The sequence below is a fragment of the Pavona decussata genome, unplaced genomic scaffold (assembly GCF_977016875.1).
Source record: "Pavona decussata unplaced genomic scaffold, jaPavDecu1.1 SCAFFOLD_214, whole genome shotgun sequence".
NCBI classification, from domain to species: domain Eukaryota; kingdom Metazoa; phylum Cnidaria; class Anthozoa; order Scleractinia; family Agariciidae; genus Pavona; species Pavona decussata.
In genome coordinates, this window is record NW_028145619.1 from 1,568,775 (window position 1) to 1,640,692 (window position 71,918).

The 71,918-nt window shown below is 38.8% G+C and overlaps 2 protein-coding genes and 1 pseudogene across 17 annotated transcripts in view; 2 read left to right on the plus strand and 1 right to left on the minus strand.

The window, feature by feature from the left end:
* Positions 1-4,965: 4,965 nt before the first annotated feature.
* On the plus strand, positions 4,966-5,647 carry LOC146460169 (uncharacterized; annotated as a pseudogene).
* An 8,211-nt stretch (positions 5,648-13,858) lies between these two features.
* Positions 13,859-51,232, plus strand: LOC146460170 (uncharacterized). Of its 15 annotated transcripts, XM_085088266.1 has the most exons (53): positions 13,859-13,927; positions 14,268-14,287; positions 15,126-15,506; positions 16,260-16,640; positions 17,371-17,481; positions 17,881-17,994; positions 18,756-19,136; positions 19,741-19,851; positions 20,470-20,583; positions 21,009-21,389; positions 22,167-22,283; positions 22,411-22,524; positions 22,853-23,233; positions 23,696-23,806; positions 23,947-24,060; positions 24,485-24,865; positions 25,268-25,378; positions 25,856-25,969; positions 26,243-26,623; positions 27,313-27,423; positions 27,801-27,914; positions 28,202-28,582; positions 30,078-30,188; positions 31,213-31,326; positions 31,434-31,814; positions 32,047-32,157; positions 32,569-32,682; positions 32,961-33,341; positions 34,622-34,732; positions 35,211-35,324; positions 36,197-36,574; positions 37,290-37,406; positions 37,889-38,005; positions 38,425-38,538; positions 39,342-39,455; positions 40,502-40,618; positions 41,411-41,527; positions 42,310-42,423; positions 42,588-42,701; positions 43,036-43,152; positions 43,749-43,865; positions 44,060-44,173; positions 44,817-44,933; positions 45,563-45,679; positions 45,937-46,050; positions 46,197-46,310; positions 46,669-46,785; positions 47,235-47,351; positions 47,895-48,008; positions 49,037-49,150; positions 49,696-49,843; positions 50,558-50,716; positions 51,102-51,232. In XM_085088266.1, the coding sequence occupies exons 1-52, from the start codon at positions 13,878-13,880 to the stop codon at positions 50,703-50,705; spliced, it is 8,781 nt and encodes a 2,926-aa protein (XP_084944392.1). In that variant the 5' UTR covers positions 13,859-13,877; the 3' UTR covers positions 50,706-50,716; positions 51,102-51,232. The 15 variants fall into 15 exon arrangements, with proteins under 15 accessions (XP_084944392.1, XP_084944393.1, XP_084944394.1 ...); XM_085088267.1 differs by lacking the exon at positions 44,060-44,173; XM_085088268.1 differs by lacking the exon at positions 42,588-42,701.
* Positions 51,233-54,043: 2,811 nt separating this feature from the next.
* LOC146460171 (uncharacterized) overlaps positions 54,044-71,918 on the minus strand; it is a 20,644-nt gene continuing 2,769 nt past the window's right edge. For both annotated transcript variants that reach the window (XM_085088489.1, XM_085088488.1), the window contains 27 exons: positions 70,777-70,958; positions 70,287-70,371; positions 69,971-70,039; positions 69,454-69,641; positions 68,509-68,587; positions 67,460-67,576; positions 66,738-66,851; positions 66,049-66,162; positions 65,477-65,593; positions 64,778-64,891; positions 63,744-63,857; positions 63,319-63,432; positions 62,909-63,022; positions 62,035-62,145; positions 61,761-61,874; positions 61,548-61,661; positions 61,199-61,312; positions 60,473-60,586; positions 60,105-60,218; positions 59,485-59,598; positions 59,061-59,174; positions 58,491-58,604; positions 57,394-57,507; positions 56,779-56,808; positions 55,525-55,675; positions 54,868-55,047; positions 54,044-54,152 (listed from right to left, as the gene is read on the minus strand). In XM_085088489.1, coding sequence (XP_084944615.1) covers positions 54,897-55,047; positions 55,525-55,675; positions 56,779-56,808; positions 57,394-57,507; positions 58,491-58,604; positions 59,061-59,174; positions 59,485-59,598; positions 60,105-60,218; positions 60,473-60,586; positions 61,199-61,312; positions 61,548-61,661; positions 61,761-61,874; positions 62,035-62,145; positions 62,909-63,022; positions 63,319-63,432; positions 63,744-63,857; positions 64,778-64,891; positions 65,477-65,593; positions 66,049-66,162; positions 66,738-66,851; positions 67,460-67,576; positions 68,509-68,587; positions 69,454-69,641; positions 69,971-70,039; positions 70,287-70,371; positions 70,777-70,958 — 2,990 coding nt within the window. In that variant the 3' untranslated portion in view covers positions 54,044-54,152; positions 54,868-54,896. The remainder of the gene's footprint in view (positions 54,153-54,867; positions 55,048-55,524; positions 55,676-56,778; positions 56,809-57,393; positions 57,508-58,490; positions 58,605-59,060; positions 59,175-59,484; positions 59,599-60,104; positions 60,219-60,472; positions 60,587-61,198; positions 61,313-61,547; positions 61,662-61,760; positions 61,875-62,034; positions 62,146-62,908; positions 63,023-63,318; positions 63,433-63,743; positions 63,858-64,777; positions 64,892-65,476; positions 65,594-66,048; positions 66,163-66,737; positions 66,852-67,459; positions 67,577-68,508; positions 68,588-69,453; positions 69,642-69,970; positions 70,040-70,286; positions 70,372-70,776; positions 70,959-71,918) is intronic.

The following is a 71,918-nucleotide window of genomic DNA, read 5'->3' on the forward strand; positions in this document are numbered from 1 at the left end:
TACCTAGCGATTATTTCAACTCGCTCAACTTCTACACAAGCGGTGAACTACCCAGGAACTGAAAAGTGCCTATCATCCCTACCCAGTTCCTTTCATTCTCAAAAGTAGAGGTAGAAAGTAAGCCAAAACAAGCAAAATAATGAGATTTGAAGTCATTCTCGATTTTTAAAACGCGATCGAGATCACAATTTCCGAAGTTAAAACCGCGCCATTAGAGGACTGGCACTAGTGAGTTGTGACGTGACCCGGTATCTCGATAACAAGCGCAAAACAAAACAGCAGTGACTCGGAGTGAATTCTACGCGAGCTATTTGAGTTTCTGGCCGATTTTTTTAGCTCAAAAGCCGAACACTGACACCAAATCGGAGCTAAGCTACAACTCAGATGATTCAGAATTTAACTACAACCCCGGCTACGTGATTGATGCGACGATCAAGTGCGTAAAATAGGAACGAAAGGCCTACACAACTCCTACTCGCATGTTTAGCGCTTCTATCTCAGTCTTTTGATCAATTTAGCTTCTTATGTGTTTACAGCGGGTTGGCATGGCGATTTGAAGGATTTGTATGATAATGTTAGAACAAAACCATGTGCTTAACTGTAGCATGCTTTGTATTTTCTCCTCAAAGGACATTTCTGGGTTTTATAGAGTTCTGCGTTTAGCGGCCTGTTTATTTCACCTCTTGTTGTGTCTGTTTAGTGGCTGTCGTTGTTATGCCATCTCATTTTACTAGTATTTAGGTCTAGTTTGGCTCGTTTCAGTTCGCGGTCCGGAGACAGTACAGCTTCTAATTAGGATTGAACCGTGTGATAATCTTTAACCTCTGAAAGCGACCGCTATTGTTGTTATTCTTTATTAGGATTTAACTGTGTAATTACATCAGTTTATCTTACAGTTTTTGTATTGCGGGGCCCGGCCATTTGTTTTTGTGGTAAGATGTTGCGTCTTTGATCATTGCTATTTGTTTTTTGATCCTTTCTCTAGCACTGTAGATTTCTTCAAGAACTATGCAATGCGTGAAATTTAGGGCTGAAGTCTGTTTAGTTACGGCTTCGTTCTTTCACCGCCTCGCTTCGCTCCGCTCTGAGATTTGTGTTGGGGGAGCTTGCTATTTTCTAAACATTCGAAATCTTTCGGTTCTAAAGGATATTTTGCTGAGGCCGAGGGAAGTGCAAATAAGCAAGACTTTTCCTATGAACTAGAGGCTTGCATTTTGTCAACGAAACCACCACATCAAAAATTTTACTTCGCGGTAACATGCGGACCGCCGAGGAAATATCAACATGTTTCGTGGCGTAAATAGCAGCTTGTTCAGTTGATATTTTATCATTTTTAAATTGTTTATTAGCTGAAATTGGTCCGGTAGTAAGAGAAGTAAAACTGCACAACGTTTGGAAAGCCATCGCGTGTGTTATTTTTCAAAATATCTCGATTTCCAGGTAAGAAAAGCCGACGTTTTGAGCAGTATTTCGAACATGTCAATCGACCGACATATTCGATTGACTCTTAACCTCGTTCTTCACAGACAAATTCAAGACTGAAGCTTTTTTTTTGAAAGAATTTATCCGTTCTTTTTGGAAAGCCTACTCCAAAATTTATACACGGGGAACTGAAAAAGAAAGAGAACTAGCTTTATCATGTCACAGTGGCCCTTCGTCCGATCGCCAACAGACAGCAGTCTCAGAAGTGAAAGACTCCATTCGCTTTTTCGCATTCTTGTGAGTCTAGACCAATTATAAATTAAAATAAGTTTACTATTTCAGTAGGTTTGTTTTGGCTGCATCTATAAGCTTAAAAAAAATGGAAACATTTCTAACCGCTCGTTCGCGGCGATGTTTGGCACTACAGTCGACTCCCGATAACTCGAATCCTCGCTAACTCGAACCTCCCGAAAACTCGAACCAATTTTCTTTTCCTTTCAGGTCATTTTATATATAATTTTACCCTCGATAACTCGAACTCCCGATAACTCGAACCTTTTTCAATTTCCCTTGAAGGTTCGAGTTATCGGGAGTCGACTGTTTAAATCAGTACACCTGGACTTGTTGGTCACCGCTTTAGCATGGGCAGTTGGCGTCACATTTATATATGTTATTTACCGGACGGGAGGTCCGTATGGTAAAAAACTGTGCCCGAGGTCTTGGCCTCGGGCCGTACTCAAGACCAAGGGCACAGTTTTTTACCATACGGACCGACCTAGACCGGTAAATAACTTATTCTTTTTTTCTCTTTGTTTGCTTTTTTTTTCGCTTGGACGTGTGAAGTGGTAACAAAATCCTATGAAACAAATCAAAATAGGGCATCAATTTAAGTGGCATGTTTGTAGGAAGTTTAATTTTATTTTCACTCGCAAGTCATCATGTAAAAAAAGGAAAAAACCATTTAAGAGTCATTCAAATGACAATCATCTGTCAAACGTCAAAAGTGCGTGAATGTTGACACGCTGCAAACGATGACACGCATGTCCAAAAGGTCTAAAAAAATCGATGCAATGATAAAAATTGTGAATGAAGACTCAAACACGGCGAAGTTTACTTTTCTTAACGACTCGATACATGTTTAAAACGTCCCTGGATTTGAGAAAACTAACTTTCCAAAAACAAGGTCAAGTTAATCTGAGTCTGAGTCATTCGAGATGATAATGTGGCGTTTTCGCGGCTTTGACCGAGCCGAGCTTTCACCACTGCTGCAAGGCGCTGTATTGAAAGAGAAATTGAACGTGCAGCCTGCAATTTTACTGATGTTCGAAACAGCAAAAAAACCAGTGAAGGGATCCTCGCCTGAAGAAGGTTGCTTGTCTTTTCTCGGCTTGAATGGGTGCTGCGGGGTTTTGACTGCTTGATTAAGCGGTGCATCGTTTGAAGGGATGGGAGATTTTGTTTCGCTGCTCAGTAGCAAGGACATCTTGCGCTGGTGGTCGTCGGAAGCAGTTTTGTAGGAATCTAAGGTTTTTGAATTCTTATGTCCACACAGCTGAGCTACATAATTAACAGGAATTTCTGCATCCATCAGCCTTGAAATGTAGGTTTTTCGCACAGAATGGTTGGTTACATTTCCAGGCAGTCCTGCATTCTTCGCAGCCTTCGTCAAAAATTCTCCGATCTTGTTTTTTCCGAGAGGAGCTCGACTGTACCACACCGGATCTGCAGGCTTTCTTTTGTGGTTTATTGCCAGGAAGAAAGGCGCCTCGGGTCTCTTCATTTCTTCAGGACGATGGCTGGCGAACTTTAGATACAAATGAACTGGACAGTGCTCGTTTTCGGTGGCGTAGCCTTTTGGATACAAAGCTCTGCAATGGCCGTCTCCTTGCCTTGTTTTCGATCCTCGTTCTGCTTTCCACACCAGGACCTGCTTTCCAGTGACAGGATCATTTTCTATTGCAATATCTCCCCACTGAAGTCTCCTACTCTCATCTCCTGCTCTAAATCCGAAATGTAAAGACAGTACCCACCTGTGCGCTGGAGAACTTCTTGGTCATCTTCTCCAAACTGACCTGTTTGAAACAAGAGGTCTTCTTCACCTTTAGTTAGGTCTCGGGCAGCCTGTGGACGATTTCCCTTCGCGTTGTTGACTACTAAGTCTCGCTTGCGAGCTGTTAGGATTGCAAACTCTTGATCTTTGAGAATATTTGTGTTAGAGTTGTTATCTTTCAAGCAGCGCTGAAAACTTCTCTGGAGCGATGCAAGTGTACCTGGCTCGTACACTCCGCCATCTTTTTTACGGACGTCCATGAAAAATTTGCACAGCAGAATGTTGAGCTCGTTACTAGGAGGAATATTTTCCAAGGTTCTTGTTTCTCCAGCTGAGGAACAGTATCTTCGCCAAATGTTCAGATCATAAGTTTTCTTTTTTTAGTGTTATCAGGGTGAAGTGAGTGAATGAAATCTTGAATTTTGCTTAATTGCCTGTCTTGTTCAACTTCTTCATGTTTTAATGCCGTCGTTTCGTTGGGGTTTTTCTTCTTCTGGGTAGTAAAATTCACTTTCGCTGTGTACACTCTCGTCTGAATCCATTTTCTTCAGAATTTATATTTTTCTTACATATTTCCACGGGAAGTTGTTTACGTGTAACTGTTGCCTTTGTTTGTAAACTTTCGCAACAATTATTTCAATTTGCCGCGAATAGTGCGGATAAAAATCCGGACCGTGGTCCGTATCCTAAAAAGCTGGACCGGTTACGAGCGCGCGATTAGCCAATCAGATTCGAGGATCAGTAAATCAAAATCGACGCATGAAGTCGTTGTTCGTGAAGTGCTTGGAGCATATTGACGATTTTCCGGGTTAGCCCGCTTTTGTTTCATGAAATCGATCTATTTCTTTCTGCATTTCCTTGCTTCATCATTATCGAACAGAGTAGCGTGCAGAACTATACCCTTCTACATGTCTGAGAAGGCAGCATATTCACCTACCATTTACCTTCCTGGCACATTCCAAGTTCAGCACAGAGAATGTAGTGAGAAATGAGCAAATGCTCTGTGGCTAAGATACCGGGTCGACGTCACAAGCTTGTTAGTTCCCAGTCTCTCAACTGCTCCTTTTTGTATTCAATATGGCGGAAAACGGCCTATTTTGGGAGATTTTGTCGTCTGATAAAAACAAAACGAATCATGGAATACGATTTATTTCTTCGCAAAGCGTCTAAGACAGGCATAAATTTTCGAAATTCATTAAAACTGTGTAAGCCTCGCACTGAATTCGCGTCTGGGAAAGGCTTGCCGTGCGAAAAAAAAGCTTTTTATTCTCCTGAGATTCAACATGGCCGCCCAGTAATAAAGGTCAATTGGTAGTAGTGGCGTTCAAGTTAACAATTCAACGACAAGGAAGACGGCAACCAGAACGTCAGAAAATAATAGTTTCAATAAGCAAGAAACTGGCTCTACACGTGCGTTTTAAACTTTGGCACATTATTTGTCTTCCCGACGACGTGAAACGACCACATTCAAGGTTTTATGGAGAACGTGAACTTATGAACCCCTGGAGTTGTTGGTTGACAGGTATGATAAAGTCTTGCGAAATATCATGGACATAGTGGCTCTGGTGAAATCTCGGTCCATCGTCATTCGTCCAAAACTTAACCTGGCATAATGAGGACATTGGCATTGATAAGAGGAAGGGGCGCAGGTTAGAGCGCAGGTGGCGCTCTAGCCATCTTGAGTCGGGCATGTTGAGCTACGTAGAGCAGTGAAGTGTTGTGAATACAATGCTATACAAAGACAAGGAATTCTATTATTCTTCGGTTATCCAGAACAACACCCATAACGCCAGCTCCTCTTTCCATATATGGATAGGCTACTACAAAGGCAAACTGAGAAGCATTATCCTTCCGCGGATAATGATCAACAACTTGCTAATGCATTTGCCGATTTTTCACTGCCAAGATAGAAAGGATTAGTTGACTTGTTTACTCCCCTGATCTGGCTAAACCTGCCTGCCTATCACGGTTTATATTTGTGAGTTTGATTTGTTCACTGATGAGGATGTCTTGCAACAGATCAGAAGTTCCACTATCAAGGCTTGTGAGCTTGATCCCCTACCAGCAACCATAATGCGAAATTGCTACTCGGCTCTTGTCCCGGTTTTCAAAACGGTAACCAATCCGTCGCTGTCGACTGGATCTATGCCAAAGGATTTTAAGATCGCTTCGTTGCGGCCGTTACTGAAGAAACCGAATGCTGACTTTTGAGCAATATCCTGACTTTCGCCTGGTGACCAATTTGAAGTTTCTTTCAAAACTGATAGAGAAGTTTGTATTTGTGCAGCTGAATAATTATCTCAAGGCTAATGCCTTGGATAAACCTTTTAATCTGCGTACAAATCCCACCACAGTACAGAGACTACACTGCCTAGGATCCCAAATGACGTCTTACTGGACCGGCAGGGGGGAGAATGTGTTACTGTTCCTATTGTTACTGGACTTGTCAGCGGAAATTGACACGGTGGATCATTCTTTGCTACTTTAGCGTTTGGAAAACTCGTTTGGCATCACGGGAACTGAGATAATACGAGGTCATGGTCTCGACTATCATTTCTATGGATCACTATCAGTAGCTGACCCTTATATAAAAATAACACAAAAAATTAATAAAACACCCCTTATGTAAATCGTCTCACTGATATAGCGACTATGGTCTATAACCCACGGATTTATAAACCCCCGAACATAAGGATTTACAACCCCCAAACGTAAGGAATTTTAACCCCCGAACATAAGGCTTTACCCTTTCCTGAACGTAAGGATTAACAACTCCCGAACGTAAGGTTTTACAACCCCCGAAAGTAAGGATTCAGTATAACCCACAAACGTAGGAAATACATCACCCGAACGTAAGAAATACAACCCCCAAACATAAAAAATACAATCCCTAAACGTAAAAAATACAACCCCCAAACGTAAGAAATACAACCCCCGAACGTAAGGATTTATAACCGCCAAACGTAAGGATTTACAACCCCAGAACGTAAAAAATACAACACCCGAACGTAAGGATTTATAACCCCCAAACGAAAAGATTTACAACCCCCGAACATAAAGATTTATAACCCCCAAACGTAAGGATTTAAAACCCCTGAAAGTAAGAAATATAACCCCCGAACGTAACGATTTATAAAACCCAAACTTAAGAAATACAACACCCGAACGTAAGAAATACAACCCCCGAACGTAAGGATTTACAATTCCCGAACGTAAGAAATACAACTCCCGAACGTAAGGATTTATAACCCCCAAACATAAAAAAATACAACCCCCGAACGTAAGGATTTATAACCCCCAAACTGTAAACGTACAGATGATACTGAGCTCTACGTATCGTTCAAAGATTGCGATTTCGATGATGCAAGGCTGCTCGTGGAGAACTGTGTGGATCATATATGCTATTGGATGGACGTAAATGAGCTGAAACTTAATCATGATAAGACTGAAATCATGTTTATCTACTCGAAGTGCACTCTTCAGGTACTTCCGTATGGGTAATAGGACACTGACAGCCAGGAGTTTGGGAATAGCATTTGATGACAACATGCTATTTGACGCGCACGTCTCGGACATTTGCAGATCATCGTTTTACCAGCTCAAGAACTTATCAAAGATAAGCAAGTATCTTACACAGGAGTCTAGTGAAATTGCTTTGCATGCTTTTATTACATATAAATTAGACTATTGCAATTCTATTGTACCAAACAAAATAGTCAAAAGATGACATTTCTACCATGAGCGTTTCCACGATGCTTCGTGTAAGGTGACTGTCATCTCCAAGGCCGGTCTTTTACGAAGAGAGAAAATAATGTACAGCTGTTTCGAAAAAGGTTGTCAAAAAAAAAAAAAAAATCGTAAAAGCGTACGCGACAATGCCGAAAAAAATGCTGGAAATACCCAATAAATTTCAATGAAAGCTCAGAATCCATATTGCCTGTCATCTCATGTCTTCCCTGTATGGTCGAGGCATTAATGATTATGGATTCTGAGCTTTCATTGAAATTTATTGGGTATTCCCAGCCTTTCTTTTGGCATTGTCACGTACGCTTTTACGCTTTTTTGGACAACCTTTGTCGAAACAGCTGTAAACTATGGGGAAGACGCGCACTGTAGTGTAGTGAGATAGAAAACATAACTGGAGTGCTTTGATATTTCATGGGAGTAGGGTAGGAAAGTCTCATGTTGCATTTGCTCGCGGTGTTATGTGGTGAGTTACGCCTGTAGAAACTCACCAGATATGGGGGAACGTTTAGCAGCCAAAAACTCGCAGATGATTTTTCACAGAATATGTTGAATTTGCACGAATTTATTAGGTATGCAAATTTGATGGATATTTTGAAATTTAGCCAATAGACCTCTGATAAAAAAAGAACAAAAAAAAAAAAAATGAAATGAAATGATCTTTAGTAGGGCTCCAAGAAGGCTTTTCAGTCCTAATTTACACAAATGAATTTTCATTGTCTACAATAGGAAAAATACCTATCAATCCTAATTTACAAATGTATATTAAATATTATTTACAACTAATATTAATTATATTAATTAATATTAATATTAATATTAATACAATTAAATATTATCTACAAAATGGTTGTGGAGAATGAACAACTACCGTAAGACCAAAAAAACCTCATGAATACCAGTAATTTACTTCGAGCACTCTCTGTACACTGTCATAACCGATGGAGAGGTTCTCTAGGGGAACAAATGAAAGAAAAACTTATAAATAAATATCGCTAAAAAAACGTGACACCTGGGAACAAAGAGAAAAGGACACGCAGAACAAACCTGACCAAATGTTTGGTACTGCCAAGCGGAAAGCCTTGACAACTTGAACTGTAATTGACAGCAACAACTGAAAACTGACCACTAAACTTTTACGGTCGCATACATGAGGTCCTAATTGATCACTTCAGAACATGAAATGACAATATGATAACTTGACATGAAAAACGCATGCGACAACAACAATACAAAGAAAAAAAATGTCAAATGATTAATTGTCCCCGACAACGGTGTTAGGGAATTTTGATATTGGAGATATGTTACTTGTTGGATAACTAAATAACCAATCAGAATATCCAAAAGCCTTCTGGCACCGTTTTGTTGATTGATTCTTTAGGATTGATTCAGGGCCCTCTTTTGATACCCAACAAATTTATTTCGTTTCGATTCGGGGTTTACCTGCTCCCTGGATTTCCACGCGAAAAGAACACAAAATATAACGTAAGGGGCAGAAACATGCTCTCGTTGCCCAAAGTAAGAAGCACTAAGCATGGTCTTAGGTCTTTTCGGTACTTCGCTGCAAAGACATGGAATGCGCTGCCGGACTCGATTCGCGCCATGGCCGGCACAAGGGAATTTTTAAGAAGTATTCGTCATGCAGCATTTTAAAACTATTATTATCGTGGTTAGCTTTTGAAATTGTAAATTTTAATTTGTACTCGCACATGTATTGATACATTAATGATTGGATTTCCTGGATATTTTCGATTTTTAAATTTTTAGATTTTAGATTGTTAGCTAATTTTTATCTTTCTTTTTGTTTTTGTAATTTTATCTGTTTATTTGTGGGCTTCCTGTGAAGTAGCTTTTAGCTAAGTGGAGTGCTACGTAATATAAAGTTCTTATCTTATCTTATTTTATCTTAAAAAAATCCCTGTATAATATATATATTTCGTCCAGAGTGAACATGTATTAAACTTTCTAGTTTGTCTTGGATTATTTGAGGACAATGCCTACTAATAAAGAAGTATTTTTGTGTGGTGTATGACTAGTTGAAAATTGGGGGATACCACGTATTTTTAAGAGATAATTAAGCAACAATTATTGTAAAAAACAGTTCAATACAAAGCAATGTATGGCGTTTTTTTTTTTCGACATTGAAGCTTTATTATCTCTGAAAAGTGCATGGTTACCCAAATTTCCCCAAAGAAAACCCATATCATAGCTTCTACAAGCAATACAAATTGTACCTTTTAAATACCCATTGATTATTTGATTTCTCTGCCCTCACTATTAATTATCATTTCTATTGTTTTTTTAATGTAAAATTGTAGTATGATTTTATGCACTCTTAAGCCTGGTTTACACGTACGACGCAAGCATAAGAATAAGCACAAGCACAAGCACAAGGATGTTTACACGTGCGATAAGCATAAGCATAGCGTGACATACGCAAGCGCAGAAGCAAACAAATTTGGTGCAATCGCGGAGCCGGGCTGCCTTTTGGCGCGAGATTTGATTCCAACATGGCGGAAAATGGCAACGCATGAGTAACTAGATTGTATGCTGACAACTTGTCACGGTTTTTCAGTTTCCTTTCCTTGCGCTTATGCTTATGATTGCGTCGTCCCGGTTTACGCGTACGACGCAACGACGCAAGCATAAGCACAAGCACAAGCACAAGCACAAGCACAAAAGAATGGAAATCGTTCCATTCTCTTGTGCTTGTGCTTATGCTTGCGTCGTTGCGTCGTACGTGTAAACCAGGACGACGCAAGCATAAGCACAAGCGCAAGCACAAGGCGCTTATGCTTGCGTCGCACCGGTTTACACGTAGGTTTCTTGTGCTTATGCTTGCGTCGTACGTGTAAACCAGGCTTTAATTTTCTTGTCTTTTGTTTTGTGCTACTTAGTTAGTTGCACGTTATACGCCAGTTAGCTGCACGTGGCAGTGACCAACTCGAAAGCCTAAGCTCCTTTGGTCACTGCGCACATTTTACCTTTGATGATTTATGAAATTTAATGTTGCCTTTATGTCACTTTTGTGATGTATCGTAATTTCCTTTATGTAGTAAACTATTGAAATAGTGCATAAATTAAAAAAAACTGCAAACAAAATCTAAAAAATCTCGAGATGTATCTCGAGATGCGCAGAACGCATGCGCAGTGAAAGAAGGTACCGTCCGCAGTGAAAGAAGGTACCGTCCTTAAAACCAGCGCACGTTCGAAATTTTTCTAAAGGACACCCATGAAGGCAGGTTGTATCCTTAACTTTACAGGGGGTCTTGTGACTATGACTAACTGTTCCATTTGTTTGAGACAGTCTGAAAACACATTTTAACGTCTTTGCTTTTTTTTTTCAATTTTCTCCGGAACAAGTGCAACGGTTCGTGCGGCTACCATTTGTCTACAAATGAAGCTGAAGAGCTTAATGATAAAGGTATCAACAAAGAAACAAATAAATAAAAATACAAACAAACTAATAAACAAATGAGCGAAAAAATGAATGAATGAAGGCATGAATGAGTTTTTTTTAAATGAATTAAAGAACGAACGGACTAACGAAGGAACGCTTTCTAGCTCAAGAGATAAATAAATAAATAAATAAATAAATAAATAAATAAATAAATAAATAAATAAATAAATAAAGAAATAAATAAATAAGTATTCAATCTCCGATTTCCAAAGTGTAAATTATTCCACTGAAGCAGATTCCGTTTATCTTTTATTTACCAGGAAATATTCAGTTGTAGGTTAAGTCTTGCTTACCTTATTATCAAATGGAAAAAGATGTTTATGGGGGTAATTCTGAACAGGCTGTTTGAGTTTTATCTATTTCTGAATTAGTTGAAGCGTTCCAAAAGCCTTTTATTGACTAGCAAATTCTCCAAATAATTACATTTTCTCTGGTTGGGGCTATTTATTTCCTGTGTTTAAGATAGTGACCACTATGTGTTTTATAGTTCGTCTTTTTCCAAAACTGCCATACAGAGTTAACCGCTAATCATTGCAGGGATTCTTATTTTGCCCAGTTTTGTTCTGGATAATAGCGAGCCATACGAAAAACCTTGCAAAATGAAGCGATAACGCTATGATGGGCTGGCCCCATATCGAGAAAAGAAAGCTGGTAATAAAAGTGATCGATATTTTTTTATGAATTCTTTAATTTGGGGGCAAATTTCTAACAAGTTGGCGAAACTAAAGGCACAGTTTTAACGACTCGGCTAAGTCGTATAACAGATGATTAAAACAAACATGAAATCTGTTCGTTAAATTGGTTACCATAAAAAAATAAAAAAAACAAACATGCAACACCAGGGCCGCTTTCAATTAAAAGCGAAATCGTTTAGCGAGTTATAATCCAGAAGGTATGTTTTCCTTTGTCCTGTTTTCTGGAGAGCTTTTTTTTTTATTTTAACACAAACGCATTGCTTGACAAATAATTGGAATACATATTCCTTTCAGCTGCCATTTTGTTTTCATACATTATTTGGACAATATTAATTTTAATTTAGCCCCGATTCGCTTAGCTTGTTGTTCGGCATTAGTTAAAATATTTGTCTTTTGGAATTATGAATGAATGCGCGATCACGTTTGCATCCACCATCAGCAAAAGAAGAAGTAAGATAACTTACCGAGCACTTCGAATCCCTAACAGTCATACAGTTTTGTTTTTAAGAAACATCTCCATTTGGATATAAACAGAAAGATCAAACTTATGGTTCATATTACTCACTTACCAAAGACATAGCATTTTCAAATAAATAAAAAAAGGTTTTTTCCGTGTATTGGATTTAGCTTTTATTATATTTTAACACTGTTTACTCAACAAGGGGGCAAATTAAATTAATTTCAAATTTAAACCGACAAGATTTAATAGTTTTTCGATTATCGTTGTCATTTCGCTGCAAATTATTTGCCAGTTTTCTCGATTTAAAAGAGCGAGGGGTGATTATAGAGGCACTTTTCACTTTGCCCTCTTGACACTTCCTAACCGGTGAGTTTTATACTTCTGTTGTATCAAAATGTTTAAAAAATCAGGTTATTTGCACCGTGATACAAGTATGTACTGGTTATAATAGGGAGAAAGATCGTCTTAAAATCCTAATCTTATTCTTACACAATAATTAGTTTGGATAAAGGGAACCATTCAAAACTTTCAACAACATATGCTGTAAAATTTATCGTCGTTTCTTTTTTCAAGAAGATAAAAAAAAAGTTTCGATCAAACGGTGACATATTGGTTAGTTAACTAATTATCGCTGCCAGATTGAACGTGGTCCGAAATTTGGAGACAGTGGATCAAATTCTAAAGAGTAACCATTCAGATTAAAGCTGTAGGATAACGTTTTTTCATTTGCTTATATTTATTTCTTGGTATTACAAAACGAAAACTGCGATTTTTTCCCGTTGTCGGAAATGAAAGCTTTTAGAGTGAAACAACTTTAAGTGACTATTTGACACTATTTTATTTTCAATTTTATCACATGTTGGGTGTGAGTTGGTAGCTAAACAAAAAGAAAAAAAAAAACCAACGTATTCTAGGCTGGAGAAGAAAGGTGTAAAATGTAACGGATAAGAAGAGCTGAAAAATGCCTTTTCACGATATTGCTAACAATTTCCTTTTTTCAATATACTAAGTATCACGTTGAATGTTTTATGATTTGACATCGCACCTGAAAAATGGGGAAAAAAGCGTCTTGAATCTGTAAGGCTGGCTAAAATATTGCGACTGATTTTAATTTTTCAATCTCGCCCAAGTCATTCTCAGGTTTATATATGTTTCCTATGGCTGGCAGAGCAATTCTATCTTGAGGGTTACCCTGTCTTGAATCAGGACCTCTTCTTTTATAAAATGTTCTATTTTCCTTTTGTTTCGTTACAGTCATGGTTCAATTGAATTAAGATAGTTAAAGTTTTCAATATGACCAGCTCTGCGCATCGCCTAGTATTTTTTCCTAGTTTCGTTATATACGTGCAGATTATCCTTGTTAAACACGTTTTGCTTTCCCATTTTTTTTTTTTTACTATTAAACAGGAGATAACAGAGATTTCCCGGAAATCGCTTTTATTTTTCACTGAGGGCAAATTTTCATTTAGTTCCTCTTTTTTAATCAACCGTACACAGAAGCAAAAACAAGATACAAGTGCTTCCTTAGGTAAATTTCCCAGTATCTTTGTTAAATTGTTTAAGTTGTTTATTCTGGAAGGGGACAAAATTTATTAGTTTTTTTCTGTCCCGAAATCAGACAGCAAAAGAAGCTGATTGTTTTCAGGTTCTTGGCGTGAGGAAAATACATTGTGACATATTTCAACGTTGTAAAGGAAGAAACAGGATTGGTAGTAGCATCCATTTTATAACCAATAACAGGCATCAAAAGGAATAGATTTAAATACAGATGGGACGCAATAAATTGAAAATTGTGTTGGCATAAGTATATTGATAAAGTTTGCTTTGAACACGTTTTCAATTAATTATCGATATGACGTTGACGGGCATTGGTTCGTTTTCCATCCTCTTTATTATCAGCTGAAAAATTGATTATTTAATATCGCCATCTAACGCTTTGACGGACAATTTAGAGGAGGAATTTTAGTTAATTAAAATCGAAATAAAGCGCATCTAGTCAGTCACTCTGCACTGCTTTATGTCTTTAGGGAGTGGGCGATCTTGGACATGGAATTAAGAAGTGTGCAATGGATGCTCATTCTGCTGGCGTTTTTAAGGTAAGAATTTTAAGCTCAGGTACAACCTTATCTTCAAGAACTCATCTTGCTACCCTGAATATTTAAAAGGTGTGATTTTCATATCCTAACTTGAAAAACAAAGTTTAATTTTTTTACACGAGGATCAAACAAGATTTCTAAAACGCATGACTGGCATAACCAGTTTTTCATGAACAACAGAAATTTACCGACTAATTGATGTGGACGTGAAAAAGGTTCATATATGACGTATGTACTAAAATGTTCACTGTTCAGTTCTTCATGGTGATATAATCAAAAGTGAATACAATCAGGAAAAAGAAAACGTATTTATTCATTAATAATTGTTTTTATCTTTTAGAAACTTGGAAGAATCTCAAGGTTTGTATAACAGCTTTCGTTTTGTCGACTTCTTTGTGTTTTCTTAGTTATGTTAAGACTAATGGCTGAAAACAGCTTAATTAATTGCTAAAAAATTTACCACTTCATATTTTCACTTGCATTTTCTCTTAATTTTAATTAATATGTTTGACCAACTTATGCTTTATAATAAGTCATAATGCAATAAGATACCTATCGAATTAAAAAAATACATGGGAAGACAAAATATATACGACTCTCAATGGCCTTCTGGAAAGGAAGAACTTGCTCATTTCCTTTCCATGTTCTAGAACATCCTCCTCATTATAGTAATTTAAATGCATACATCATCTCAAAACTTCCTGTGGAGAAAAAATAGATGAATGTCAATAAATTCTTATGCAAGTAAATCAAGGAGAGGAGGGGAGGGGGGGGGGGGGTGGTCCCATTCCACGATATCATTTAACGCACACTGAAGAAGGCAAAAGGGTAAATTACAGTTACTGCCCTAGGATAAAAAGACTTGGCGCGCTATGCACAACGATTTGACCACTTTGCAATTCAGGTAGCCGTGTACGATGTTGCATTTTCAGCGGCTCCTTACACAAACTTTCAAGAGAGATCGACTATTTGCCGATCTCAATTTGACGATATCTCCCTGACAATCAGGTTAATCTCATTCAACTGTGTATGTGCCAGCGAGTGAATTTTTATGACGCTGACCTGGTATTTTGATTGGATGATGTACTTCACGAAAGTATACAAATTGTTTAGATCTTAGCAGTCACACCTTTGTGCGTGTTATGGTTCAATCTCAAAGGCATTTTTTGTTTTGTTTTGATAATTCAAAACTACCAAGGACACGATGATTGCAATCGTTACCAAGTGCTGAATGACCGGTCGAGAGCTGCAAGTGTTCATAGAGGTAATGTCTTAAGGTGCGACCAGAGGGACATTCCTTACACCAGATGGTACCGATTCACTGGAGCATCAGGCACCCAGATGCCAACCAAATGTGTTCCAACTAACCGTTGCGGAACGCACGCACCAGGCTGGTTGACTACCTCTCACCCGACGAGGACAGGACAAATTGTCAACGGCAAAGTGTGCTTTCACTGGAGCGGAAACTGCTGCCGCTGGTCAGCTAATATTCAGATAAAAATGTGCAACGGATTTTACATCTTCAAACTTGGAAAAACCCCAGTTTGCCATCTTCGTTATTGCGGTAATGCAGGTTTCGGTAAGCAAAGGAAATTTTGTCATTTTGTTATTGTAAAACGAGTGAAATAATGGGAGAAGGAATGCTTGGGAATAAACAAAGTACGAGCGTGTGCTTGAAATGCTGTTTAATGTAGTGATATGTGCCTGAAAGAAAAAAAAATACGATATTGAATTGCACTCTAATTTAAACGTCATATATTTCAGCCTTCGTGAGTTAGGGATGACTGCTATGGTAAACAGGTGCCAATGGCGTACTGAAAATAGGGAATTAATTTAATAAGTGAGGGTACTGATGTAGATTACACTCTCTTGTGCATCTCATTTATTGTCATCATACCGCACATGGCTTCCACAGCATGAAGCGGCGGGCAAAGAAAATTCAATTTCACCAGCCCTTCCCCCGGTTGGGTGGAACGCTTTTCTTTCGTCAGACAAACCCCAAGGCATCTGAGAAAAATCACACTTCGTACTCTGTCTAAGACTGCGAATAGTATCTTTATAAAGTAAGACACAACACCACACAACAAGACAGCCCAATCCAACGTAACAAAACACAACGCCTTATTTATGCAATTATCACAGAGGAACCCCAAAAATTGTTTAACTGTGAACTTGTGAAGACATTTAAACAATTATTAACACCTTCAAGACGAAAGCCTCAGGCCCTAACCAACTAATCACAAATCCTCGATGTCTATTCATTAACATTTAACTTACGACGTGAAAACGTCCAAAAGCAAGTTTTTATTGAGTTGTTATTATTTCATGAAAGGTGACGATGGATGCACCAATCACCAAGTACTCAACGACAGGACTAGAGCAGCAAGTGTCCCCAGGGGCAACATACTGAGATGTGACCAACGAGACCTGCCGGTAACCAAATGGTACAGATTTACAGGAGCATCGGGAAATATGATGCCTACGTCATGTGTGCCAAAGCATTACTGTGGAACACACGCGCCTGGATGGCTGAGCGGATCACACCCAACAATCGTGGGACAGATTGTCAATGCCAAAGTGTGTTTTCATTGGGGTGGAAGCTGTTGCAACTGGCATGCTAACATTCAGATAAAGAAGTGCAACGGATTTTATGTTTACAAACTTGTGAAGACTCCAGCGTGTTATCTACGGTACTGCGGCAATGCCGGATACGGTTAGTTAAGATATAAAAGTTTTGCTGTTTTGGGTGATGCTTAGCGATTATCTATTGACAAAGAATCATTGAATGCTTTCCAGTTATAAGTAAATGCTTTAAACAATTGTAGCCACGTTATTATTTTTGATAAAATATTACTTGCCTTACTTAGACGTTATTAACAAAACTGACTGAAAGATTAGACGATAAGTACTAATTAGAATCAATCCAGATTACACGTACGCGTGACCAATATTTTTGAAATTCAGTTGAATGGAGTTTTGAATAGATGTCAGTTTTGAACATCGCCAACGAGATTTCAGAGTTCCCGTAGAAACTTCCCTAGTTTATTGATGGTATAAAGCTAAGAATTGTTCTTTACATTACAGCATTAAGTATTTCAAGAATAACAATTCATTCCTAAGTATTTTGAATCTTTTTTTCAGTTAATGCCTCTTTTTCGGAAAGATTTCCGGTCATTAGAAAGAGGAATTGGAATGTTCATTTCATTCACTGACTGTAAAAGAATACTGGCTTCCAAAATTGGAAAGAACAGTCGATCTACGGAAGAAGGCAAAGGAATCTGTTCTCATCGTTCAGATCCATCAACAGTTCCCGTATTATATTCGGAAAACTAAGAGCAACATTGTGTTATTCCAAACGGTTAGACAGTTATAGTGAAAAAAAGTGGTAGTAGCAACCGCTGTAGTAAGATGCGAAAGCTAAAGCCGTGTTTTTTTCTCATTAGACATCTGTAGGGTAAGCAACCCTTGCAAAAATGGTGCCAACTGTGTTCCAGGAAATAATGGGTATACATGCCGATGTAAGTCTGGTTACCACGGAAGGAACTGCGAACATGGTAAGAATGCTGAAAATTGTTCAAGGAGTTAAACACAGTGAGAACGGAAGTAATGAGATCGAAATTTTTATCGAACCCTGAATATAAGATTTAACGCTTTACTGAACAAGAATACATCAGGTCCAACCTATTGGCTTTTTTCTCAGTTCATTCCAAACATGCTAATACTTGAAACAGTGGTCAAAGGTGACGATAGTTATCGTTTGTGAGCTTGACCTGACCCTATTTTGTCTAAAACACCAAAACATTTCTACAAAGAATTGCGGTTCTGAAACATCATCATTCAGCTTGATGCAATACTTGATGAAGTTTGGGCAGACAAAGGGCGTTGATTAGAAAGCAAAGAAAAGTAAGTGTCGGTGGTAATATACGTTCTTTTTTTTTCTTTTTTTACTGAAGATGTGAATGAATGTAGTAGCAGACCGTGTCGTAACGGTGGAACGTGTGAAAATCTGCCAGGAAGTTACAAGTGTAAATGCAGGCAGGGATACACTGGAAGACACTGCGAAACTGGTGAGGTTTTCAATTTGGTCACGATATTTTGGCTCAATCTCGCACATTTCCAACTGATTGGATGAAAGCAAAAATGGTATATTAAAGACGAATTGGACAACGACCACGAGGTTTAAAAAAAAGGTCGTTAAAGTGTGGAATTCATCACCTCCCACATCCGATACACCCGCGTGCCAAAGATCCCGGATTGAGCTTCCATCAGTTGGTAGCTAAGCATATTTTATCTGTTTTCAATCGTATTATCGTGGAAGGATGGATAAAATTTGTTAAGATGCAGCTTTCTTCCTTTTTTTTGTTCCCTTGTAAATTTTGTGTAAATTAGGGCTATGTACAATTTATGTTGGATAGAGCAAAATTACGAGGGATTTTGAGTGAAAGCATGCTCTTAATTGCTGAGCTAACTGGAAAGGCGTTTTACCAGTAAGAGGTTTGCAACTAGGGTAGTGCGACCAGGGTCTTACACATGCGTATTCGAACTCTAACAACACTTTCTACATGCGATCATTTCCATTTTATATTGTTTAAGTTCCTAAAAACACCCTCTTCTCCTTTACTAGAATATTTCATGTTCGTTTGTGTTGAGATCCAGTCGTTTAAGCGTTTAGGAAAACAAAAATCCATGAGCAGTGTCTGTGCTGCAACACCTCCACTACAATTACGCACTTATTTGGTGTTTAAGATATTTCCCAAGTAAGTCAGAAAAATCAAAGGATTGTTGGATTTAAGAAACATTAAGCTCACCATTATTCCTTCTGTTTCAGCCATAGACCCATGTTCACACTATACACAGCTAAATGACAGGCAACGAGCTGCAAGTGTTCCCAGAGGTAACACCCTGAAATGTGACCAGAGGGACCTTGTGACGCCAAAGTGGTACAGGTTTACTGGAGCAGCTGGCACTCAGATGCCTACTTCCTGTGTTCCAAAGCATTACTGCGGAACGCACGCACCTGGTTGGCTAAGCGGTTCGCACCCAGCAAGAGTCGGACAGATTGTCAACGGAAAAGTGTGTTTTCATTGGGGTGGAAGCTGTTGCAATTGGAATGCTAACATTCAGATAAAGAAATGCCACGGGTTTTACGTTTATAAACTGGAGAGAACGCCAGTTTGCTGGCTGCGCTATTGTGGAAATGCAGGATTTGGTAAGCTAAGCACCATCTCAATACTTCATTTTTCCCACTAAAACGCTCAATCTGAGCCACAAACGTACCTAAAATGTTTGGATTGCGCCCATTATACTCGTGCTTTATTTCATGAATTTAAATGTCTTTAACAGAGTATTAACTGTACTACAAAGGTATAGAAGTTAATGAAGAAAAAAACAATCTTAAGTCATCTCACCTGTCCTTAACTCGTCTGTCAGGTGTTTGAATTGTTTGAAGTTTTCAGTTTACATTTTCTCTTGACTATTTATTTAGGGTAAACGCAATAACAATACTTGAATTTTGAATGCTTAATGCTTTTACCTGACTGAAGTGTTCTAAAAAATGCTAAAATATTGAGCAACAGCCTAACGTTTAATTCGAAAAGCTCACGATATTTCTGGTATTTCTGGCTTCATAAATAGTTCAAACCTATGCTATACTTTTCATTAGGAACGCGATGTTTTCCTATTTCTGATGAAAAGAATTTCTTGAAGCAGTAAGGTTATTGCAGTAAATTATAATGTAAAAAAAAATTGAATTAAAAAAACCCCCATCAAAAAACAAGTAATGAAATGAAACCATATTTTTGTACATGAACTAGACGTATGTAAAGTCAACAACCCTTGCAAGAATGGAGCCACATGTATCTCGAGTAACGGTGGTTACACATGTAGGTGTAAGTCCGGCTACCAAGGAAGAAACTGTGAGCATGGTAAGATGAATATTGTTTTTATCTTGGGGTGGTCTTCAGGTCAGTGTTGTGAAAGCAATACTATAATACTAAATCCTAGCCAATCACAACAGGCGTTAATGGCGCAGTATCAGACCTCAAAAAAGGAAATGTGAATGGAATCAAGGCGGTAAAGCACTCTTCAGTTCGTTAGGATTGATTTTTGTTTTACTCCTATTGCTGGATGAAGAAATTGTAGCGACCTTCCTAACCAATCAGAGAGCCTAGTAAAGAAGACCCAAAGCTGAAAGTGTGGTCCTTAAGAACCAGCCCCAATGTTGGCGTTATTTAGACAGTTCGAAGAATGAAAGAAAAAGATATACGTCCTTGTTGGGTTGCGTTTAAAACAATGAAATAACTAAGAAATAAAATAAAAATAAAATAAAATGAAATAACATAAAATAGGAGAAGAAAGAAAGATTCTCTATGGCAATATTTGTACATCCATTCTCCATCCCTTCCGTCTTTCCTCCTTTCCTTCCTTCCTTCCTTCCTTCCTTCCTTCCTTCCTTCCTTCCTTCCTTCCTTCCTTCCTTCCTTCCTTCCTTCCTTCCTTCCTTCCTTCCTTCCTTCATCTATTCATTGGTTTGTGTACTTTAGATGTGAATGAATGTAACGCCAGACCATGCCGTAATGGAGGAACGTGTGAAAATCTACCCGGAAGTTATAGATGTAAATGCAGACAAGAATACCTTGGAAGGCAGTGCGAGATCGGTTAGTGTTTGCCGACCAGTCTAGTATAGAAAATGGGAATCACAGTTTCAAAGCAACACTAATATTGTTTTTAAAAGGTTTTGTATCCAGTTGTAAGGGCGACGAATAAAACCTTTTTATTATGAATTGATAATTATCAAATACTCTATGAACGGAAGCCAACCTTTTTATATGGCAAAAGCCAAAGAGACGCAGAAAATTTAATTATCGATATCACTCAAACAAAATGCCGACCACCGGCTAAATGAACGTAATGGGAATTGCCAATATTTAGGAATTGTTCACAAAACAAAAATCGCACGAAAAACTAGTCCTTTTCTACCGTGAAATTTTAGAACGCTTCAACATGTCCAAATGAAAGGAAGGGTTATTAAGGTAAAAGTTTTGAAATAAACTCTCATGAAGCATTCATTATCTTTTTTCAGTATTTGACCCGTGTGTGCATTACGTGCAGCTGAATGACAGAGAGAGAGCCGCAGGTGTCCACAGAGGCAACACTCTGAAATGTGATCAGAAGGACCTGGTGACACCCAAATGGTACAGGTTTACTGGAGCCGCTGGTACTCAGATGCCTACCTCCTGTGTTCCTCAGCATTACTGCGGAACTCACGCACCCGGCTGGGTGAGCGGTGCGCATCCAACAAGAGTAGGACAGATTGTGAATGCCAAAGTGTGTTTTCACTGGAGTAGAAGCTGTTGCAATTGGCATTCAAATATCCAAATAAAGAGGTGCAGTGGATTTTACGTTTACAAACTGGAGAGGACCCCTGTATGCTGGCTGAGATACTGCGGGAATGCAGGATTCAGTATGTATAGCGTGAATGAATAATTAAATTTAGGATTCAAATATTACCTATAACAGCAAATATTTTTTGGTGCAAAACTGGTCTTAATTGAATATTCGACAACTCACTTATGATTGTCATAATCGACTGGATCAAGTCTTGGCAGAACAACAACAACAACAACAACAACAACAACAACAACAAGAAAATAGACACAGAAATTGCTGATCAATGGGTACTTTGCATTCAGAACGCTTGCAAATTAGCACGTTTAAAAAATATACAATTTTATTTTAAATTGTTGCTTGTCGTAATAACTAAGGAAAAACTGAAATATTATGGTTTAACAGATTGCACGAAATGTGTTAGGTGCGACAAGATCGATGTTATTGAATATGCTCGATCTATTCCAAGCAATATTATTATGCATGAAAGACATGGAAAAAGACAGCGGTCACTTCAGAATTTATTTCAAAATTAATTTTCCAACTCAAAATAGATAAGTGAGCTTGGCGTGGCTACGTTCAGATACGTTACCCCCCCCCCCCCCCCCCACACACACACACTCTCTCAATAGCCACTGTGTTTTAAAATGGAAATGTTTGCTTAAATCCTTTTAAAAATATTCTAATTGGTGATGTCATGCATATTGAATTGTTTAATGAATATAGCATGTAAACAAAACCTAAATAGCGGAAACTTTGTCAGATAATGAATTGTCAGTAACATAAATTTTACCGAGTTTTCGGTGGATAATTTGCTGATAATTAAGTGTATGCCTTTAACCTCTTTCTACAGACCCCTGTAAAGTAAGCAAGCCTTGTCAAAATGGCGCCGCCTGTGTCACTATTAACAATAATGGTGACTACACCTGTGTTTGCAAAGCTGGCTACCAAGGCAAGAATTGTGAGCAAGGTATAATTCCTTCCAAAACAGTCTTGTTTCATGATTTCTGGAATGCTAATACTCTGTCTGCTAAGAACGTTTCTTCGCTTAAATATACAATCTTTATGTCAAGTAATGCTTACAATCCTACTTCCAGACGTGAATGAATGCCTTACCAGACCTTGCCGTAACGGTGGAACATGTCAAAATCTGCCAGGAAGTTACAGGTGCAAATGCAGACCTGGATCCTTGGGGAAACACTGTGAAATCGGTTAGTCGATAAGTCCAACAACTCATCCCCCTTGCATACACACAGGTACTGGCAGTCGTGACACCCTCCTCCCCACAATGCGACTCGCTTGAAAAAAGACGGCTATTTGTGGACCTGCTCTTATTGATTTGTTCTCATTCTTTTATAGCAAAGGTCCTTCTTGTACAATGTTACTTTAGGATATAAACTTTTTTCATTTTTCTTGTTCTCATAAGAGAGGTTAAAATATGTATTATTAGTAAAATGTCCCGTAAATGTTGAAATGATACAGTTCAAAGAATTAACAGTCGAAAACCAGATGATTGTAGTGTGTATTCAAATCTATCAGTCTTTGACGAATGTAAACATTACGAGACACTCAGTGACAGAGAACGAGCAGCAGGGGTCCACAGAGGCAACACCCTAAAATGTGACCAGAAGGACCTAGTGACAACCAAATGGTACAGGTTTAGTGGAGCCGCTGGTACTCAGATGCCAACGTCCTGTGTTCCGCAACATTACTGTGGAACTCATGCACCCGGCTGGGTGAGCGGTTCGCACCCAACAAGAGTTGGACAAACTGTCAATGCCAAAGTGTGTTTTCACTGGAGTAGGAGCTGCTGCAATTGGCACGCTAGCATCCAGATCAAGAAGTGCAGTGGCTTTTATGTTTACAAGCTTGGGAGGACTCCAGTGTGCTGGCTTCGTTATTGTGGAAATGCAGGATTCGGTAAGAGAGAACTAATTTATTAGCTGATATCTGGAAAATAATGAATTAAGCAAGAGCTTTAAAATTGAAAAGTTGCTTAGATTACGTCTTGTTCCATTTGAATTTTCACACAGATAACTTATAACAAAATCAATAATTCGCTACTTAATATAACGTATTCTTAAAGCAGAAACAACGAATCACAATGTTCTTTTCTGTCAATTGGTAATGACCCATGTGGAACAAGCAGATCTTGCCAAACAGACCCCACTTGTCCGAGCTTAATTCTGATAAGACGGAATCCATGTCACAATTGCATAATAGAAATAACGTCGATGAATATTTTGTCTTTCGTGATCCCAGTCTGCAAAACCCCAAATCCCGACAGTCCGTTGAAAATTGGAATCAATGCAATGGAGAGTAGTAGGATTTGCTTTAAATACTGATAAATGGTTTGTTTTCCTCTTAAATTCACGCACGCAGACCCATGTAAAGCAAGCAGGCCTTGTCAAAATGGTGCAACCTGTGTTAACAACAACGGCGACTATACCTGTACTTGCAAGCCCGGTTACCAAGGCAAGAATTGTGAGCAAGGTACAATGCGTTCCAAAACAGTCTTGTTTCAATATTTCTGAACCTTATTTAGTAATTGTGAAATACTCTAAAAAGGTTTCTTCTTTTAAATAGAAAATAATTATGCGAAGTATACGTAATTCTTACAATTCTACTTCCAGACGTAAATGAATGCCTTACCAGACCCTGCCGCAACAGTGGAACATGTCAAAATTTGCCAGGAAGTTACAGATGCAAATGCAGACCAGGGTTTCTTGGGAACCACTGCGAAATAGGTAGGTATAGGAATTTATTTTAAGAATGAAAATCCAATTGTTGCTTGTTAGAAATTGCTAACGTTTTATGCATGTCTGGCATCCTCCATCAAATCTGCACTCATCTTGTTTACGATAGATAGATTGTTTCGCGAGGGCAAAGGGTATGATTTTTGAGCCTTTTTGGTTTGAAATACGATATAGATTTAAACCATTTTGGTCTCAAAGTCTGAAAATGTGTATGGATTTTACAGAAACAGTTATGGATTCTAGAAACCACGACTGAAAACGGGTGTCAATAAGAGGCCTTTTCCGAAAAAGAGTACCGAAAATTTTATGTCAGAATAGGGTCATGGTTTGGAGAAACAGTCACCAGATAATTTGAGGAGCCGGCCCGTCATTGAAGCCACTGAGGAAGATTGGTGTTTTCTTGCTTTTCTTTCAGTTTTCGATGAGTGTAAGCACTACGAGACACTGAGTGACAGGCAGCGAGCTGCAGGTGTCCATAGAGGCAACACCCTGAAATGTGACCAGAAGGACCTGGCCACCCCTAAATGGTACAGGTTTACTGGAGCCGCTGGTACTCAGATGCCAACTTCCTGTGTTCCACAGCATTACTGTGGCACTCACGCACCCGGATGGCTGAGCGGTTCACATCCGACAAGAGTTGGACAAGTTGTCAACGGGAAAGTGTGTTTTCACTGGAGTAGAAGTTGTTGCAATTGGCAAGCTAACATCCAGATAAAGAAGTGCAATGGATTTTACGTTTACAAACTTGCAAGGACCCCTGTATGTTGGCTGAGATATTGTGGAAACGCAGGATTTGGTAAGGGAAAGAATATTTTATTGTTTTATGTCGAAAATGTTGATTAGGAAAATCAAATATACCATACCCATCTATGTATTTTCACACCAGAAAGAATGTACGCCACTCTCCCCCAGCCAAATATACCTTTTCTCAAGCTCTTGTCTTTAGCCATCCTTATCCAGGCTATTCCCACAATTCTGGTGATTCAAAGTCCTCCCCATTCTCTACTTTTTTTGTCAGAAATCTCAAGACTTTTGGTTAATTACTTGTTATGGGTTTTACAAGGAGAATATTCCTGTCCACACCTTTCTAATTCGTATCAGCAGTATGCAGATAATTCAAATAATAACGCAGATAGTGTCTCGTGAGAACTTCTAAAATAACTACATTGACGTAGTTTTCTTACCTCTACGCACAAAGACCCATGTAAAGCAAGCAGACCTTGCCAAAACGGCGCCACCTGTGTTAGCAACAATGGGGACTATACGTGCCAATGTAAGCCTGGTTACCAAGGCAAGAACTGTGAGCAAGGTGAGATTAAATTTTTGTGGGAAAATTTTGACCTGTTCCTGGTGTACATTTTTGTGGAAAAACTAAACAGAATGAAAAAGGTCCGAACACCTTGGACAGTTCTAAGCGTGCAGAATTTTGGAAATTCACTTATAGATGTTCTCGGCTGTAATAAAAAACATCCTAGTTTATGGCTGAAACGGCAAGGGTTTACGGATGAATAATAGTTTACGTTATGTGCAACGCAGGTAGACCACACTACTTTGATAGCGCAGAACCCTCAATATGGCGACACAAACAGAAAACAACAGGAAAAGGTGTACAAGGCATGGGTGGGAGGGAAAAATAACAGAGGAACGTTAACAAATGCCGATAAAAAATGATAACTGATGTTGTGCCTGTCGTTTATGTCTTGTACAGCTTTTAAACATAATTTATTTCAAAGAAAAGAAAAAATTCAAATAGCATATTTTAAACGTGATCTTCATTTATTTCCAGATATAAATGAATGTCTCTCGAGACCTTGCCGCAATGGAGGAACTTGTGAGAATCTGGCAGGAAGCTACAGATGTAAATGCAAACCAGGATTTCTGGGCAAACACTGCGAAACCGGTGAGATTTGAATTGATTGTTTTGTATCAACGTTTCGTCTTGTTTCGTTGCTTCTTAGTGTTATAATAAATATGTACCATCGACCTTACGCTAATTGACAAAATAAACGAAACGCGATCTGTTTCCGTTTGTGACTTTGACTTGTGCACGAAAAAAGAAACGTTGTATGGAATGTTAAGTTGTCTATATTATTTGGTCCACCGATGAACTACTTGTGCTAAACAGGAATATAAATGTATGTTATGTTTAGTGTGTTTCTGGTTGTTTTTTCAGTTTTCGATGAGTGTAAGCATTACGAAACACTGAGTGACCGACAGCGGGCTGCAGGTGTACACAGAGGAAACACTCTGAAATGTGACCAGAAGGACCTGGTGACACCCAAATGGTACAGGTTTACTGGAGCCGCTGGTACTCAAATGCCAACTTCCTGTGTTCCACAGCATTACTGTGGCACTCACGCACCCGGATGGCTGAGTGGCTCACATCCGACAAGAGTTGGACAAGTTGTCAACGGAAAAGTGTGTTTTCATTGGAGTAGAAGTTGTTGCAATTGGCAAGCTAACATCCAGATAAAGAAGTGCAATGGATTTTACGTTTACAAACTTGCAAGGACCCCTGTATGTTGGCTGAGATATTGTGGAGACGCAGGGTTTGGTAAGGGAAATATTGCTTAGTTATATCAAGAATACCGAGGACCGTGAACAACAAAGTTATAACGAGCGATCATTAATATTATGAAGGCAATTTCATAAACCCAAAAGAAAGAAATACATGCCTTCGACGTAGAATGAACGCACTCGTCATACAGATTGAAGTCGAGATTGTAGGGGACAATGAATGAATGGATCTTGCGACGCGTATCTGGCACACCCCGTACATTTTGCAGGGACGGATGACATCATCACCAATTTGACAGAGGAGAGAGAAGAGTCCTGGAATCGAGATTAATGAACGGTCGCCCTAATCCTTAATAAATACTTGTAGTATGTTATTCAAATCCGGTATTTTTACTTAGAAATAAAATCGAGAATTTTCTGAAAGCCTTTTGTAGTAGTTTTATTTACTAAGCGGCTAAAGAGCCATTCACATAGGTGACCAGTTCATTCATATTGGACTGTGTTGCCAGAACTCAATAACTCCTAACAACTTTCATGCGTTAAATAATAGTCTTTTCCCATGGTTCTTACCCACTTAACATTTATATTAATAACAGTTCAGCTACTTTTCAAGTAAAGCATTAGCTGTGAATTAGTACTGAATTCCCATATTAACTTAGTCTGTGTCTTGATAGAAACTTCTGAAAATTACACTGACTTGGTCTTCTTTCCTTCACATGCACAAAGATCCATGCAAAGCAAGCAGGCCTTGTCAAAATGGCGCCACCTGTGTTAGCAACAATGGGGACTATACCTGTCGGTGTAAGCCTGGTTACCAAGGGAAGAACTGCGAGCAAGGTAAAATTTGACTTTTGTGGGAACAAAGCAGAAAGTAAAATGTATGAACGCCTTGGTCAGATCTTGGCGTACAGACATTGAAACGTCTGTTATACTTGTTATTGGCTTCGATAATAGTTGTCTTAGTTCATGGCTCAGACGGCGAAGGTTTTTGAGCATATATATCTCACGATCATGTGCAATGCAGCTAGACCAAATTTCTGAAATTTGGTGAAGGTAAGGAGACTGAAGCAGAAAACAACATGAAAAAGTGGCACTAGGTAGACGCAAAGTAACAGTAAACCTCTGCCATATAATCATGAGCCAAACTTAAAGTGGTCGCTGTCAGGAAGGAAAGAATGCATACTTCACCTTACTTGATTTTCGTTTTCTCCCAGATATAAATGAGTGTCTCGCCAGACCTTGTCGTAATGGAGGAACTTGTGAAAATCTGTCAGGAAGCTACAGATGTAAATGCAGACCAGGATTTCTGGGAAAACAATGCGAAATCGGTACGGTTTGTTTGTTTTTGTCAACCTTACAATCTATTTTGGTTGGTTGTTAGTGTTATGATATCTTTTGTTGGCCTTACGTTAATAAATATGAGAATGATCTTTCGCGAGTACGTTCATAGAAACTCGCATACTTGCATAGAAAAAGAAAACTTGAACGGAATGTTGAGTAGTAGAAACGTGTAGTTGAAACAATGAAGTTAAGAGGACTATGTAGAAGCTAAGCCAAAATAGAAATGGAGGTTTTTGTTTAGTATGTTTCTTACCACTTGCTTCATGTTTTTTAGTTTTTGATGAATGCAAGCATTACGAATCACTTAGTGACCGCCAGCGAGCTGCAAGCGTGCACAGAGGTAACACCCTGAAATGTGATCAGAAGGACCTGGTGACACCCAAATGGTACAGGTTTACTGGAGCTGCTGGTTCTCAGATGCCAACTTCCTGTGTTCCACAGCATTACTGTGGAACGCACGCGCCTGGATGGCTGAGTGGATCACATCCAACAAGGGTCGGACAGATTGTCAATGCCAAAGTGTGTTTCCACTGGAGTAGAAGCTGCTGTAATTGGCACGCTAGCATTCAGATAAAAAGGTGCAATGGATTTTACGTTTACAAACTGGCAAGGACTCCGGTGTGTTGGCTGAGATATTGTGGGAATGCAGGATTTGGTGAGTAAGAATTAGAAACTCCCGGTAGTTGTCTCCAAAAAACTGAACTAGTTGACAATGTAAGGTATGAACGTACAAAGAGCAAATACAAAGAGCACATATCAAGCGTGTGTGACATTGTTGCTATATACTATTGGTTTGATAATATCAATAATAAGTGAGTCCCAAGACACATTAAAAATAATTTGGATGAAAAAGAATTGAAGCGATCGTCACTTAACGGATGACAGGGTGAATATGCTGTGGTTCAATTTTATCCTTGGTTTAAATTTTATTTCCCTTTGTTTTGGGGTATGGTAATGTATGATAATGAGATTAAAACAATGGGATATAAAAATTAAACCAAGAATAAAACGTAACCACAACAAATACAATACAAAGACTTCTATTGCTGTACAGATTTCATTGCCCACATCTAAAACAGGCATGATCTAGTAAGTAAAACTGAAGACATTTTGAGGGCGCGCAAGAAACCCTAGTAACTAAAACTATAAAGAAATAAACGGGCAAACTGGCAAACGAAGAACGAATGAACGAATGAATGAATGAATGAATGAATGAATGAATGAATGAATGAATGAATGGGTGGATAGATACTAGTTATGCAAGGCGTTCGAGTGGTATACCGTGAAATATCTATTACTATACACACGAGCTTTTAGAGCGAGTGTGTTCAGAAAGAAAAATCAAGTCACGAGTGGGATTTTCACGGTATACCACATTAAAGCTTTGCATAACTAATTTATCCCGTGCCACTCATTGAATTAACACAAAACGTCGCTCTTTAATGTTTTAACAGCAAAAACAATCAGTGAAAAAATATTCAATAGATAGGTAACGTTTCTTGAAAGTACACAATTTTCATAAAAAATTAAAATATAAATAGGTACTGCTCATTAAACGTATAAAAGCCTTTGTAGGCGCGAGGAACGCCGGGGTTTTTCGTAGAATACTACCCGTTGCATACCTCAGGATATGCAATGGTTTTCTAGCTTTCTGATTGGCTGTATTCTCAATATCATGGGATAAATGGGAAAATGGATGGATGGATGAAATATTAATAATGAAATAACTTTAAAAAAGTGCATTGTCTTAATGGTTTCAAGCCGGTAGGGTTCACTGAAAAAGCAATCAGACTTTTTTTTTTTTTGGAACACGGTCATTTCTTTCGCAAATAGCTGTAATTTACAGCAAACAATCTTAACACTAACCCTAAAGCAACACTATTACGTAAGTAGGTAGGTAGGTTGGTAGGTTGCCTTTATTTATACACGATGTGTATGAAAGCTGAAAGCTTGTAGGGTCGTGACAAACTGTAAGACATTGTTGCTTGTATTGCTCGGCATTATTTAACATATCAATACGGCCTATTTCTGTTCGAGGTGGCGGGAATCTGTCGCAATAATTTTCACTTAACAGGCTAATTAGTTATATCAGGATTTTGAGTGAGATAATACTTAAGTAAAATTATTGCTATTATCTGTTAACCAACAAGACCCATGTAAAGCAAGCAAACCTTGTCAAAATGGCGCCACCTGCGTTAACAACAATGGGGATTACATCTGTCGTTGTAAGCCTGGTTACCAAGGAAAGAACTGCGAACAAGGTAGGGTTCTTTAGGAAACATATGCATTTTGTAATCATGCAAAGCCACATATTAAAGTTGCGTAAATAATCAATCTTCTTTTTTATGTTTACCGTCTACTATTTCTTGTCAGGGGCGCTCTACATTGAACCAAAATTTTCGCTTGGAAATTTCGGAAACATTCCACATCAACTGGAAAGGGTTTTTTCCATTCGTTCCAAACTTGCAATCTCATTGGTAGAAAAAAAACTTACGTGATGACGCAATGATGGTCCAAGAAGACAACAAAATGGAAATTTTGTGCAAATGGAACTGTAAATTCCGTTCCAAAGGGTTATAACAGAAAACGTGGAGTACTTCCAAAGTCGACCTTTTGCGCGTACCATTTGCATTTCAAATGGTTAAAGGGGAAGTATCATGGGGTTTTTGATATCTTTTGTTTAAAATGATGAAATAAAACCTTCAAGCAGCTGCTAAATAATCCTAGAATGCCGAGAGGAAAGAAATCAACTCAATTCTTGAAAGGGACAACTCGTGATCTGTTCTAGCGCATTTTGGAAACAAAAATTGCGAGAACTTGAAAATCATTAGCCTAATATTTTTCAAGTTTCAATCCATACCGGGCTACTCTGTCTCTGGCCAGAGGCACTAATCGACAGTTTTATTGCACTGGGGTGATAATTTATAACAAACATGACAATTAATTCGTTGTTTCTGTTGACAGAAAAACATTTTTGGGTTTTGAAATGACAGCAAATTTGCGTGATACTTCCCCTTTAAACCGGACACTTTGGCTAAATGGAAAGCGCCCCAAGGGGATCAATCCTCAAAAATAAACAGGTTGAGCTTCTATTTTATTGAAAAGCAAACACTGTTTGCATGCTTTTCAACTTTCTTTATAACATTCTTGGTTGTCTTTTCTCTATTCACCTGTCTGACCTTTTATTTACAGTATATCTTGAAAATCAAAACTCCTTGTCATCCAATGGCTATCAGCACTTTTTCGCTAAATCACATTCATCACAATAATTGCTTTTGTTTTCAGATATCGATGAATGCCGTACAAGACCTTGCTTTAACGGTGGAACGTGTGAAAATCTGTCAGGAAGTTACAGATGCAAGTGCAAAACAGGATTTCTTGGAAAACATTGCGAAACAGGTAGTTTTTCCACGTCAACCTTATTTGCACCGTTTGACTTTGACAAACTATTAAGGTTTGCTTGGCTCAGATGTATTAATACCTGTAATCCTTTTCTTTTTATTTAGTCTTTGATGAATGCAAGCATTACGAATCACTTAGTGACCGCCAGCGGGCTGCAGGCGTCCACAGAGGAAACACCCTGAAATGTGACCAGAGGGATCTCGTGACCCCCAAATGGTACAGGTTTAGTGGAGCCGCTGGTACTCAGATGCCAACTTCCTGCGTTCCTCAACATTACTGTGGGACTCACGCACCCGGATGGCTGAGTGGGTCACATCCAACAAGAGTCGGTCAGATTGTCAACGCCAAAGTGTGTTTCCACTGGAGTAGGAGCTGTTGCAATTGGCACGCTAATATTCAGATCAAAAAGTGCAATGGTTTCTTTGTGTATGAACTTGAAAGGACTCCTGTGTGCTGGCTACGGTACTGTGGAAATGCTGGATTTGGTGAGTTAAGGATTTACAGATGCTGTTTTAGCTCAAAATACTAATAACTTTAAAATGATAATTTCTTTCAAAGGTTAAGTTAATGTAATTTTTTTCGCGTTTGCCCTTAATGTTACATTTATTTCTCTTTTGGCAATAGAATAAATGCATTACACTGTATTTCTTAAAATATATTGCAGTTTGGAATAAATGAACTACTTATAATGAGGTGTCTTTTTCTTCCTTGTAATAGACCCATGCAAAGCAAGCAAACCTTGTCAAAATGGAGCCACCTGTGTTAGCAACAATGGTGATTACACCTGTCTTTGCAAGCCTGGGTACCAAGGAAGAAATTGCGAACAAGGTGAGATATCTTGCAATGCTCTTTATATAATGTGGCACGAATACCTAAAAAAGTCTTACAGATTCTATGGTAAAGAATTTCATATGAGCTAAGTTTGGATATCTATAGTAGCATACGGTCAGAGAGAAACACAGTGTTACGTTGAAATATTATTTCTCCGTGAAGTAACCTTAACGGGTTTTATCACTACTTAAGCTATGAGCATGATTCATTTCTCCGTTTCATCGAACAAAAGAGGTTCTATGTCTTTTGATTTCGAATATGTTGTCGCGTAAAAAGATAATTTACCCTAATATTCATACGGTTCGACAATATAGTTGTCATGAGAAATTCAAACGAGAACTGGACCATAGAAGATTTTTGAAGCAAGTCTGTTCATCTTCCTCTCATTTTTCTTCGAATTATTTTCAGATATCGATGAATGTCGCACGAGACCTTGCCTTAATGGTGGAACGTGTGAGAATTTGTCAGGAAGCTACAGATGTAGATGCAGACCAGGATTCCTGGGCAAGCACTGCGAGACAGGTATCAAAGCCAAAGTTCTTTTATATTTTGACACCACGTCGGGGGGGACAGTACTGCTGAGTGTCCGTTTAATGGACAAATGCTCGTAGAATTTAGAGCAGGATTTAAATTATTTAGTCCCTCACCAGGGAAAAAAAAGAAATGCTTTTAGTAAGAATTAGTGTCCGTTAAAAAAAAAAAAAGAATTAGTGTCCATACGTCGGTTCCACGTACTGTCTCTCGATCTATCGCTTATAGTAATTGGTTGATTAGTTTGCGACTCATCTTCTTACTTTCAGTCTTTGATGAGTGTAAACATTTTGAGACACTGGATGACAGGCAACGAGCAGCGAGCGTCCACAGAGGCAACACCCTGAAGTGTGACCAGCGGGACTTAGTGACCCCCAAATGGTACAGGTTTTCTGGAGCCGCTGGTACACAGATGCCAACTTCCTGTGTTCCGCAACATTACTGTGGAACTCACGCACCTGGTTGGCTGAGTGGGTCACATCCAACAAGGGTTGGACAAATTGTCAACGCCAAAGTGTGTTTCCACTGGAGTAGGAGCTGTTGCAATTGGCACGCTAGCATTCAGATAAAGAGGTGCAACGGTTTCTTTGTGTATAAACTTGAAAGGACACCTGTATGCTGGCTACGGTACTGTGGAAATGCTGGATTTGGTAGGTTCAACATAAATAGAGATGCGCATTGGCTTATAAAGTGGGGCGGGCCTTATTGTTACCTCATCGTTTGTCAGTTATAAGTTTAATTAAGTTTTGTCAAGTTTTTGGCCATGAACAATGGCCAAATTTTTGTCCCAAAGCAAGGTGAGTTTGTGTTCTGTTTTTAAGGTTTTTCTGAAGCGCTCTAGCTAACAAGCTTGGCTGTTGACAATCAAAATCGATCTAATTTTATGTTGCTCACACTCGCAGAGAGGAGACAGAAATAAATAAATCACTTTGTTTAAGGACGGTGCTTTCTATTGTTACTGCACATACGTTCTCCGCATCTCGAGATACTCGGGTTTCCTATGGGTGGTGCCTACTAGCACAGGAATATTTTTGCGCGGTTTAAGAAAATTGGGGGTAACCATGCATTTTTCAGAGATAATTAAGCTTCAATTTAGGAAAAAATCCCCTACATTGCTTTATATTTTGGCGCTTTTTCGAGATATTATTGCCTTGTCATCTCTGAAAAATGCATGGTTACCCCCAATTTTCTTTTTGGATTCCAATAGCCCTTGCTAAGATCTGCTTTTCCCGCATAGTCATAAATCGCACAAAAATGCTTCGGTATTAGTAGGCACCGTCCTTAAGTGTCAATGCATTTAGCGAAGAGCACTAACGGGGGACACTTTCCAGATCGAATTGGAATTTGGAAGTGATGGTTTTTGAGGAGACGGGAAAACTGGAGTACCCGGAGAAAAACCTCTTGGAGCAAGGACGAGAACCAACAACAAACTCAACTCACATATGTCGCCGAGTCCTGGAATCAAACCCGGCTCACACTGGTGGGAGGCGAGTGTTCTCACCACTGTGCCATTCCCGCTCCCCCACTGCTACGTGTTGGGTGTGTTACGGCATGTAAATTTATTCTTCAAGTTACCAATGTTGTTGCTATGTTTCAATTACACTGAAGCCTAAATCTTGCGACTGGTATGAGTCCGAAATAATCATATGACGTTCGACACAGCGCACCAGTCAAATTCTCTAACCACTGAGTTACCGAAAGGCTTTTGGCGTCTTAAATAACACCACTTCCACTTGTATCTTTACTACATTTCACATCATCAGCGCTGTATTCTTATCTTAATACTTTACATGCATTTACTAGATCTTAGCGGTATGCGTAACATAAGTCGTGTGTCTATGATTGTTAACAGTAAATTATAGGTGCTTTGAAGGCACTGACCTATTGTTTTTTCTACTTTTTTTCTACTATTTCCTTTTGACTTTGATAGACGAGTGCAAGATGAGCAAACCTTGCAAGAATGGTGCAACTTGTGTTTCACAGCAGGGCGGTTATTCTTGCTTATGTGCGCGAGGCTTCCAAGGAAAGAACTGCGATCAAGGTATGAGAGAAAATTGGATCCTGCATATTGGACATTTTGATCATCCGTGCGCTGAAAATGTAATTAGAGGTAATTAAGCGCAAAGTGAACAATTCTTGTAAATAATTAAATCTCCTACTACTGTCTACCACCCCAACGTACCGGTAACACTTCGAGGCTGCATGTAATTTAAGTAATCCGAAGTGATAAGCTAGATATCAAACATTTTTGTTGGGTATCCCTCCTAGTAACCGGGCGTCTCTCTTTAGTCGAACGCGGATGCAAGGAGTTGTAGAAAAGACCCGCCACCCTTTTACCTACTTTTCCTAAGACGTGCAAAGTTGTTTGAGGACGACGCAGTCGAGGTTCTAAGACAGAATTAAAATCGTTTGTTTTTCCTTTTTTTTCAATCTTTCTCTCGGAAGCTCTTTTATATTAATGAGTCCAGTTTTGCTACTGTTATTGCATTGCAAACAATTCTAATCCATCCTTTTTCTAGATGTTAACGAGTGCATTACGCGTCCTTGTCTCAATGGCGGCACTTGTGTGAATCAGCATGGAAGCTACAGCTGCAAGTGTAAACCAGGATTCACTGGAAAACACTGCGAAACAGGTAAGAAGGTACATGCTTAAACGGGAAAGTCTCTATTACAAACAATATGCAGAAAAACTTTGGAAATGGATTACCCAAAATGCCACGATTCAAAGTCATCACTTGGAACAGGAAATTGAGTGCGAGATTATTATTATCATTATTGTTATTACTATTATTATTATTTTTATTATTATTATTATTATTATTATTATTATTATTATTGTCTTTCTTACTTCATTATATGCATACTGAAATGTACCTACTTAGAACCGGAGACTCCAATTTCATTGGTTAACTGTGCAAATTAATTAAATGGTTCATATCGTTTTTTTCAAGTGTGCCGGAAATGATTAGTCAATTATTGCGCCTGAAGGCACTCCTTTCACCCTCTTTTTGGAGTAGTAGCCTGCTCGGTTCCAAGGGAGTATTAGATATATAGTTATGCTCTCAAAAAAGTCTGGATGAAAGATTATCGTACAATTATCTAACAATTATCGTAACCACTATCACTGAAAATAAATTTGAGTAACCTAAAGTTAAAGCTTTAAAATGGCTTTAGACTTTTGGCATTGTTTCTTCGTTACATTTATTTTTTCCATGCCCCTATAGATATTCTGTTATGCTCTCAAGTTTTGTATACTTTTATTATCTTTATATTTGCACTTGCCATTCCCACTTTTGAATTGATAATGATGTGAAGTAACGTCGAATTTCCGTAATTATCTTTTAAGTTTTAAGGTTTTTCTCATGAATTTCAAAAACATTTTAGCGTTGAATTGTGCCGTGAAATGCCATTCAAACTGCCTCTTCTTATACGTTAGTTTTGAGAAAAAAAGGCCAGGCGATATAATGTGAGCGTCGTCTTAGTGAAAATGCCGTTTTATTTGTAGCACTTGACGAATGCGTGGCTCACAAATTACTTGATGAAAAAGACCGTGCAGCAGGATACTCGGGTGGCGCTGCTAAGTGCGACCAAAGTGCACTGATGACTCCTGCTTGGTACCGGTTTTCGGGAGCTGCCGGGGACAAGATGGCGGACTCGTGTGTTAAGAAGGCACACTGTGGAACGCATGCGCCTGGCTGGTTAAACGGTGCCCATCCCGTAAATGTAGGAGAGACCGTTGAAAGGCAAGTTTGCTTCCACTGGGGTTCCAGTTGCTGTAAATGGTCCGTGAAAATAAAGGTGAAAAAATGCAGCAGTTTCTTCGTTTACGAACTCCAAAGGACACCAACTTGCCATCTGCGTTATTGTGGAAATGCTGGCTTGGGTAAGCGAATAATTAACTTTATTTTCAGAGAAATTAAGAATAATACAATGTATTGATTATTTGAAGGTCATTAACTTACCAGAAAAGAATTCCAGTTTAAAAAAGCACGAATTTTGTTCTTCTTCAATTTTTGCTTGGCTTATGATATATCTTTGGATATCTTTATTAGGTATATCCTATATAGTGTACATGTATTATCATGGCTAATATCTCTGAGATACAGAGAATGTCTTGAAAACTGCAAGCTGGACAAGCAAGTCTATCCACAAATTCTTTTGGTCTTACCCGTGGTTACGAAAATGGAGAAATTGTTAATGTCATTATGAATGTTAACGAAAGGTCAACATATTTCGAGTTTCGCACCTTTCAGGGAGAGTACAGATGACATGACTGGAATCAACTGAAAAATGATTGACGTTTAAAATTTTAACTAAGAAAACAAAACTAAATCAAACAAAGTAAAATAATAATGATAATAATAATAATAATAATAATAATAATAATAATAATAATAATAATAATAATAATAATAATAATAATAAAAAAGACATGAAGCTGTATGACCGCCCAACTGATCTTAAACGATCGTTTTCCTTCGCGATTAAGGAGACGTTTTCAAAAGCAAAGTACGGCTTACTTCCGCCTTTAGGGAGATGACGTTGAGTACACAGGACATGATTATTTATTTGATTTTTACTGTTTCCTTTCTCGCAAGCCGTCAATGAATGTGCCACTCTGAAGCCTTGTAAGAATGGTGCAACCTGTTTTGATTTGGCGATTGGATATCGCTGCCAGTGTGCATCAGGATTTCAAGGAAAGAACTGCGATCAAGGTAATGTGTCTAGGAAAGACTATTGAAATCCAGAAAGAGAACTGTTGGTACCCATGCATTTTCAGAGCTCATTAAGCGATAATAAGTTGAGAAAATTGGAACTTTCAAGCACATAACAGTGTATGACATTTCAAATTGAAGCTTAATTATTGACTTCTTTTCCCACATAGTCACAAACCGTGCACAAATACCTTTGAAATAGGAGGGATCGTCCTTACATAAGGATAAGAGTTTTTCTGGAACATTCCGAGATGGGTAGAACGTATACACACTGGGCAAAAAGAGGCACCGTCCTTAATCAAGCGAAACTGTGACTTCTCACTCCAGAGATTCCGAAAGACTGAGCGCTATTCATAATTGTCTCTCCTAGAATTTCTCAAATCGTCTTTGTTTAAAACGTAAGCTATTACTTCTATAGTTCATCTTCATTGTAAACCACTGGCAAAATATAAAGTTTAAACCTTCTACGTTCGTTTTTCCAGATATAAACGAATGTGTAACAAACAACCCATGCAAAAATGGAGCCACCTGTGAAAACGCCATTGGTGATTACACGTGTCGCTGCGTCATTGGATTCAAAGGAAAGAATTGTGATCAAGGTAAAAACTTAAAGAAAGAAAGCTGTTTATCATCACAAAAAGTACTATTGCGTTATAAGTATCGTTCCTTTTGCAATTGATATACGATTTCTAAAAGGAGGAGCAAAGGGGATTGAGAGATTTCACGTATACAATTACAAGAAATAGCGAATCTTAACATTGTAGAGAAATATACCCGATTTTCGACTAATTCTGATTTCAGAATATCTATGCGGAAGACGTGATTATAAAACCAACCTTTATATTATCTCGAACCATATAAATCATATGGTATATAAATTCATTTCACGGTTCACAACTTTTTTCAGACTATCTTAACGAGACAGAGCATATATTTCTCGCTTGTTTATAAACGATGTCTTTATATTTGTTTTTGACAATTCACTTCTACAGCTTATCCATTTCACCTATACTTTTAGATGTCAACGAATGTATAAACAGTCCTTGTCAAAATGGTGGGAAATGTGTCAATTTCAACGGAAGCTACCGCTGTGACTGTGCTCAAGGCTTTACAGGAAAACACTGCGACCAAGGTTTGTTGGGTATCACTGCATTACGGCGTTGTAATGGGGACTGATTCGCTGCAGCGACGTTAACCGTGATAAAAACGCTTGCCGGCGAGTATGTGACCCTTACTTCACGTATTTCATATATGAGTTTTTGTCCCGCTTAACGAATGGTGATTAATTACTGGGATCACATTCAAACTTCAATTAAGAAATTGTCAGGCTGCTGCTTTCAACTCCCTTTCTTTTTATTTCACTCCTATACCATAATAATGTTCCAGTGCATCTACTACAATTAATTACATATAGAACCTTAACTTTTCAAAAATTTGTTTTGCTATACTTGTCAAACTGGGGTAAGCAGTGTTAAAATTAAGATCCTTAATTCTGGGTGAGGATGCTTATTCATCGGAATGTATGGTGGGGAGTGAGGTGGGGGGATTCCGCCCACTCCATAATTCCTAGAGTTTTAAAGTTGTGGTGATGGGATTGGTAGCGCGTCCACAGTAATTACCCCTCGAGGGCGTCAACGAGAGTAATGACGTCGTACGACCTAGAAATTACGTTGTGATTTCTAAACGGCGGGCACTTTGGATCCGCCATCTGTGATTTCTGTATTTTCCAAACCACAAAAATTAAAAAAAAAAAATATCTCCAGAAAAACAAACGGCATGATCTAAAAACATAAGAGTTACTGTAATAAAGTTAATTTATGCTCATTAAAAACAGGAATACTGCGATGTGTATATAGTAATGCGATGTTGTTAAAGCATCTATTTCTTTATTTATAAATTTTTTTATTCGTTTAGTTATTCTTTGCTCATTTTCAGATGTCAATGAATGTCAAAATAGCCCTTGTCAAAACGGGGGAACCTGTGTCAACAAACCAGGCAGCTATGAATGCAAATGTGTCAGCGGGTACAACGGAAAGCACTGTGAAAGTGGTAAGAAGTTACACCAGAGTCTGTACATTTTACTCTTAATTTGTGATAAAATTTTAAAGTTATAGCTAAAAAAATTTCCAGCAATGTGGCTAAGTAGTTGTTCTTTCCTTTTGATAATTATTCTCTGGTACATCTAATACGATGAACTATTTCTCCCTATAATTCACTTTCACTTGTCAAAACTGTCCTTGAACAACAGTGGGAGCTGCGCTAAACTGGGCTTTTATTCGTCTTCTGGGGCCAGGGGCCAGACTATTAAAGCTATGAAAATGACGCTTAGAGTATGAAAAAGTACGTCAAAAGGTTTCCCCAACGAAGTGAGGATGTCACATTACGTGATAGTTGCGTCATGATTGCGCCATCCTGGATTTCTGGTTTTCCTCAAAACCTCAGGAAAGCGCCAAAGCTGAACAAAAAGTAATCAAAACCACTAAAAAAAAATTAATATGAGCTAAAGACATAAATAGTACTGTAAGAATATGTAAGAAAGGGACCGAACGCATCAAATTGTTCCCAGATAAATTTCTGAAAGAGTCTACAAGTTTCATGGCGTTCCATGGGCTCCTGTAAAAACGTAATTTGGGTTCATAGTCACCGCGGGCAGAATCAGGAAAGAGGAACACTTCGATTTCTGAAAAAAAAGTCAAAATGTGGTTGCCATGATAACATCAAATTTAGTGAACACTGGCCTACCACACCAAATTGTTTCACATACATTTTTTGGGAAAGTCAAGAAGTTTGGAGACGTTTGCTCGAATATTAAAAAAAGGTGTAAACTTTCGAAGTCGGCACAGGCAGAATCCCCGCCCCCGTGTCTGGATAGGGTTAACGGAATTTATAGAATGCGACTGCGCTCAATGGTTTGCATGAAAACACTGTCAGCAAGACAAGATAGCAATGGGAAACTCAACATTTGTATCTCTGAGAAAACAGAGATGCAGTTGCGATGTATTGTTGTATGGCACCATTTACTCAAAATGAATTGCTATTATGAGAGTCATCATCTTATAGCTTCTTGGCACACTGTCTTATATTTGATTGTGTAGATGTGAACGAATGTTCCATAAACAACCCATGTACGAATGGTGCCACGTGTGTCAACAATGTTGGTGGATATCAGTGTCTTTGTGCTCCGGGGTACACTGGGCAACACTGTGATCAAGGTACATGTACTTGTGATCCAGGGCTACATTTAGCAATCTTTAAACTGGATAACTAAATTCCAAGCTTTCTGTTTTGAAACATAATTATTCTAAAACGAACTGTAACCACCCAGTTAGGTCAGATGGTAAGTACATAGGCTCAGTCGCCACCAGTCGTTTCTCTATCAGCTCTCGCGATCACTTGTCACATAAAGATCCTGACAAGAAGGGGACTAGGGACATGCTAGGCGTTTGAGTGCTGAGAGCTTGCGACCCGCGTCATTTGATGGTGATGTATATCGGAAGGTGATGTACGTTGGGCTTGTCTTACACAACTCGCCATATAAAATTAGTGAGGGACGTTACAGTGCACAGTCTCCTACCGTGATGAAAAGCTTTCAAAGTGAAACAGAAGATCAATTGACAATTTTAGTTGGCTAACCGTCCAGTTTCTGGTCCAGTTACGTTTCCTGCAAGGTCCAAATTGACTGCTCACTACGAAACTTGACCAACCAAAATTAGTAAGAGACTGTTCATGCTTTGGTTTTCATTCGCACTATTACTGTTCAAAAAAAGTGGGTGTAAAGTCCCTCTTGTTGTGGTTTGGCCTGTTTGCAGTTATTCATCAGTCGAGTGGGTTGAGTGAGGTCATGGTCTTGTAACAGCTGCCAATTGGCCGTCATCTTTTCATGCTGACTTCCGCTCTCACACTGCAAATTGTAATGCAATTGTCATTCAATGCCCTTAGAACCACAGATGGATGAGAAAACATATTTGTTTACTAGCTTTTTCCTGTTCTTCCGCCATCGCTAGATGTTGACGAATGCTTCATAGTTAAACCCTGCCAAAACGGAGCAACCTGTGTTAACAAAACAGGCAGTTATGAGTGCAATTGCGTCAGCGGATACCATGGAAAACACTGCGAAAACGGTGCTGAGAAAGACTGGTGTTTTGCAGATAAAATATATTTGACAATTATTCACCGACACTGAAATTAATAATTGTTTTGCTACATATATGCCAAAGCATTGGATATCCAACCCAATTAGTAACTTTATATCTGACAAATTGGCGAAAAAATCGGGAACGAAATCCAGGACAGTAGCAAGAGGTGATTAGAAAATGCTATCGGAGTTCAAATAGCCAATCAGTCAGCGAGCGAAAAGCACTATCCACTATCTTTGGATGCAAACAATATACATAGCTAGGCTAGCCTAATGGTGAATACCGTATTATTAAAAACTGGAACAATGTATAATGCAATTCCAGAGATTTGATTCGATAAACGGCCATGGTATATGGGTTAAATATACGCAAATGCGGAAGTAAAACATCCGATAACGGTAATCCTTTTAAACTCTAATCCGAAAGAGTGCAATACAACTTTACTCCTTAATGAAACACCTCGCTCCTAAGCAGTTTGTTCTCATCGCGGATCATAAAAATATCTATCTCGCCTCGTAAAAACCCTCTGAAATCTGGCATTATTGACGACGAAATCTAGGAAAGAAAGATAAAAACATACAAAGAAAACAAGGCAATAAAGGATCAAAGAATTTCCATCAAGTGCACAAGTAGACATGAAATTTGTCGAGTACATTTTCCCGGAATTGTTGCAATTGGTTTATGTAGCTCCTCATAAGGCATTTATTCCGTGCGATTGAATGCTGTGACAGCATATATTGATTAATTGATTGATTGTATATTTTCAGATGTCGATGAATGTCAAAACAGTCCTTGTCAAAACGGAGGAACCTGTGTCAACAAGCCAGGCAGTTACGAATGCAAATGTGTCAGCGGCTACAACGGAAAGCAATGTGAAAGCGGTAAGAAATTAAGCTAGTACCGGTAAATGTGTTATTTATCCAGTCGCCACAAAATTTTTGTACCAGAGTTTAATCGAAACGTTCACGAAACTGGAAATGGCCTCTTCGGGTGCATACATACATTTCCTTATTTCACCTCGTCACAACTTTTTTTCTTTCACTAGACGTGGACGAATGTAACAACAATCCTTGTAAAAACGGTGGAAGCTGCGTTAATCTGAAAGGAAGTTACAGATGTGACTGCACTCAAGAATTTACTGGCAAACACTGCGAGCAAGGTAGGCTATATACTGTAGATACCAATGGCGACCTCAACTGAGCCGCCGGCGACTCTGAACGCATGAATTTTATGTTCATAGCGCAGTGCTGAGAGAACTTGTCTCCCACTATTGTGGCCCTGGTAAGATTCCCGAGTTGACGCGTTATGCGGGTTGAGTTTGTTGAGTGTCGGGCTCTTCGGTTTTCGTTCCATCACGAAAACCAACGTTTCCAAATTACAATTTGACAAGTAACAGTACTCCCGATTACTGAAAGTACTCTTGTCAGGCTATAAGATGCGATACAGTATAATAAGCTCATTATATATGCTGAGCTCTATGTTTCCGTTTTCAGATGTTAATGAGTGTTTAGTCAACTCCCCATGTAAAAATGGTGCGACGTGTGTCAACAATGTTGGTGGATATCAGTGTCTTTGTGCTCCGGGGTACACTGGACAACACTGTGATCAAGGTATACGTTTATATTAGTAGTAGGGCATTTACTGAGAGTTTTTTTTCCTTTAACTATTAAGGAGCATAGCCCCAATTTTACATGCGTCGATAAAAAATATCTTGTGATGGTCTCACCTTAAACGTTTTATCTGCAAACTGAGAAGGAAGAACTTGACTTACTTTACCATTTCCGTGACCCCAGGGGAAAAAAAGGGCCGAGAAGGAAGAAACGCTCTGTAAAACACGTGAACCGATCATCTTGAAATTACTCTACAACAGTTTTCCTTACAAACAGTCTCCAGAGTCTCCAACGGAAGAAATTTGTTATATATCTTTATTTATAAATCTCCACACCACCCTTATACCTGATACTTGTAAAGTTAATATCAGCCCCATCAAATGATATTTATATACAGTAAGAATTCAAAAGCGCTCTCCCTGTTTCACTTACAATGAAAATTTTCCAGGGAATTGTTACCTTGGAGGCAGGTTTCTGGAAGTAAAGCAAAGCGCTTCTTCAGACAACCCATTTTCATACCGCGCGTCATGCTAAATGTATTCCTTACAGATTTAGATTTAATTTCTAACATCCTATCACCGTTCTACCATCTTTAGATGTTGACGAATGCTTCATAGTTAAACCCTGTCAGAACGGAGCAACCTGTGTCAACAAACCAGGCAGCTATGAGTGCAAATGTGTCAGTGGTTATGATGGACAACATTGCGAAAATGGTAAGAAACGTGTAATTTTTACAAGGGCATTTTCATTCCGTTCATTGTAAGTAAAATCCTAATATTATACATTTTTTTCTCGATTTTAAATAATCCCCACCCTGCGTCCTGGCAGACCTTTGCTACGCCGTCTGAAACTAAGAACACACATAAAAGCCTATAATCACGTTTTGGTTTTGACTTAACGTCCATAGATATCGACGAATGTCAAAACAGTCCATGTTTGAACGGAGCAACCTGCGCCAACAAACCAGGAAGCTATGAATGTAATTGCGCGAGAGGATACCAAGGGAAACATTGCGAACATGGTAAGAATGTACACATAATAAAACGGCTTGGTTAGTGGGTAATTATTCGCAAGAGGCCTCAACAGAAGGTGTTTAAATGTTGATTCGTGCTTCATGGTAATGTAGGACTTAGATTTGTTTTAAAGTAGAATATAACGCAATTTACATGTAATATGGTGCATTTACCATTAATTTAAACAGTCTAGAATTAATTATGCTTATTATTTATTACGTCAGCTATGTCCTATGTCACAGTTGTGTGAACAGTGTTTGGATTCTGAAATTTCCACGCCTTCCATTAAAAGTCAATGAAACCATAAAAACGCTATCGACTCAACATTTGAATTCATTCTATTGACTTGGATCTATAAGGCTTTGGGAGCAGGGATGGCGCAGTGCTCGCCTCCCACTAATGTGGCTTGGGTAAGATTCCCTAGTTGACGCAAAATCTGGGTTGAGTTTGTTGTTTGTTGTCAGGGCTGGCTCTCCGATTTTCTTCCCTTCACGAAAACCAACGCTTTCAAATTACAGCCGTTCGACCAGGTAACAGTCTTCTCGATTAGTAAGGCACTCATGCCTGGCTATAAGATGCGATACAATATAATAAGCTCATTTATTATTTTTTTTTTATTACGTATGCTGAGCTCTATGTTTGCCTTTTCAGATGTTAATGAGTGTTTAGTCAACTCCCCATGTAAAAATGGTGCCACGTGTGTCAACCATGTTGGCGAATACCAGTGTCTTTGTGCTCCTGGGTACACTGGACAACACTGTGATCAAGGTACACGTTTATATCAGGAGTAGTGCACTTACTGAGAGTTTTCCATTTAACTATTCTTTAGCCTCAATTTCTCACCAAACCTAGGAGGCAGAAACACTCTGTAAAACACATGAACCGTTGATGTCTATAAACATTTAAGGTACAGCTAATAGAAAGCATGCAAACTATGAACTTAAATAGAGTTGTTTTCTCACAGGAGGGGAGGTCTGAACAGAAACTGGAAGGTCACTCATTTTTTCAATATTTCCAATACATGTTATAAATTGCGGTACACTTTTTAATTTACCAAAACAACAGTTTCTAAAACATTGATTTGCGTAAACACTTTTCACTGCTAGTAATTTTAATTTTAATTTAGAAATCTCCACACTACCCTTAATTGGTACTTGAAACGTAAATATCAGCACCATCAATTGATATAAACGTACAGTCAGAAGAATTCAAAAGTGCTTGCCTTGTTTCACTTGCAATGAAGAATTCCAGGGGATAGTTACCTTAGAGTCAGTTTCCTGGACGTAAAGCAAAGCGCTTCTTTCAGGAAACCTATTTTTGTGAACGACAGCTGAATGCTGAATGTAGTACAGACCGATTCAATTTATAGCATCCTATCACCGTTCTACCATCTTTAGATGTTGACGAATGCTTCATAGTTAAACCCTGTCAGAACGGAGCAACCTGTGTCAACAAACCAGGCAGCTATGAGTGCAAATGTGTCAGCGGTTATGATGGACAACATTGCGAAAATGGTAAGACACATGCAATTTTAGCAATTTTTCCTCCATGCAATATGTGCATCGCAACTCTGGAACCTGTCATTTTTTTCCAAAATTGCATTAAAAATTCAAGCTATGTCCTATATCGCAGCTGTTTGAACAGCGTTTTAATCCTGAAATTTCCACGTCTTCTATAAAAAAAAGTCAACGTAACCATAAAAATGATCCCACATTCTTTTTTGTCATCACAGTTTATTTCAAGGGGTATAACGTTTTCATTATTTCGCCAGATGTAGACGAGTGTCAGAATAACCCTTGTAAAAACGGTGGAACATGCAATAATACGAAAGGCAGTTACAAGTGCGACTGTGTAAACGGATTTACTGGCAAGCATTGTGATCAAGGTAAGAGGGAAAGAAAAATATCCAAAAGCAACTTCGTTTCAGGCAATATATTGAGTAGTTGCAGTTTTGCTTTCAGTCTCCAAATGCTTTTGGAAGATGTTCCAGCTTTGCTCATGTCACTTCGTCAAAACTTGTTTTTTCACCAGACGTGGACGAATGTAACAACAGTCCTTGCAAAAACGGTGGAAGCTGCGTTAATCTGAATGGAAGTTACAGATGTGACTGCACACAAGAATTTACTGGGAAACACTGCGAGCAAGGTACGATACTGTGGATACCAATGGCGACCTCAAATCAAGTAAACGCTAGCGAGTCAACGCTTGAATTCATTCTACATGGCTTATAGGGCTTGGGTAACAGGGTTAGCGCAGTGTTGAGAGCACTCGCCTCCTATTAGTCTGTCCCTGGTAAAATTCCCGAGTTGACGCGATATGTCGGTTGAGTTGCCGGGCTCTCCGGTTTTCCCCTCTTCACGAAAACTTACGTTTCGAAATGGCAATTCGACAAGGTAACAGAACGGCACTCATTCCTGGGTATGAGATACAAGAAAGTGTAAATTTAAGCTCATTTATTCTTTCTTTTCATTATATATACCGAGCTCTATTTTTGTCTTTTCAGATGTTAATGAGTGTTTAGTCAACTCTCCATGTAAAAATGGTGCCACGTGTGTCAACAACGTTGGCGGATATCAGTGTCTTTGTGCTCCAGGCTACACTGGACAACACTGTGATCAAGGTACACGTTTATATCAGGAGTAGTGCTGTTACTAAGAGTTTTTACTTTAACTATATTAAGGAGCATAGGCCCCAAATTTTACATGCGTCAATATAAAATATCTTGTGAATTTAAACCTTAAAAGCAGAAACATTCTGTAAAACATATAATCTGTTCATCTTGAACTTAGTTTACAACAGCTTTCATTGTAAACATTCCCCAGCCTGTTCAGTAAGAACTTTCTGATATATCTTTATTTAGAAATCTCCACACCGCCCTTAACTATCAGCCTCATCAGTTGATATTTATCTACAGTTAGAAGAATTCAAACCAAGCTACCTTGCAATCAATTTTGAAGTAAAACAAAGCGCTTCTTTCAGGAAATCTATTTTCACAAAAGGCAAGTCATGCTAAATGCGGTACTTATAAATTCAATTTCTAACGTCCTACCACTGTTCTATCATTTCTAGATGTTGACGAATGCTCTACAGTTAAACCCTGTCAGAACGGAGCAACCTGTGTCAACAAACCAGGCAGCTATGAGTGCACATGTGCCAGCGGGTATGATGGACAACATTGCGAAAATGGTAAGAAACGTGTATTTTTTTCTATTTTTGCGTGTAGTTTATGGTAGCTATAGATGCGACTGCACACCGACAAGGATATACAGGAAAGTTTTGTGACCAAGGTGAGAGATGTCACACTTGAAGCTTCATGATATGCGCTTTCAGTGCGCGGTATCTACGAGCAAGTTATATCACAAATCTTCGACTTTGTTTTAGCTTTCGGTTTTTATGACTGTTTACCACATGATATTCGCGCCACTTGCTTGAAAACTTCACTTTGATAAACAAATGTTCCTACTGCTGTTCGAAAAATGCCAAGACCAGTGCATCCCTATCGGCGGAATGTTAAGATCATAAGGAGAATCTTGTTGACCTCTGTTGAAAGGAATAGGGACAGCTTCATAGGCATTTTCACGATGACGTTATTCTACTACAACTACCAGAATCCTCTTCGTTTTTCCTTTCCTGTTTAAATTTTGTAATCCCAATGAGGTTTAACAATATCCCTTATTTTCAAGAGAAAGCAAGGAAACTGAAGAATAACATTTGGTCTTTTTGCTCTAGATATCGATGAGTGCCTCAACAATCCCTGTCAACAGGCTGGCAACTGTTCAAACACAATCGGTGGTTACACCTGCAAATGCATCCAAGGTTTTGAAGGAAAGAACTGCGAAAATGGTAAAATAATACGTTTCTATTGCCAATAGATCTTATTCGCTCTATATGCTAATTTCCCATTATAAACCACGTAATATTCTCAGGAGAATCGATCCTTTGTCTGTTTGGAAGGAAAGAATGCATCCTGGCGTGAATATGACCAATTCAACAAGAGACTATTCACTAGAGGACCGTCACATGATCTGTAATGGAGTAACAAAACAACGAAGCGAATAAGGTCTTGAGAAATAGCGATTTCAGGTCTTTTTATTTGCTTCGACTCAATTTCTAGCAAGACTGATTCATAAATGTAGTGCTAACTGAGAAACCCAAGAACCACTCGTGTGAACAAAGAAAGTCGCCGAACTGATAAATAGAGTTACATGATACACTTAACAATCACCCAGCCTGATGAACAGTAGAAATCACTGCCAGACTAAATGCATCGGCCAACGTTGCATTTCTTTACTCGTGTGTTTTTAATGAGTTTCCGAGAATGATGTTTTTTATGAACTCAGCCATCGGAATGAAGGCAAACATTATGTGTCTTTTCAGTGACATACGCCTTTAGAGGCGGCTAATGCAGTAAATCAAACAGGCACTGACCGCCACAGGACCTATAACGTCAACGGCTCACTTTATTATTTGCTTTAAACTTTTTGTTCATTAATCTCTTTCAATATGGCTCAGCACGATTTAGGTTATGCTAATTAATGCGGTTTAACCCTCCCTCCTCCCGTTTATTTATTTGTCATAGGCTGTCATTTGTTGGTCATAGCAAACCGCGACATGTACAAAGTATCAACAAAGTAATGCAATATCGTGCGTTTTCCCATTTATCTGTTATACGTGGTCTGTCCATGAGGCTGTTTGAATCGTACTTGTGGTAATTTGGAAAACGTTTGTTGAAGTGACAAAAAACCTTGCTCTGGCATCGTGTTTTTTGTTCTTCGAACGCCCATTCACCTAAAGTACGCAACACAAGTCTGTGGGAACACGGGGAATGCTAGCTGTTTCTTCTGAATTAAAAAAATCACCTTTTCCCACAGATACCGACGAATGCAAACATGACCCATGTCTAAATGGTGGAACATGCCAGAATGTAGTGGGACAATACAATTGTATCTGCCCAGATGGATTTGTGGGACTTAACTGTGAGATACGTAAGTGACATCTTCAAGACACTAACCGTCCTTCTTGTGGAGAAAGTGTTCCTGTGTATGTCCAAAATAATACTGCGTGATAGAAATGAGTTAATGGTCTAGCTCCCACTAGCCTCCTGTGGCGCAGTAGTAGTGCATCCAAATAAGTAATCGGAACGCCTTAAGCTCGACTCCCGTTGGCAGATCTCGGTTTACCTTTTTTCGAGTATTTACTTGTTTCACTGGCTGAAAAACACATTTATCAGCCTAAATCCTCTTACCAACCCTAGGGGAACAAGACGTTAATAACCAATATAGCCTTATGCATAGTACCGTCAAACAGTGGAAAAATTTGTCCGCTGACTTGAACTTCGCTACAACTCTTGAGACTTTCAAGAGGGACTTCTGTAAGCAAGATCATTACTACCAGGAGTAGACTGTTTTAAGATCTGCCGCTGGCTGGGCACATAAATCTCACAATTGGAGGGCTTGCCCTTTCTTTGTAGATGTAGGTGCATTTCTGCAGGTAATACAAACATTTAGTTACCGAATTATTTTGCTTTCAGAAAAAAATTTCGAACCACTTGGCTGTTTCAAAGATAAAGGCAACGACCGAGCAATGGACAAGTTGCTCAAAAACCTGCGAAAATACATCGACTGGCGTGACATGTCCAAAACAGTTAAACATTGCTCAGAAATCGCCAAAAATCAATCGTAAGTATCTCTATCGTTTCATCTCTTTTAACTAAAACACAACTAAACAAACGGACCCCAACTAAACAAAAGTGAACGGCACAAACGAGTACGTTCGGTAGTTTCGAAAGAGATGGAATTATTTTTCTTGGGTTCACAGTCGATGTCTGTAAAAAAGTGAATCCAATATTACTCTTTCCAAGTTTAACCGTGAAAAACACAACAACAACAACAACAACATCAACAACAACAAAAATCTCACAACTTTCAAGGGAGTCCTCCTCGCTTCCCCATCTCCCCAACAAAAAAAAACCTGCACAATACGGAATTTGTAACTACTATCAGACGAAAAAGGTGAGGCGAGAGTACAGTACAAAAAATTCCAGTATAGAATACACGGAGGATGCAAGATTAAAAACAATGTCACGGACCCAACTAAACAAAAGTGAACGGCACAAACTAGTACGTTCGGTAGTTTCGAAAGGGATCGAATTTTTTTTTCTTGGGTTCACAGCTGATGTCTGTAATAGAGTGAATCTGATATTACCCTTTCCAAGTTTAACCGTGAAAAACACGGTGACTGGGAAAGAAGTAAAACCTCCGAATTCTCCTTAACATAAAGCGAAATTAAAAAGAAGCATTTTTCTCCGTGTTTGCTATAGCAACTCACCGCCTCAAGAACTAATGGAGTTATTTATTCATTCAAATCTTGTCTTCTTTCTTCCATCTTTCAAGGATGCACTACTTTGCTATTCAGTATTACGGAGAATGCTGGGGTGGATTAGCTGGTGCCAAATATGACAAGCATGGCCAAGCTCCAGACAACAAATGCTGGAAGGGTGTAGGCGGATCCTTCATCAACTTCGTTTACAGATTGTACTGAACAGTTTAAAGGTTTGTGGAAGAATTCTTATATGGAGAAATTCTTAACTAACGGGGAGTTTTCTTCTGGCTTCACTGGGGTGGAGAGGGAGAGAGGAATTTTCAATTTGTTTTGATGTTGAACCAAACTTTAAAGTTGTAAACCCTAATGAAAATATCCAGGGGGAGGGGGTGGTGTTTCAATGGATTGCCTGTTGAGTTGTATATAAGTTAAAGTGGTTATTTGTTGATGGTGACGTTATTAATTCCGTCATTCCTTTTGAAAGCAGCCGGATGGGATCCCCTGTCACAGTTTTATCGATGCCCAAAAAAATTCTCTTTAACTGAAACAAAATCAGTTGATGTTAACCGTGTAATGAAACTACTACACAGTATAGATTATTTTCTTTCATTGCAGACGTGCCAAGGTCAAGTTCTGAAAAGTTTACCAGGCTTCTGTTCAAGACAAGATACATAAATAAAATAACAGTATTTACTCACTCTTATGTCAGGGATCGCAAAGTAATAAAGCATATAACAGAACTGGAATTTGGTGTCCTTTTCGTCTCATGTTGTTGTCTCTACGTATACTTTGAGAAATTTCCAGCTGAAATTTATGAGACTAACGCTTATTTTCAAAGAGCTCCTCCAATCTCCTCAGTTTATCTGTAATTTTTGTTATTGATACTTTTACAGCACATGCTGGCCAGCTTAAAAGTCCGATCAAATCCCTCGCAGTGTACAACTAAAGGGATAGATTTTAAAGCTCTAAAATTCGTGGGTTCATGTGAAGTAAATTAAAGCTATTGTGATTATGGAAATGACAGGCCTTATTCAAACTTGTCGTTACCTTAAACCACTCCCAATTTCCTCGGCCCTCTTTACGCTAAACCAGTCATCTCGCCAATGAAGTGATAGCATAATTCAAGGTTTATGGTAACAATAAATAACTTGGGGCAGGATAATCTTAATTATAAGCCGTGTCTTTAATCCGTTCTTTCATTAAGTTCACGTATCTTTAATAAGTTAAGAATAGTTATTCAGCGTCGTACTACAGAGTCCGATTGATTTTCAGCGATTTTTCTTATTTTTCGCAGCTATAAGGAGAGCTCATTAATGGTGCTCCTTTGGTTAAACACCTGGCAAAGGAAAAACTCGAAAATTTGTTGTATTTCCCGTAGAGTCAGTTCAAAAACTAGAATTTTACACACAAACCAAAAGCATTTTTAAACTTAAACCATCATGTCAGGTCTCATTTCGAAATATAGTATTAAATTGCTACGGATTATTTGCATCTGAATGCGGTCGTCATAGTAACCGCTTTTCACAGTGATTTGGTATTTTCAGATTGTAAGTAGGTACATTATGATCATCCGGGTGAGTGTAATTTTAGAAACGAAACGAAAGTCAAGGTCACCTCAAACAGTTGACTGACCGAAACGTCAGTAGACACCACCTTAAAGAGTCCTTTTCTGGACTACGCTCACCCGGATGATTAGGTTCGATCAGTCGGCCTCTCCCTCGAGTCCTGTCTTGGTTCCTCCCCGACTGAGAGCTCTTCGGGGGTGAGCGTGGGCTCATTTCCCGGACAGCGGCTGGTAATCGAGCCCACCGGATTCGTGGATGATCATAATTTACCTTCTTACTATTACTGATGCTACTGAATACTGATGCCAATTAATATATACGTTTTTCTTAGGAAATTAATAAGCGCTTAATGACTGGCCCCTAGGAAAACAGTCAGTTTTGTTTCCCCGAGACCCTCAATGAACATTGAGGGTCGAGGGAAAACAAAACTCACTGTTTCCCTTGGGACTAATCATTAAGTGTTTTGTTATACCTTCCAACTCAAAAATAGAAGTAAATTGTATACGGGTGTCACCTTACGACTTTATTACAAAATCTTGAAAGCTTTCGTCCAAATTTTGCTCTTTTGGAATTGTGGGTGGCCTTGTCAGTAGATTTTGAGTTTTGTCCCGAAGAAACTGTTGAATTTCTTCTTCAGTTCTTGTTTGAAAGCGTTTAATTAGCTGCCATGACTGGCACACAAGTTTGCTGCGTCAAGGTGCACGACCCGATCACGTGTGAGTCGAAAGTTTAAGTTTTTGTTTACCTGGGGCGTTAGTGAGTTTTGTTCGACTTAGTGATTTACTGAATTTTGATCCATGGCAAGTGACACGTTCTCCTCCAATTGCAAAACGTATTTGAGTTGGGAGGTATAACAATACATTTTTCCCCCTAACAAATCAGGATTGTTGTTGACGATCCTTATGGAAACCGGGGCATGGTAAGGAGATATTTACAACAACTTCCATTTATTCATGATCTCAGTACGTATTTTAACGTGCTTTCTTTAGGCTAGGCCGGGATGACAGGGAAAAAAGCATCTGGAAAGACGGCGTGAAATTAAGTGTGCATACTCGTGGGGCTCGTGCGTCAACCGTTTGAGCCGTTGCTGCCCGCCTTCAGACTCGCTTCACTTGTCGATAACGAGATTTAGAATCGTTACCGGCACTCTTTTGCGTTTAAGAATTTCGTCGTGTCTTAAGAATTTCTCGCAGAATCTACAAATGCGCTTTCGTTCTCCCTGGTTTTTCCAATAAATAGTTTCAAGTTTCAATTTTCTTTGTTATTTAACAATGTTATTGCCAAATATTATTGATATTCCGACTCATTCGAGCGGAATGATTGGCATAAAATTACCTTGTTGACATATTACTCGCAGGTTAATTTCTGAAGGGGGCGGAACGGCGGCATCAAAAGAATGTCCACAGGCTCCCTTCCTTTCTTCACCCCCCCCCCCCCACCCTCTCCGAACTCGATTTTTGTCTTCACCCTATTCCCCACATGGGGAGCCTGTTCACAGGCTATGTGGCTTATCCAGCTTCATGATATTTGGCTGCGTATATCATGCGGCTGCAGGATATATGGCTGTTTAGGTTTTGCCCCTGTGTAGGTCATGTAGCTGTATGATAATTGGTTGTATAGTTTATGCGGCTGCATTATATGTGGCTTTGTAGTTTATTCGGCTGCGCAGCTTATGTGTTTGCATGATATGGGGCTGCGTGGCTCATGGTGCTTCAGGATATGTGGCTGTACATTCCACGCGGGTGCATCATATGAAACTGCGTAGTTCATACGACTGCGTGGCTCACGCGGCTGCGTGGCTCATGCAGCCTCATTGTATGTGGGTGGATATAGTTGTTAGAACATACGCAGGGAGTTTATCCAATCATGGAAGGGACAGGGTTTCATAACACGAGGAGGCATGTTCCTTAATGATAAAGGGGATCGACCAAACAAAGAAAACAAGATGGCGTAGTTGTCGTTCCAGTTAACTTTATTTTAGCTTTTGCGGTTGGTCATTGCAATTGTATAATTTTAACAGTTAGCTGAAACTTTAAAAAGTTTTCCAGTCTGAAGCTTTATTCATCAAAGTTTCTTCTGTGTTTGTTTTCACACAACGGGCCTGTAAAATGATACAAAAGAAAAGAAATAGATATAAGTTAAGGATACAATAATGGTAAGTAGGAAAATGGGACTTTTTATTACTTCCGTGAACTACGTAACGTAGACTTGTTGCGTCCATTTTTGGGATGTTAAATTTAAGAAAGCCATCATGAGATTTTAAGATCGTAAAAACGTACAAATTGGCAGAAAGTGGATCAAAATGTAACCAGTTAATTTCGTAGCTAGCAATCCAATGACTAAAATGTCAGAAAATAACACTGAATAAAAAAACCCGGACATTATCGGATCCACTTGACTACTCAGTTTTTGCAAATAGCCAACTATGTTATCTTTATTTCTTTACATTTCATTTTAAATTACGCATTTAAGTTACGCATCCACGTTTTTCGGATTCGCATTATGACTAATTTTCTTAATGGCTTCATTGAAAATATTAAGTACCCTCGAGCCCCGTAGCTTGGCGACCTTTGCGTGAAAAATCACACGATCTCCCCAACGATTCATATTCCTCGTTCTATAGATATAAATGAATGTATAAATGAATGTGAAATTGTCTTAGCAAGCAAGAGCTCTGATAACCCCAACTGTAGATTTAGACGTAGAATTTATTGCTTTATCTTTTTATTTGCAAGTACTTTTGTTGCACCAGAGCTCAAAAGATCGCAATCATCACTTCATTCAATCCTCCCTTATTCCATCCATTTAGCCCTTACCTGAATTGTTCTTCAAACGGAAGCCCGATTCACTGCACGAACTGATAGACATAATTGGAGTGAGAAACTCCCACTACTCCATTGAAACAGTTCTTAGCTTTGCCGTCTCTGGCGTACTTTATTTTTTCATTTGGACCAGACCAACATTCAGCATAGTACTGGACAGCAAAGTACCTGTACCTAAAATTAAAGGAAAATACAAAGGGACAATGGTGAGAAAGATGCCATGTTCCTTATGCTTTGAACTTAGGAGTTAGAGGAACTCTGACCCCCAAAGAGAAACGAACCCATAACCTGTTAAACATCAGTCCGATGCTTAATGGACTTTTGTTGGGAACTGATAAGTTTTATTAGGTTTATCCATGACATGTCCTGCATTTCAAAAATGCCTTTGGCTCAACATGCGCAATGTCAGGTCATCTGAGATCGAGCTTACTTATGATTCGAAAAGCGAATAACTTTATCAAATAAATAAATCGTCATCTTTAGGAATTTTAACCCATAGATAGTTGTCTATTGGATAAAGTTGTCCACTTGATCCCGGAATAACTGGGGCTTGGTTTTGGTGGCAGCCATGAAGTAGATCTGAGATGAGGCATTACGACTTGCTTTCCTTAGAAATTAATGCGTATAAAATTCAAGATAACTTTGTGTTACCCCTTCTTTTTTGCCAGCAAAGCACACTTGTCGACTGTAAGCTCGACATTTTTCCAGTCAATGTTCGCGCGGAAGTTTCCTAGAAGTTCTGGTAACGGACGAGGCGCCACACCGCTATCATGGAAACAACCCACGGGCTCGTAATCTCCTCCTGAAAACAAATACGAGAAAAAGCGTGCGAGGGACGCATTTTAGGAGTTTTAATTGAGTAGCGTCATAATTTTGTATCACCATTTTAACAGAAGAGAACTGCTCAACGTCTTTCATTTGAATGACTGCACTTTGAATTCCATCCACAGATCCAGAGGTAAATAGTCATTTGGCCTTGAACAGTATAATAAGATTGAATAGTGCTGTCAATAGGTTTTAATGAAGGGTGACAATGTAAACTTTTCCACACAAACTCAAAGGTCAGGACTACTCAAACATAAAACCAGTATTTGAGTGTGGACCTCAATTTCGGTGTTCAGAACATCCACAACGACCAAAAACTGAAAACTGTCCTCTGTAGAATCGCCATTTTCATAGTGCGCTTTTTAATTGAGTGTCATAAAAGCAAAACTAAAGCAATAAGTACGACCATTCACAGCAGAATTAAAACAACAACAACAACAACAACAACAACAACAACAACAACAACAACAACAACAACAACAGCAATATATGTAACCAGCGCAGAGCACTGGAAATTGCAAGCGAAAAAGTGATGTTTGGTTTTGGTTCTGCTTCTCATTGGTTGAGAAAGTGATGCGAGTTTTATTAACCAATCATAGAGCGTATTGAAAACCGCTGTATCTGTCGTTACAGAAATAGAATTTAAACATGTGACCGTACTCTAGTCTCTTTCAGAATTGGTCATATTCACGCTGGCGTGCAGTCTCTACTTCATAAAACGCAAAGGATCGATTCTGTTGAGAATATGACGTGGTTTATAATGGCACTTCGCATATATTACTAAGAGAGTAAAACAACTGAAAACATGAAAAAAAGTAGAGAGCATGTTTGGCAAAATTTATTTCTCCATAGATGATTTGTGTTAAGAAAGTAAGATCAACAACAACCTGCAAAGCCGATGTTGTTGTTAATAATCAATGATTATACGATAGGGCGTGTATGAGGGGTGGGGGTAGTACACTCTCTTTGTCTCCATAGTTTCAATTACTCGCAATGATAAATAAATAAATAAATAAATAAATAAATAAATGAATAAATAAATAAATAAATAAACAAAACAAAGAAAAAAGCAACACTTACTTATGGCAGGGAGCGTTGGCATTGACTGGACTGCAAACAAATAACAATTTCAAAAATTACAAAGGGTTCATCGAAACAATAATAAGCAGAAGCTCTTTGGGCTCGTCACGCAGGTCATCGACGAACCCAAAAAGCGTCTGCGCAGGAGAATATCCAAATAGTTGTTATTGAAATTTCAATCGGGGTTAACAGCATGCACTCTGAAACATGTCTTACACTAAATTTAGTAAAACTTTTCAGTTCAAGGCTTATGAAAAACTTTACATTACGATTGAATACCTTCCGGTTTCGTGGTATTAAAGAAGGCAAGTCAGCAACGATTGAACGTCCAATTTAGCGGTTCCGAGCTTGTACGCGCTGTGCAAGATAACACATTACGGCCGAGTGGCGCTGCAGTTATCATTCCTTGTACTTTACTGTTTACGTACTGTTCGAGGTATTTTACAGTGTATATTGGTGGTAAAACGTAGGCTATCTGAGCCTTCAAAATGTCATTTAGGGTAAGTTATGTTGGTTTATGAAAACTTTAAAAATGAGAAAACTTTACGGATTACTTTAAAAATTCCTATAGTCACTTTGTACGAGACTATACTATCTTTTTGTTGCTATGGTTACCTTCGTCACAATGCTGGCCAGCGGTTCCTGGTTGGCATTCACATCTGTACGAACCTGGCTCGTTATAACAAGTTCCTTGATTCTGACAAGGATTGTTTTGACATTCGTCAATATCTAGTGAACAAAATTAACAAAAGTCCATCATTGCATTAAAAAGGCAAAGAATATAATTATAGCTATATTTTGCTTTCCATGCTGATTTTTCTTACTGCGCGCAGATATTTCGTAAAAATTGTAACTTATGCAGTCTAAGAAATTCTTAGCCTACTTACTCACTAGTCTACTTAGTCCCTAGATCATCATACTTTCACGTATACGTAAGCGACGTATACGGTATACGATAAGTGATATTTTGAAATACAGTGAAACCCCGCTTTACGGACACCCGCTTACTACGGACACTCGTTATTACGGAAAGGGTCCCGCTCCATACATTTTCCTTAAAATTAAGAATTAACCCACTTAACAAGGACACTCTGTAATACGGACACTTTTTCTGGACCCAACGATGTCCGTAAAAACAGGGTTTGACTTTACTCCGAATCGCACTCTTTAAGTATAATTAGAAATCACTAGAATATATTTTTTATCGATGTTCGATGCTGAGTACGACTCGGTCTCATCAGCGTGACGCGAAAAATAATACAAAGCGTTCATATTCGGACCATGTAGAAAACACTGCCGTAAATGATTTATCAACCGATTAAATGGAGAGAGACTATGTGGGGTTTCCTTAAATGTACGTATCTTGCAACAAATTTGGAGCATAGTGGCCAATGTATCAGTGTTGACACGGAGACTTTGCTCTTTTAGGTTGGAGCCGATCTCAAGAGCTCCCAAAACCTTCTTAAAATGTTTTAAAGTAGAGCAAAGAAACCATAATGGAAAGTGAAAGTGGTGTAATGGGCTGCCTTTTACTGCTTATCAGTTACACGATTGTGACACATTGAGTTGCGAGCTACATGTACGGGACTACAAAATGTGTTATTTTCTTGTCAAAAATCAGCTCCCGAGATTTCTTAGAAAATTTAACATCAATCTTCACAGTAGGACTTTTATGGTGCATAAAAGTTATTCTGTAGATAAAATGAAGTTACCGTCTGAACAGTAGATGCCTTCCCATCCAGCAGGGCACATGCATCTGTATCCGGCCATGTCATTCACACAGGTAGCCCCATTTTGACAATAATGACTGGCGCATTCATCGATATCTAAAAAGTATGAAGAGGAAGCTTCAACATTGAAATAGAATGTTTTAGGGTGCCTAAAGCATTCTTTAGCAACCTTAAACTTGCAAACTTCCGTCAGATAAAGCTTTTACGCGACAAATCTTACAACGTAATTGCGAATTGTAAATGTTTGACAATCATGCTCATATCAAATACAAGTCCAGTTCCTATCTTAAAAAGTTATTTAAATTTTATTAAACGGGGTAAAGTGGCAGCTGAAGATCTCCTCATCAGAGTTTCAAAATTGAACGTTGGCCAACCAGTTATTGTTATTCAGTGTTGTGACGTGAGGTCCAAACAAACTTGCTAACACGATTTGCAAGCTTTGAATTTATGGCGTAAGGTTCCTTCATGTGTACTGCTTTTATATTTGTTCAAGGCCTTCTATTGTAAAAAAGAAATCATATTTGATCAGTTTTATCAGATAACTGAGCTTACCAAGTTCACAGTCCTTTCCTTCCCAGCCCGGCATGCACTCGCACACGTAGCCGCCGGGTGTGTTACGACAGGTGCCTCCATTTTGACATGGGAAAAGTTCACATTCGTCCACGTCTGGAAATAAAAAGAGACCATGCTTTTTTTAGAAGGCATTTTGTCACTTTGTTACATGTTGAGCAGTCAGTCTCAAAGTACGTGTCAAAGTACTTGGAAGTGAGGAAAGTAGTGTGGAACCTTACACGCTAGGAATGATGGTGTAGCTGTCTTGTTTACTTTGGTATGACTCAAGGCCTCTTCCAGAAATTTAGAGACAAAGCAATAGCTGCAAAAGTTTGCCAACGTGAAAAAATTCTTTTACTTTCGTCATAATTTGTCAAGTTCTTTGGTATGATGCAGCTGTACATACATAAAAGCGAGGTTTTACCTTTGTCGCAAGTCTTTCCAGTCCATTGTGCAGAGCACTGGCATGTAAAATCTCCCTCAGTGTTGGTACAGATTCCATCGTTCAAACAAGGGTTATTTTTGCATTCATCCACATCTTGGGAAAAGAACGCAACAGTTGAGTACGTCAGAAATTCGAATCTCGACAAACCGAAAGATCGCTCTCCAAAGATGACGATTAATGTAACTTGAAGTTTTGCTCAATTCAGATATTTTATCATTCAACATATTTCACTTTCTAACAGTGAATTTGACCCATTGAGTATCACTAGTGAAAGATACAGGATTCTTTCTGAATTGTTTTCGTTGTGTCGGGAAGGAAATAAATGATTTGAAATTTCCTTCCTTTGATCGCAACACAATAACATGTGTCTACAAAATTATTACCTTTTCAATCATGGGTCATGCCTTAAATCACCCATTTTTCTGTGTGTATATTTCTCGTTTGTTAGTTCTTTAAATTTAATTTCAAGCTCAGTTGGACATAAAGTTTGGGCATCCGTCTTTCATCAGATGCGAGTCCACCAAATATGGTTTCAGTCGATTTATTGATTAAAATTGTAGAGCCTGACATAGGTTTGACCGAGCTACAAAAAAACACACCTTGATTGCATTCATCCCCGGTCCATCCAGCCGCACACTGACAACTGTATCCACCATCCGAGTTGACACAACTGGCCCCATTCTGACAAGGGTTATTTACACATTCATCCACATCTGATTACAGAAAACGATAACATAACCTGTACATATCGTATTTACGTATTTAAATGACTGCAGATTGTTCAATAATGCTACCGAGAGAGTTTAAATGAGTGGTGAAGGGGTTTGGTAGTAATATCCCCACGTCAAGTCATAACGGTACGTGTCACTTCATGGCAATATATTGTCTCTTGGTATGGTTACGTTAAGACATGTTTTGGTCTGAAACAAGTTCTAGATTTATGTGAGAAGGTCTCATTTCCCCTTACCTTCATCGCAGTCTTTTCCAGTCCACTGTGGTAAGCAACTGCAAGAATACCCCCCATGATCGTTAATGCACGTTCCATCGTTCTGGCACGGGTTTTGTTTGCAATGGTCGAGCTCTGGGAAAGCAATGCATACGGACATGTTCGTTAAAAGAATATCGACCACTTCGCTAACCTTCGAAATTATAAAACTTAGATATTCCAACGGGTGGTGTTAATATGACATATCTAAAGCCATTAGAAGGTACGAATCCCCCGAATGTTAACATTTGCAATGACAATTGATTATCACCTTTGATTAGTTTTCTCATAGAATTGGAGTTTGGAATGAATATTAATGCCAGGTAGTGGTAAGGGTTTTTTTTTTGGGGGGGGGGGGGGTTGGGGGAGGGGGGAGGAGGTGGAGGAGGATTTGACATTTGCAACTGTCACCTAGAGCGTCGTTAAAGCGTTGGTATGTGAACATGGCCGAGGTGTAGGATCGACACTTCGTGTTTCTTTTACCCTTTGTGGCCCTTTCCTCTTAGTTTACTTTCTGTTTATTTCTGCTGTTCCTCTTGTTCGTCTCGTTTTGCAATTATTAAATCGTTGCTAGGCAAACTGAGCAGTTTAGCCCTGTTTCTAGACGTTTCCTCATTTTGCTCCGTCCATCTCACAGTCCGTTTCTTGCTCCCCTTGCTCTACATCTGTTGGTATATTATTATTCCCATTTTTACATCACGCACAAACCTTGTTCACAGTGTTTTCCCCCATATCCAACATCACACTTGCACGTGTACGATCCATCATTGTTTTCGCAGGTGCCTCCATTCTGACAAGGGTTCGTTTGGCATTCATCTATGTCTGGAACATAAGGAAAGGTTGACTAAAATTTCCAAGAATCAGGAGCGTAAATTTTGGTTGAGAGTTGTTTTCCATTAAATTTACTTCAAGCTGTGGAAAGTCCAGTGCTTCACTCCGCACAAATGCAACAGAGAAATACTTTTATAAACTGATATCGCTTGTATCGATTTGATTTTGATAACGGTGATCTTTCCATCAAGGTAATTAATTTTGTAGCACTGGTAGTTCGACGTACCCTGTTCACACTGTTTTCCAGTCCAACCGGCGTCGCATTGGCACGTGTATCCTCCATCATTATTCACACAGGTCGCACCATTTTTGCAGGGGCTGTTAACACATTCATCCACATCTGCAGAACAAAGGAAATTAGACACAGTAGAGTTCACACTTTATTATAGACAATACAACATCACATTAAATAAATGGCTTGGACTATTGGATTGACGACCTTTTTCACAGAGTTTTCCAGCATATCCAGTGCCACACTTGCAGGTGTACGATCCATCGATGTTTTCACAGGTGCCTCCATTCTGACATGGGTTTGATTTGCATTCGTTTATGTCTGAAAAATAAGAAAAAAATTTCAACTAAGAACATACGTGGCAGAAAGGTAAACGTGGCTGAGAGTTCTTCCATTAGCTATGCATCCAGCTACATTTGTCCGCACAAATGAAATAGACTCGGCGTCCATGGAATTGGTTAGCGCTGTAAGTTCAACACACCTTGTTCACACTGTTTTCCAGTCCAACCGTCGTCGCATTGGCACATGTACCCCCCGTCTTTATTGACACAGTCACCATTTTTGCAGGGGCTGTTAGCACATTCATTGACATCTGTAATACAAGTGTTTTTTACTCTTGCATTAATAACAAAATGTATAGATTAACTCAATTTCTTAACAAACGGAGAGTGCATTGGGGATTCCTATTAACTCAAGAGGGTGCCCAAAATCAATATTGGGGGGAAGGGGGGGGGGGGGGGATGGGGCAAGGCCCATCACAAGATTCACAACAGATAAAGAGGGAAGGCGAATGGTCTCCCTCTTTCTCTCCAAATAAAAGAAGAAGTAGAGAATGCTAGTCTTGCTGTCACGAAAACTCTTAAGATAACCATTCACCATCCCTTAAAACAAAGTGACCAATTAACAGCACTCGAAAATTAATCTTACATTTTACTTCATTTCATTTCACCTCAGTTATTGGGGTGCTTTTGAAGATATCAATCCGGGATTGGCTTTAAATCCCCTTTTGGACAATCGAAACCTGGGGGGGCGGAGGTGTAGACTGATCATGGAAAAAAATTTCCTGGGGCAGGACACAGCATAAGGAAAGTGATTAGCTGTTTGTGGGTGCTGCTAGTTTGTGGTTAACTGAACATATTTTTATATACTGGAGCGGACTATCAGCCTTAAGCCCAAACTCTCATTTGGAGAACTGGAGGCAATAGCCCATATTCCGAATCATGGAAAAATAGTTTTCCCCATATGATTGCCTTCATGTTCTAACAATTTCCATCCACAAAGGTTAGAGTTTTCCGTTCCCCAAGACAAGCTGTCCACTCTGCTACTCGGAGTTGTTAGTTGAAAACGCAACTGACCTTGGTCACACTTCTTGCCAGACCACCCTCCTACGCATGTGCAGCTGTATCCACCAACCTTGTTAGTGCATATTCCTCCATTCTTACAAGGGTTGGCTTGGCATTCGTTTACATCTTTTGAAAACAATAAGAAATACTTAATTTAATATTATTTGGGCTGGCATTATCCAAGAGCCTACACAATATCAGTTCTTCTACGAGAAGGATTATTTTCGTAGCTCTTGTATTTTCATTACTTTTGCAAGTGCTTATCATGTCCCGTGCACCGAGTAGTAAGATTACAATTTCTTTTCTGAAACGTCCTCGGTATTTTCATTTGCTTAAACTTACAGTACAAGCTGACTATGAAAACAGCACTGTTAAGGTTCATTTGATACAGATTTCAAGTCTAGGCATTGTGGCAATCTTACCAAATTCACAGTGTTTCCCAGTCCATCCTTCAGCGCAGTTACACTTATATCCTCCATCGTTATTGACGCATGTGCCTCCATTCAAGCAAGGCACGTTTCCGCACTCATCAATATCTGAATACAGACAAAGAAAGGGACAAGCTTAACGTTTGTTTAACTGATAAGGGAATTTTTAATTAGCACATGAACGATTTTAGATAAATATTCACTACATTCAACTCAATCAGCTGTGAAGATCCTTAACATATGTACACATATTTTAATTTCCAGAGGTCACAATGAGAATCAATATAATGTGATTATAGGTATAGGACGAGTAGGAAGTTGCTACCCACTATTGCCTTAAATCATAAGCGGCGTCAATTTCGTTGACCCACAGGGTTCTCCTGTTTTTAAATCGGTTATTAAGAATACTTCAAACTAACCAGTTTCACAGTTCTTTCCAGTCCAGCCAGTAGAACAAACGCAGAGGTATCTGCCATACTTATTTATGCATTTTCCTCCATTCTGACACGGACTTTTGCTGCACTCATTCACATCTGTGAAAGCGAAGTTGTTATATGTGGAAACAAATTTCTTAAAGATATAATGGGAACGAATTTATAATAAGAAAGAAAGAGAAAATGAACAAAAAAGTTTCTTTGAAGGAACTCAACCTCCGGAGTTCCAACAGCCCTGGTTTTAGGCCAGATTGAGAAGTACCGGTAGTTTTCCTCTAAGTTCTAATCGGCTGCCAAGACTTGGCTGATGGAAATCTAAAGTTAACGTTGATAAGAGTTTGAAAAATCATAAAATCCCGGGATTCAGTTAAATGAAAGCTACTGAGTAGTGCTTTCCGGCCTAGTAAGAATTTGGAATTAATTTCTCAATAAAATCGTTGAGCGCGACACGGAGCTGTACACTCCAGCCGTACAGCGTAGTATATAGTACAGGAATCCTTGAGAATTGTCTTTTTTTGCGTTAAACTGTCAAACTTTGCGTTTTTGTCATAACAATTGGTCTTAAACATCAAGCAATAAATTAGGAACATCTTTTGCAAACAAGTTAAAAAAGCACATAATCAGAGATTTACTTAGTTTCCGTTAGTTCACATGATTTTCTTAAATGTAATTGTTGTTGCGGTTTTTTTTCCTTTAGAAAGGATAGAACCAGATTGGAGTGAGGGGGAATAAATGTTAGTTGTTTTAATAGGTCGGCATTTAGAGACACTTCTGGAAATGACAAAGAAAGTAAAAGAATGCCCTCGAAATCTGTGATTATCTTTTTTTTTAATTAAGAAATGCTTTTGTAATTGTATCACTTTTGCTCTGTAAATATTTGATGAATTGTAAATAAAATCATTTTTGTTATTATTATTACAAATAAAAAATATTATTGTTATTATTATTATTATTATTTATGGTTGAAGATATTTGTCTCATAGAAAGACTAGACACTGTTCTATTTTTCTCGCTCTCACCTTCGTCGCAATTTTTTCCAGTCCACCCAACAGCACAGCTGCAGCTGTATCCACCTGGTTTGTTGTTACACGTTCCTCCGTTTTTACATGGACTGTTGAAGCATTCATCTACATCTAATCCCAACAAAAAGGAAGGAAATTCCGTGTCAAATCGTTCTGCTAATAATAACCCGGATGCCTGTTAAAAGCAAGCGCATAGATCCCATTTTGATAGCGTGAAGCGAAACGAGAATTGTTGCAAGTGGAAAAGGATGCTTGGTCATCTCACACCAGTACCTCCTAGCTGGCGTTTATTTTATTTAGCCCCCTTAACAGTTTTCTAGTAAGCACTTGTACGTCAGGCTGGGGATAGGTAAAACACCGATCGCTTGACACTTCCAACAGCAACTCACCAGCCACATCCACCACACCCTCATAACAGACCTTTTGATTGAAAAACAAAAGCAAAAACAAAAACAAAAAATCCGCTTCATGGCAACCTCCGATTCCCATTCTCTCAAAATTCCCTATATCCGGCGTGCGTAAAGGGATAGGTTTGATCTGCTGCATTGGCATGAGATTTAAGTTTCTGACTACTGGAAGGATACTAATTGAGAGCCTATAGTGAAATACATTTATTTTCCGTTACCTAATGTCGTCCCCTCATTTTGAAAAAGTATATAACAAAATAAATGGAAAAAATAAAAATAAGCAGCTTACCGATTTCGCAGTGTTTGCCCATGTATCCTTTGGGGCAGTCACACCGGTATGTTCCAAGTAAATTGACGCATTTCCCGGCATTGCACAGAGCTGCTGTTTCCGCACACTCGTTTATATCTACGGAAAAGTGATATTGGATTCGAAAATATATGTAAACTTTGTGAGTCCATGAGTTATATCAGGTGACTTCCAGACCGAGGGGATTCTGGTTTTGACGTTATATGACGTCATCACCTCCCGTTGTGTCATCTTCATAGTGGCCCTAATATGCTCGGAGTTATACCCCCTCCCCCTTCCCCCTTAGCAACAGAAGCCGAAAAATGCCCGTTCCGTTCTAGAAAGGGTAAATACATTATAGACAGATTGCAATTAATTGTATTGTTATAATTTCATATTTATTTGTCGACTGACCGAAACAGCGAACCTAATTACTTCGTCAGTTGACAGCTCAATTTTTGCCATTTTCATGTTCAATGGAAAAAAAATGTTTTTTTCGGCGAAAGTTTTTTCAATTTCGTTTCATAGTGCAATGACTCTTCTACAACGATGTCATCAAATTTATTTTTGCTTACCTTTGTCACAGATCTTCCCACTCCATCCTTTGGCGCACGCACAGCTGTATCCGCCGTCGTTGTTGTTGCATTTGCCTCCGTTCTTGCACGGATTCTTCACACACTCATCGACATCTGCATTACAATAAGACTAATCAGCAAGAGGGTACTTGTCTAGTCTATTTAGACCAACTTGAGGTAAGAAACGTTTACAAACAAATCGGCCTTGGAATTAAGACATTGGATCTCCAAGTAAGATTTTGCTCAGGATATCTTAAAAATTACAATAATAATGTTATCTGAGACGGATGATGATCAGAACAACGTCGTTAAGACCAACTCGAACCTTAACTTCATCAGGCTCTCTGAGGTCTCAAACTGGATACAACGTTAATGAAATTGCAGAATAATTATCTGCCAAATTCCAGGAGACCATCGTTACCCTTGGTCAGACATGAACTCAAAATGGTTTGAAGCGAAAGAATTAATGAATGTTTAAGGCAAAAGATAAGTGGATGAATTTTTTTAATTCTATGTCCGACCCCCTTCTCCATCTGGAGAAATGGTCAAGTCGTGGCCACACGACTCAAGTGAATGCCGCAGAAATCTGTCTAAAAATAAACCCAAAAAACTTTCATTTGGATAGATGTGTTTATGAATTCTGCCAGTTTGTCTGTTTCTGCTCATAGTGTATCGCTTATCTTACAAACCTCGTTCACAGTTGTTTCCAGTCCACCCGGCCAAACAACTGCAGGTGTATCCACCAAACGTATTCTTACAGGTTCCTCCGTTCTTACATGGTTTGGTCAAGCATTCATTTACATCTGTGAAATACAGCCATCACATATGCAGTTAAATCAAACATCATTGTGAATGCAATGAAAAGAAACGGGACCAAAATAAATGGAACGAAACGACAAGAATCTTAGGGAAGTGATCTAAAGTAAATTAAAGAGGCTTAAAGAATTTATTCACCACTTTAGACAATTTTAGCAGCGTGTTCTATTAATTGATTCGTGTGAGGTGAAATACATTAACTGGATGTATATCGTGGTCTTTCACGCTGTATAACGTTGTACTGGGAAGCGAGTAGCAACAATTTTTATTCAGAACGAATTCTGCAAATTCCACTTATAGTGTTTCAAGCTAATCGCATAACAACTTAGCACCCCCTCTTAACTCTCAATTAATTATGCTTTCAACAAGACTGATATGAAGGCTATTCTATTTAGAATACGATCGTTTGAAAGCGCCCTAAACATTAGTCTGCACGCTTAAGAGCGCCTAATAACGAGGTAAAGCTATATCCACAGATCATGATCGATGAAACACCAGAGACGGATCCCCGACCTCCTTGTATATATAATCAAAAGATGCTAAAAAAGCCAGCCATAAACCGATTCATAGATGTGCAATTAAAATGGTCACTTACCAGTCTCACAATGTTTGCCCGTAAATTCTTTGGGGCATGTGCACTTGTAAGAACCAATTGTATTGACACACTTTCCACCATTCTTGCATGGTTTTCCTGAGGTACACTCGTTAATGTCTGAAAGAAACAAGAGAAGTGGCTATGAAATGGGAAAATGAATGGGCGGTTACTGTTGCCCATGAGCATTGACATCCTGATCATCAAGGTGAAATCCTATTTGTCACGGGGTTCTGTATGATGCTCATACAGAACCTATTTTTAAGAAACTTAACTTGCTTAAGGACGGTGCCTACTATGACTATGCGGGAAAAGCAAATCTTAGCCAGGGATATTGGAATCCAAAAAGAAAATTGGGGCTAACTGCGCATTTTTCAGAAATAATCAGATTAAGCATCAATATTTCTAAAAAGCGCCAAAATATAAAGCAATGTATGGCAGTTTTTCCTAAATTGAAGCTTCATTATCTCTAAAAAAAAAAAAAAAAGGCACGGTTACCCCCAATTTTCTTTTGGGATACCAAGAGCAGTTGCTAAGTTCGGCTTTCTTCATATTTGTACAACGAAGTCAGTTCTCCCTCGAAAATTTGAAAAGATATTCGTAAGGAAGCAACCAAATGCTACAACACAAGGCACGCAAATTCCCTTCATCTACCATTATGTAGAACAAATACCCGGCAATTTTCCGTTTTCTATCAAGGTCTAATATTAATAAAACAGAAAAGAAATCCAAAAAGGACGCCATCGTGAAATCGTGACGCTATTTACGCGTCATATTACGTAATTATTTCCCGCTGCTGGCCTCAAAAGAAACATCTTTAGACTATCTCTCCTCCAAGTCTCATACTCACTTTTTATACTTGCGAAGTTACGGAGGGAATGGAATGACCCTCTCCCGGCCCCAGAAAAAAAGGAAAAAACAAAACAAAACAACAACAACAACAACAAAAAGCGTGGTCTAGTTAGAATTGATATACATTGCAGAGTTAATTCTCTGATCCACCATCTGTGTCATTAGTGTCCAACAGTTATTGTATTGTATACTCAGCTCACCTTTCACATCAACTGTTCCAACGCGAGTCCCACCGGTAAAGTCATTTGCACGACATTTGTATTCCAAAAGCTCGTATATCTGAGGGAAAAGATAATTATTATACTACGCTTTATGTAATAAAAACCGTTAGTGATCATGAAATGGTGTGTTTTTTACATTGACGTGTTGAACTTCTCGTACTGGCGCCTCTCAATATGGTTTTAAAAAGACCCCAGGAAAGGTGGTGGCTACCAGAGGTAATAGTGGGATAACATAAGAAAAATGTAGTTCTTTATAAGTACCATACAATTAAACGTTATGTCAGATATGAGATGATAGACAGACAACGAGGCGTGGAATTCTGGGTTGACCAAAATGAATTCCACATCTAAAAAGGGCCAGTGAAATAACTGTTTTATATATAGAAGTATTCCTCGACCTTTCTGATTCCATTCAGAACGAGTGGAAGACGTTTTAATGGCCTTGATCATGGAATAAAGGCTGATATCCAATGACCCGCTAACTAAAGTCAATTAAACTGTGGAATTGCAATATCCAATGATCCAGTCATTTACTAATTATTCCACACATTATTACTCATATACTTCGTTGACAATGGGCTAATGTACACGGCTTCCTTTCGTGAATGATCATTAAACATATTAATATAAGCTAATATAGATAAATGAGATGTAAGACTTCTTTGAGATTCTGAAAGAATATCGCAGCCCAAGGTTACTCCTCAAAACATTTATTTTAAACCAAAGGATATAGCTTTCATAAGCTATTCCAGTATGAAACACCTGAAATACATTCCCTTTGGATTGTAACTATCGATATACTGAGCAATAGGCATCAAATTGATTTAAGAAATAATTTATATGACACAATAAACATATAAGAAACAGGATAATTATTTTTTTATCATGACTTCAAATATGGTTACATGTCATGGAATAACTCACCCTGACACTATATTTTCCAGGGGCATTTGGAACCTTGACCTTTCTGGTTGTACAGTGTGCCCGGCAATCAAGACTGCGAGGCGGGTCTAGGTTAGCCGCGCACTCGGTGGCTCCACCTTTGGCACTGAAATACACTTGACGAATACATCTCGGGCAGTAGATATTCTCTTTGCAATATTTGTAACAGCCTGTTGGATTTAAAGAAGTTAGTTGGAGTAAAGTCGTCATTCGCATTATGTAGGCTTTTATGCGAGTGGCTATGATCCCCTTGAGGCTTTTAAATCCTGAATATAACCGTTCAAACAAAGTCTACTGGTTCTGAATAAATATTTTGTTCAGAAAATTATAACAGTGTACAAGGTGTGTATTACAGGTCGGTGTCAAAACTTGAAATGTGACCATTCAAACGAAAAAGTCCCGAGAAAAATTATTAGTTAGTCATCAGTTTCCTCATATCAGATGCAGCATTTTCTAAAGCGTTCGTCCGTTTGTTATTGAGAAAAAAAAAATAGTTTACCTTTCACTGAGATTGTTCCTCCTTGGAGAGTGCTAAAGGTGTTCTGTCCCTCAATCCAGAATAGTGGATCTGAAAAATATATCATTTATTTTATCTTTTTATTTATTTATAAACTTCGCCAGAGGAGAAAAAACAACACGAAGAAACCTATGACAGGAGAGAACTCACAGAACGATAAGTTGCAATAACGAGACTCCTTACTACTGCTGCTGCTGCTGCTGCTGCTGCTACTACTACTACCACTACTTCTACTACGTCTCTAATTTGTCCCAGGCTGAATAATTACATAGTCAAGAACTGATTGAATGCTACTTACTTCCAACATGTATTGTTCCAACTTCAACTCCTTTTGCGTTGACGCCAGGAGCAGTCCCGCACTTATAATCCAGTAGACTGTAGGCCTGAAAGTAATTATTTTTCGTCATAAGAAAACTAAGCAAACGAAATATGTCAATACGTTTTGTGGGCACAGTGAAGTTGTGGGCTAGCGATAACGGGTCGGACTTTTACTCGGAGTCTTGGATTAGGTCGATGGTCTGCATAGACACTCCTTTTTTGTTCTCATTGTATTGTTTTCTTGTTGTTGTTGTTGTGTTGTTGTTCATCTGATATGGTTTATGTTTCAACAATTTTGCAGAATGCGTGAAATTTGGAGTTTTTAGAATTAAAAAATCTGAGCTCTCCTGCAAGCGACGGAATTAAAGAAATCCAACATGACCACTGTAATATCCATACACAATCCGAATCACAATCACTGTTGAGGTCAAGTTTGCGTGTCAGCCGATCGCGAACTTTTATCTACTTACCATGATTTTGAAGACTCCACTGTTGTTAGGAACTTTGGCTTTAGCGCTGAATTTGTATCTCCAACAGTTCCAATACCTGGTAGGTAGTTTTTCGCCCAAACACTTGCTGGTCTCACCAAAGTTCAAATACAGTACCCGGATGCAAGTAGGACAGTAATATGGCTTGCAGAACTTGTAAGCACCTGCATGGTAAGGAAGTAAGGGATGGTAAGGGATTGTTTCTTTGATCTTAGACAACTAAATAAAAGGCTAGTTAATTGGAAAACAGTTAGCAACAATCCAATTTTGAATAATTATTTTCGCAAACAAAAGACTCGTTCGCAACGCTCGACAACGCAGAAATTATTATGCCGCGTCTTTCAGATTATGGTACTGTAAACGTGGCGAAAGACAGTAAGGTTGCGTTCGATTGACCATATTCCGGAATAAGAATAAGCGGAATAGCAGTTAGATTTTTCTTTTTTTGTAGTAAATTTGAGAAGACTGTTCTGCAAACTTTTGCTAACACATGATAATTAACAGCGATTTTGTACTTCAGTAACTATAAATGCCTCTTACGAGGGGTTTCTAGTCATCATTTTATGTATTCCTATTCAAGGAATAGGGTCAATCGAACCCACCCTAAGATTCTGGGCGACGGTCGCGTTTCGCTTTACCTTTCACATACTAAAAATGAGACAGTTCGAGTTAATTAGCAAACCGTTTTCTACACACGTTCTTCCCATATCATTTTACGTTTTAAAGTAAAGGAAATTTCCCGGGTGATTTTGTTTGAGCAAGAAAAGGGCAAGATGATATGAAACATGGGGGCTAATTAGGACTTCAGTCAAATTCAATAAGAGCATGGTTAGGTTTTCTAGTTGGGGTTATATCTTAACACTTTTAAGACGGGTAGGGGCAGGGTGGATCGAGTGGGGTAATGTGACCGTACCGAATTCAAGTTTCAAGTAACAAGTCAACTTAGCTAGGCTATCCTCCGTTTTACTAAACTGTAAGCCGATCGCTCAATATTAATCGTTTGTCTCATGACTGTGCAGCAAAGGTGTTGAAATACATTTAATGTGATGATGTATTGACTATGAAATCCATAAGTCGAGAGATACGCCATTCATTCTGTTATTTTTCTAAACACTTAGTTTTCC

Coding starts and splice junctions, on each gene's coding strand:
- LOC146460170 (XM_085088266.1), top strand. CDS start 13,878: ATGGAATTAAGAAGTGTGCAATGGATGCTCATTCTGCTGGCGTTTTTA. Junction 23,807..23,946: donor AGGCAAGAATTGTGAGCAAG/GTACAATGCGTT, acceptor TTCTACTTCCAG/ACGTAAATGAATGCCTTACC. Junction 46,051..46,196: donor TGGCAAGCATTGTGATCAAG/GTAAGAGGGAAA, acceptor TTTTTTCACCAG/ACGTGGACGAATGTAACAAC.